This window comes from Pristiophorus japonicus, chromosome Y, assembly GCF_044704955.1.
Source record: "Pristiophorus japonicus isolate sPriJap1 chromosome Y, sPriJap1.hap1, whole genome shotgun sequence".
NCBI lineage: Eukaryota > Metazoa > Chordata > Chondrichthyes > Pristiophoridae > Pristiophorus > Pristiophorus japonicus.
In genome coordinates this window covers 23,344,160-23,415,122 of record NC_092011.1, presented here as the reverse complement: position 1 = coordinate 23,415,122, position 70,963 = coordinate 23,344,160, and the positions used below count along the sequence as shown (strand labels likewise).

General features: G+C 49.9%; 3 protein-coding genes and 1 pseudogene across 4 annotated transcripts in view; 1 reads left to right on the top strand and 3 right to left on the bottom strand.

Annotated features, from left to right (window-relative positions):
* The window catches only part of LOC139241116 (sodium/potassium-transporting ATPase subunit alpha-3), a 152,454-nt gene extending 145,973 nt beyond the window's left edge, over positions 1-6,481 (top strand). For both annotated transcript variants that reach the window (XM_070869809.1, XM_070869810.1), the window contains one exon: positions 3,836-6,481. In XM_070869809.1, the coding sequence (XP_070725910.1) occupies positions 3,836-3,864 (29 nt within the window). In that variant the 3' untranslated portion in view covers positions 3,865-6,481. The remainder of the gene's footprint in view (positions 1-3,835) is intronic.
* A 16,273-nt stretch (positions 6,482-22,754) lies between these two features.
* On the bottom strand, positions 22,755-22,993 carry LOC139241145 (U2 spliceosomal RNA; annotated as a pseudogene).
* A 2,954-nt stretch (positions 22,994-25,947) lies between these two features.
* On the bottom strand, positions 25,948-46,245 carry LOC139241115 (prenylated Rab acceptor protein 1-like). Its single transcript, XM_070869808.1, has 6 exons — positions 46,159-46,245; positions 36,204-36,322; positions 35,544-35,756; positions 34,221-34,318; positions 29,591-29,692; positions 25,948-26,598 (listed from the first exon to the last, which is right to left on the bottom strand). The coding sequence occupies exons 2-6, from the start codon at positions 36,269-36,271 to the stop codon at positions 26,510-26,512; spliced, it is 570 nt and encodes a 189-aa protein (XP_070725909.1). The 5' UTR covers positions 36,272-36,322; positions 46,159-46,245; the 3' UTR covers positions 25,948-26,509.
* On the bottom strand, positions 46,136-66,882 carry LOC139241082 (probable G-protein coupled receptor 139). The gene is made up of 3 exons (XM_070869771.1): positions 66,813-66,882; positions 58,013-58,942; positions 46,136-46,476 (listed from the first exon to the last, which is right to left on the bottom strand). Exons 1-3 carry the CDS (start codon positions 66,880-66,882, stop codon positions 46,136-46,138), a joined length of 1,341 nt encoding a protein of 446 aa, XP_070725872.1.
* Positions 66,883-70,963: the final 4,081 nt, after the last annotated feature.

The following is a 70,963-nucleotide window of genomic DNA, read 5'->3' as shown; positions in this document are numbered from 1 at the left end:
CCCAGTGAGAATCAGTGTGTGTGGGACCCGTACCCCAGTGAGAGTAAGTGTGAGTGGGACTCTACACCAGTGAGAGTCAGTGTGTGTGGGACCTGTACCCCAGTGAGAGTCAGTGTGTGTGGGACTAGACCATAGGGAGAGTCAGTGTGTGTGGGACCCGTACCCCAGTGAGAGTCAGTGTGTGTGGGACCTGTACCCCAGTGAGAGCCGGTGTGTGTGGGACCCGTACCCCAGTGAGAGTCAGTGTGTGCGGGACCCTTACCCCAGTGAGAGTCAATGTGTGTGGGACCCTACCCCAGTGAGAGTCAGTGTGTGTGGGACCCTACCCCAGTGAGAATCAGTGTGTGTGGGAACGTACCTCAGTGAGAGTCGGTGTGTGTGGGACCCATACCCCAGTGAGAGCAAGTGTGTGTGGGACCCTACCCCAGTGAGAGTCAGTGTGTGTGGGACCCTACCCCAGTGAGAGTCAGTGTGTGTGGGACCCGTATCCCAGTGACAGTCAGTGTGTGTGGGACCCATACCCCAGTGAGAGTCAGTGTGTGTGGGACCCTACCCCAGTGAGAGTCAGTGTGTGTGGGACCCTACCCCAGTGAGAGCCGGTGTGTGTGGGACCCTACTCCAGTGAGAGTCAGTGTGTGTGGGACCCTACCCCAGTGAGAGCCGGTGTGTGTGGGACCCTACTCCAGTGAGAGTCAGTGTGTGTGTGAGACACGTACCCCAGTGAGAGTCAACGTGTGTGGGACCTGTACCTCAGTGAGAGCCGGTGTGTGTGGGACCTGAAACCCAGGGACAGTCAGTGTGTGTGGGACCCTACCCCAGTGAGAGTCAGTGTGTGTGGGATCCGTACCCCAGTGAGAGTCAGTGTTTGTGGGACCCCTACCCCAGTGAGAATCAGTGTGTGTGGGACCCGTACCCCAGTGAGAGTAAGTGTGAGTGGGACTCTACACCAGTGAGAGTCAGTGTGTGTGGGACCTGTACCCCAGTGAGAGTCAGTGTGTGTGGGACTAGACCATAGGGAGAGCGAGTATGTGTGACCCGTACCCCAGTGAGAGTCAGTGTGTGTGAGACCCGTACCCCAGTGAGAGTCAGTGTGTGTGGGACCTGTACCCAGGTGAGAGCCGGTGTGTGTGGGACCCGTACCCCAGTGAGAGTCAGTGTGTGTGGGACCCTACCCCAGTGAGAGCCAGTGTGTGTGGGACCCATACCCCAGTGAGAGTCGGTGTGTGTGGGACCCGTACCCCAGTGAGAGTCGGTGTGTGTGGGACCTGTACCCAAGTTAGAGCCGGTGTGTGTGGGACCTGTACCCCAGTGAGAGTCAGTGTGGGTGGGACCCTACCCCAGTGGGAGTCAGTGTGTGTGGGACTCGTACCCCAGTGAGAGTCAGTGTGTGTGGGACCCGTACACCAGTGAAAGTGAGTGTGTGTGGGACCCGACCATAGGGAGAGCGAGTATGTGGGACCCGGACTCCAGTGAGAGTCAGTGTGTGTGGGACCTGTACTCCAGTGAGAGCGAGTGTGTGTGGGACCTGTACCCAAGTGAGAGCCGGTGTGTGTGGGACCTGTACCCCAGTGAGAGTCAGTGTGTGTGGGACTCGTACCCCAGTGAGAGTCATTGTATGTGGGACCCGACCATAGGGAGAGCGAGTATGTGGGACCCGGACCCCAGTGAGAGTCAGTGTGTGTTGGACCTGTACCCCAGTGAGAGTATGTGTGTGTGGGACCCGTACCCCAGTGAGAGTCAGTGTGTGTGGGACCCTACCCCAGTGAGAGTATGTGTGTGTGGGACCCGTACCCCAGTGAGAATCAGTGTGTGTGGGACCCGTACCCCAGTGAGAGTCAGTGTGTGTGGGACCCGTACCCCAGTGAGAGTCAGTGTGTGTGGGACCCGTACCCCAGTGAGAGTCAATGTGTGTGGGACCCGTACCTCAGTGAGAGTCAGTGTGTGTGGGACCCATACCCCAGTGAGTGTCAAACTGTGTGGGACCCGTATCCCAGTGAGTGTCGGTGTGTGTGGGAATGTACCCCAGTGAGAGTCAGTGTGTGTGGGACCCGTACCCCAGTGAGAGTCGGTGTGTGTGGGTCCCGTACCCCAGTGAGAGTCGGTGTCTTTGGGACCCGTACCCCAGTGAGAGTCGGTGTGTGTGGGACCTGTACCCCAGTGAGAGTCAGTGTGTGTGGGACCCGTACCCCAGTGAGAGTCGGTGTGTGTGGGACCCGTACCCCAGTGAGAGTCGGTTTGTGTGGGACCCGTACCCCAGTGAGAGTCGGTGTGTGTGGGATCCGTACCCCAGTGAGAGTCGGTGTGTGTGGGACCCGTACCCCAGTGAGAGTCGGTGTGTGTGGGACCTGTACCCCAGTGAGAGTCAGTGTGTGTGGGACCTGTACCCCAGTGAGAGTCAGTGTGTGTGGGACCCGTACCCCAGTGAGAGTCAGTGTGTGTGGGACCCGTACCCCAGTGAGAGTCAGTGTGTGTGGGACCTGTACCCCAGTGAGAGTCGGTGTGTGTGGGACCTGTACCCCAGTGAGAGTCGGTGTGTGTGGGACCTGTACCCCAGTGAGAGTCGGTGTGTGTGGGACCTGTACCCCAGTGAGAGTCGGTGTGTGTGGGACCCGTACCCCAGTGAGAGTCAGTGTGTGTGGGACCTGTACCCCAGTGAGAGTCGGTGTGTGTGGGACCTGTACCCCAGTGAGAGTCGGTGTGTGTGGGACCCGTACCCCAGTGAGAGTCGGTGTGTGTGGGACCTGTACCCCAGTGAGAGTCGGTATGTGTGGGACCCGTACCCCAGTGAGAGTCAGTGTGTGTGGGACCCGTACCCCAGTGAGAGTCAGTGTGTGTGGGACCCGTACCCCAGTGAGAGTCAGTGTGTGTGGCACCCGTACCCCAGTGAGAGTCAGTGTGTGTGGGACCCGTACCCCAGTGAGAGTCGGTGTGTGTGGGACCCGTACCCCAGTGAGAGTCGTTGTGTGTGGGACACGTACCCCAGTGAGAGTCAGTGTGTGTGGGACACGTACCCCAGTGAGAGTCAGTGTGTGTGGGACCCGTACCCCAGTGAGAGTCGGTGTGTGTGGGACCCGTACCCCAGTGAGAGTCGGTGTGTGTGGGACCCGTACCCCAGTGAGAGTCGGTGTGTGTGGGACCCGTACCCCAGTGAGAGTCAGTGTGTGTGGGACCCGTACCCCAGTGAGAGTCAGTGTGTGTGGGACCCGTACCCCAGTGAGAGTCAGTGTGTGTGGGACCCGTACCCCAGTGAGAGTCGGTGTGTGTGGGACCCGTACCCCAGTGAGAGTCGTTGTGTGTGGGACACGTACCCCAGTGAGAGTCAGTGTGTGTGGGACCCGTACCCCAGTGAGAGTCGTTGTGTGTGGGACACGTACCCCAGTGAGAGTCGGTGTGTGTGGGACACGTACCCCAGTGAGAGTCAGTGTGTGTGGGACCCGTACCCCAGTGAGAGTCAGTGTGTGTGGGACCCGTACCCCAGTGAGAGTCGTTGTGTGTGGGACACGTACCCCAGTGAGAGACAGTGTGTGTGGGACCCGTACCCCAGTGAGAGTCAGTGTGTGTGGGACCCGTACCCCAGTGAGAGTCGTTGTGTGTGGGACACGTACCCCAGTGAGAGTCGGTGTGTGTGGGACACGTACCCCAGTGAGAGTCAGTGTGTGTGGGACACGTACCCCAGTGAGAGACAGTGTGTGTGGGACCCGTACCCCAGTGAGAGTCAGTGTGTGTGGGACACGTACCCCAGTGAGAGTCATTGTGTGTGGGACACGTACCCCAGTGAGAGAGCTTTCTCAATATGCCAGTCTAAGCCACCTTTTCTATTCTTGCACCTTTGCAGGTTGGGTTGAACGGGAAACCTACTACTGAATCTCTTATCACCTTGACATCGCTGCCACACTCAGTACACGCCCTTTCTCCTCCAACCTACGACCCCAGCTTGTTGACGGACCGGGAAAGCCTGACGAGAGACGCCTTCAGCTGGGAGAAGTGCCCCCGAGCCGCCTCCCAACTTCCCCTCCGAACTTTGAGTTAACCCCTGCTCTCCCGCCGAAGCCCCTCCGATGCCATGTCGCGACTCCGTTCGGGAAGAGCTGTGCGTCTCGGGGACCCTGGGGCCCCGGCTCTCGCGGCGGCGCCCTCTCCCTCCCTCCGCGGGGGCTCAGTTTCCGCTGTGCGCCGCGGGAGTTGGGGAGGGAGGGGGCGTGGCTGAGCATGGAATTTTTACTTTTCAGTCTCGAAGCGCCTGTGCTTCCCTCTGCCGCCGGGACAATGTGTGTGGGGCCGTGCGTCGTCAGTGTGTCGTCTCCCCCTCTCTCGCCAATTCCACCTCCGCCCCTTCATTTTCTAATCCACATCCACGGTCGATTGGAACCGAGCAGCACGTGAACGAAAGGGAACGAGGGAGAGAGGAAGAGAGAGAGAGAGAGAAATAAAAATAGAGAGCCCACGTCGTACACTTGAATCCCCGGCCTCAGTAACACAGACCCCTGCCCTAATAATACACAGACACTCCCCCCTCACCCACGGTAACAAACAGATTCTTGTATGTCTCACTGTGCTGGGCGAATCCTTGATCCAGAGCTTTACCCAGTAAAATTCCGTCAAGGACCTCGGGCAAAGCGCTAAATACTGCTGCTGGAATCTGAACTGAAAACGGAAAATGAATGAAATACTCAGGAGGTCAGGCAGCATCCGGGGAGAGAAAAATGGAGTTGACGTCTCAGGTCGACGACCCGACTTGGTCAAGGGTCACCGACCTATAACGTTAACTCTGTTTCTCTCTCCACAAAGCCCTCGGGCTCCCTGCCTGACTGGCCTCAGCACCCGCGATGAATCACGGATCGATTAAATGGGTTTAAATCCCTCGGTTGCCTCTTCACGATTGGCCTGGAACCCCCACCACCCCGAGCTCGACCCACCTGACCCCTGACCCCTCACCTCCCCCGTTGCGGACTAGTCACCTTCACAGGAATTAAAGTACAAGTTGGAGCTCACCGTCTCTCCGGTGTCCGAGGTCACAGGCCCCGAACCTAAGCGCATACGTGACGCGTTGGTTCGTGCTTTGTAGGTTGACTATAGAAACCCGGCATTAAACAATTCGACCTCCTGCCGGCGAGCTGGGCCCCATTCCGTCCCTGCTCCTCTTCCCCACTTCCAGGACCGTCCGCCCAATCCCGGCTCACAGTCACAGCTCGGGCAACTCCCAGAGTCCTCCAGTCCTCCACCAGCGTCACCCGGGCAACTCCCAGCGTCCCCCGGGGCAACTCCCAGTGTTCGCCGGGGCAACTCCCAGCGTCCACCGGGGCAACTGCCAGCATCTCCCGGGGCAACTCCCAGTGTTCGTCGGGGCAATTCCCAGCGTCCACCGGGGCAACTCCCATTGTTTGCCGGGGCAATTCACAGCGTCCCCCGGGGCAATTCCCAGCATTCCCCGGGGCAACTGCCAGCGTCCACCGGGGCAACTCCCAGCATCTCCCGGGGCAACTCCCAGTGTTCGCCGGGGCAATTCCCAGCATCCTTCGTGGCAACTCCCGGGGTCTCCCGGGGCAATTCCCAGCGTCCCCCGGGGCAATTCCCAGCATCCCCCGGGGCAACTCCCAGGGAACTCCTGGGGTCCCCTGGGGTGGCAGCAGCAGCTTACGTTTAAATACCAGGCCAGGCCCACGTCTGATTTTCCCCCACCTCCCACTCCCGGGCCCGTGTCCAACCGCCAAGCCTGTGTTGGATCAGAGGCCTTCGCCTCCCCTTGCCCAGCCCAGCGAACGCAGACCACAGGCCGAGGTCCCAGAAAAGTCCAGCGCTGTAGTTAGAGATTTCAGAATGTGTGCGTGTGTGTAGTGATGAGAGAGAGAGAGAGAGAGAGAGCACGAGTGAGACACACGGGATTCTGCAGGACGCTTCCTCATGTCAAAGTATGCGGGGACTCTCCTTCCCATGTTTACAGCGGTCCCATCACTAATTTACTCTGTGATGGTGTCCCGACACAAGACAGGCCTCCACCTAGGACTTTGCAAGGGGGGTGGTGTGTCGATACCACTTCTCCCACCCTCCGCTGTGTGTGTTTGTGTGTGTGTGTGTTTATGTGTGTGTATGTGCGCGCGTGCATGCGAGTGTGAGAGAGAGAGAGGGAGACGAACGGCGGGTGGGGGGGTTGGGAGTGGGAATTCATGGCCTCGTTCCCTGGAATCGGAGGGGCTCCTGCCCCCAGTTACTGGCTGTTCAACTGTTTGTGTAGGTGTGTGATGTTGTGATGTCATCCCCCCCATTCCCCTTGTGCTTGCACTCTGTCCAAACTTCTGTATTAGAAACAGAAGCTCAGTGTACTCTTCAATGACAAAATAAAACCGACAGTTTAATACAACCAAACCCCGCCTCTCACGCTTGCTTTTCATTGAGTCCGTGAGTGTTTGCTCAATGCAGTAAATACTGGCAGTCAATCATTAAAGCTTTGATATTAAATAAACCTCATTACCTACCTCTCAAACGGTTCTCCTCTTGGCTTAATAACCCAGCCTGGTGTGGGACTGAGCCTCCCACACACACAGCAGGAAAGGCCCAGGCTGCATTCTCGGCCTGTGCCTCGCCCGGTGTACAATGGGCCACAGTAGCTTCAGCTCGGGAGCGGAAAACAAACTCCAGCAGGGTCACGGCTCCTGATCGTTGCACTCTGACCTCTGACCTCTGCTGGCATTGAGCGGGGGGGCTGTGCCCCCTCCCCCCTCTCCCAGGTTAGATATCCTGCTCTAAAGCTCTTCTCTGTGATGAAGCAACTAATCTGTGCACAGCAAGGTCCCACAAAAACAATGAGACAAATGGGCTATTATGTGCTTCATGATGTCAGTTGAGGCATAAACATTGGCCCAAGACTCCAGAGAGAACTCCCTGCTCTTCTTGGAAATAGTGCCCCGGGATCTTTTAGGTCCATGTGAGAGGGTAGACATGGCCTCGGTTTAACGTCTCACCCAAAAGACGGCACCTTTGACAGTGCAGCACTCCTTCAGCTCTGCACTAGAGTGTCAGTCTGGATACTGTACATTACGTCTTTGGAGTCAGGATTGAACCCACGACCTTCTAAGTCTGAGGTTAGATAATGCAAAGTAAAGCTCCCTCTACACTGTCCCATCAAACACTCCCAGGGCAAGTACAGCACGGGTTAGATACAGAGTAAAGCTCCCTCTACACTGTCCCATCAAACACTCCCAGGGCAGGTACAGGAGGTTAGATACAGAGTAAAGCTCCCTCTACACTGTCCCATCAAACACTACCAGGGCAGGTACAGAACGGGGTTACATACAGAATAAAGCTCCCTCTACACTGTCCCATCAAACACTCCCAGGGCAGGTACAGGGGGGTTAGATACAGAGTAAAGCTCCTTCTACACTGTCCCATCAAACACTCCCAAGGCAGGTACAGCACGGGTTAGATACAGAGTAAAGCTCCCTCTACACTGTCCCATCAAACACTCCCAGGGCAGGTACAGGGAGGTTAGATACAGAGTAAAGCTTCCTCTACACTGTCCCATCAAACACTCCCAGGGCAGGTACAGCATGGGTTAGATACAGAGTAAAGCTGCCTCTACACTGTCCCATCAAACACTCCCAGGGCAGGTACAGGGGGTTAGATACAGAGTAAAGCTCCCTCTACATTGTCCCATCAAACACTCCCAGGGCAGGTGCAGGGGGTTAGATACAGAGTAAAGCTCCCTCTACACTGTCCCATCAAACACTCCCAGGGCAGGTACAGGGGGTTAGATACAGAGTAAAGCTCCCTCTACATTGTCCCATCAAACACTCCCAAGGCAGGTACAGCACAGGGTTAGATACAGAGTAAAGCTTCCTCTACACTGTCCCATCAAACACTCCCAGGGCAGGTACAGCACAGGTTAGATACAGAGTAAAGCTTCCTCTACACTGTCCCATCAAACACTCCCAGGGCAGGTACAGCATGGGTTAGATACAGAGTAAAGCTGCCTCTACACTGTCCCATCAAACACTCCCAGGGCAGGTACAGGGGGTTAGATACAGAGTAAAGCTCCCTCTACATTGTCCCATCACACACTCCCAAGGCAGGTACAGGGGGTTAGATACAGAGTAAAGCTCCCTCTACACTGTCCCATCAAACACTCCCAGGGCAGGTACAGGGGGTTAGATACAGAGTAAAGCTTCCTCTACACTGTCCCATCAAACACTCCCAGGTCAGGTACAGCACAGGGTTAGATACAGAGTAAAGCTCCCTCTACACTGTCCCATCAAACACTCTCAGGGCAGGTACAGCACGGGTTAGATACAGAGTAAAGCTCCCTGGCAAAGTATCCTATGATGGAGAGGCACCCGAGCTGCCACTGTAGATTGTACCAGGTGACGGGCCAACGCTGCTTGGCAGAAGTCGGATGGGGAAGAATCGGTGGAACTGGGAAGACATCAAAGTATTATCGTCAGTGGACAATGCTTCCTGTGCTCAAGTGCTGAGCAAGTTCTCAGCTTTATTTAAACCAGGCATCGGCAACGTCACAGGCAACAAAGTACAGATCCACTTGGTCTCCAAGGCACGGTCCATTCATCACAAAGGTCGAGCGGTCCCCTACATGAGGAGGGAGCAAGTGGAGATCGAATTGGACAGACTTCAACGCGAGGGAATCATATCGCCAGTCGAGTTCAACGAGTGGGCCAGCCCGATTATTCCAGTACTAAAGAGCAATGGCACGGTCAGAATCTGCGGCAACTACAAAGTAACGATCAAACGAGTCTCGTCCCAGGACCAGTATCCAGAATCTAAAGCCGATGCCCTTTTCACGACATTAGCAGGGGGGAAGGCGTTCAGCAAGCTGGATCTAACCTTCGCTTACATGACCCAGGAGCTGGTTGAGTCGTCGAAAAAGTTAACATGCATTAACACGCACAAAGGACTGTTTGTGTGTCACAGGTGCCCATTCGGGATACGCTCGGCTGCAGCCATACTCCAAAGAAACATGGAGAGCCTGTTGAAATCGGGTCCACGCACCGTCGTGTTTCACTGGCCACGGCACCTCCGAACACCTGCACAACCTGGAAGAAGTTTTAAGTCGACGAAACACAGTTGGACTCTGGTTGAAATGATCCAAATGTGTCTTCCTGGCGCCAGAGGTAGAATTCCTGGGGAAGAAGATTGCGGCAGACGGCATCAGACCCACGGACTCGAAGACAGAGGCCATCAAGAATGCACCCACAACCACGAAATGTAACGGAGCTGCGCTCGTTCCTGGGACTCCTCAACTATTTCGGTAACTATCTTTCAGGGTTGAGCGCCTTCCTGGAACTATTGCACAAGCTGTTACTCAAGAGAGATGACTGGGCTTGGGGTAAAAATCAAGGGGCCACCTTTGAGAAGGCCAGAAACCTGCTGTGTTCGAATAAGTTTCTGGTATTATATGACCCATGTAAACGTCTAGTTTTAGCATGTGATGCATCGTTGTACAGCGTTGGGTGTGTTTTGCAGCAAGTCAATGCAGTGGGCAAACTCCAACCGGTTGCATATACGTCCAGAAGCCTATCAAAGGCCGAAAGAGGCTACAGCATGGTTGAAAAGGAGGCTTTAGCCTGTGTTTACGGTGTAAAAAAGATGGCCCAATATTTGTTTGGACTCAGGTTCGAGTTAGAGATGGACCACTAGCCCCTAATCTCACTGCTTTTGGAAAGCAAAGACAAAAACACCAATGCTTCGTCTCAAATCCAAAGATGGGTACTAGCACTGTCTGCCTACGACTATGTGATCTGCCACAGGCCAGGCACTGAAAACTGCGCCGATGACCTCAGCCGACTACCGTTGCCCACCACCAGGGTGGAAACGGCGCAGCCCGCAGACCTGCTACTGGCCATGGATACCTTTGATAGCGAAGGGTCACCCATAATGGCCCGCCAAATTAAGACCTGCACCAGCCAGGATTCTCTACTATCCCTTGTAAAAAGTTGCGTGCTCAATGGGAGCTGGTCAGCGATCCCTAGAGACATGCAAGTCGAGATCAAGCCGTTTCACCGTCGTAAAGACAAAATATCGATCCATTCAGATTGCCTCTTATGGGGTAACCGCGTTATCTTGCCAATGAAAGGCAGGGAAGCCTTCATACGTGACCTACACAGCACCCACCCATGGCATAGTCATGATGAAGGCTATCGCCAGGTCCCACGTCTGGTGGCCAGGCATTGACTTGGACCTAGAGTCATGTGTGCACCAGTGTAACACGTGCTCACAACTGAGCAATGCTCCCAGAGAGGCTCCACTTCGTCTCTGGTCCTGCCCCTCAAAACCATGGTCCAGGATCCATGTGGATTATGCGGGCTCCTTTCTGGGAAAGATGTTCCTGGTTGTTGTGGACGCCTACTCCAAATGGATTGAATATCGTTATAATGGCATCCAGCACGTCCGCAGCCACCATTGAAAGCCTCAGGGCCATGTTTGCCACCCATGGCTTACCCGACATTCTTGTCGGCGACAATGGTCCGTGTTTCACCAGCTCGGAATTCAAAGAATTCATGACCAATAATGGCATCCAGCAAGTCAGATCTGCCCCGTTCAAGCCCGCATTCAACGGCCAAGTGGAGTGGGCAGTTCAAACCATAAAGCAGAGCTTGAAACGTGCCACAGAGGGCTCCTTACAAACCCGCCTGTCCCGGGTACTGCTCAGCTACAGGACATGACCCCACTCACTTGCTGAGGTTCCCCCTCCAGAATTAATAATGAAACGAGCACTCAAAACCAGGCTCTCCTGAGTACACCCTGACCTTAGTGATCAGGTGGAAACCAGGCATTACCAGCAAAACACGTACCATGATCGCGCGGCTGTATCACGCACCATCACTGTAAATGACCTTGTGTTTGTGCTGAATTACGGTCAAGGCCCCAAATGGGTCGCCGGCACTGTATTAGCCAAGGAGGGGAATAGAGTGTTTGTTGTCAAACAGCTTAACGGTCAAATGTGCACAAAAGATTTGGACCAAAGCAAATTCCGATTCACACATAATTAGGAACCACCGGAAGAGAACCGCATCTTCAGCGACCCACCAACAAACGCCCAATAGACAACAGACCTCGCTGCCAACCATGAGGATGATCCCACCATCCCCAACGTACAGCCCAACTAGTCGCACGGCAAGACAGCAGTGGCCCAACCAACTCACCCAGGCCAGAAGCGACACTCACCAGGGAGTACAGGGCTCCGGTTCACCTTAACCGGTAATCAACTCGCATCAAAGACTTTGGGGGGGAATGATGTCATGTACGCAAACTCTTTGTATTCACGATGTAACTATGCAAGAGGTACCACCGGAGGGCGCTGCTGCCCAGGGGTTTCCTGCCCTGGTGTGCAGGGGCATATAAAAGGCAGCCAGCCATGCTGCCCCTCACTTTGTAGTCATATTAAATGGACTGAAGTCACACAGCTGTTACTCACAGTACAAGGCCTCGTGGAGTTATTCGATGGTAATTGCAGACATAATAAAGTAAAGCTCCTTCTACACTGTCCCATCAAACACTCCCAGGGCAGGTACAGCACACGGTTAGATACAGAGTAAAGCTCCTTCTACACTGTCCCATCAAACACTCCCAGGGCAGGTACAGGGGGTTAGATACAGAGTAAAGCTCCTTCTACACTGTCCCATCAAACACTCCCAGGGCAGGTACAGCACGGGTTAGATACAGAGTAAAGCTCCCTCTACACTGTCCCATCAAACACTCCCAGGGCAGGTGAATAAGGTGATAGCAGGAAAAAGTAGAAAAAAGCCTGAGTTAAAGGCACTATATCTGAATGCACAAAGCATTCACAACAAAATAGATGAACCAATAGCGGAGATAGCTATGAATAGGTTTGATTTAATGGCCATTACAGAGACGTGGTTGCAAAGTGACCAAGTTGGGAACTAAATATTCCGGGATACTTAACTTTTAGAAGAGATAAGGAAACTGGAAAAGGAGGAGGGAATATTTAGCCCTGATAACAAAGGACGGGATAAAGACAGTGGAGAGAAAGGATCTTAGCTCCGAAAATCAAAAAGTATACTCAGTTTGGGTGGAGCTAAGAAACAGCAAGGGGCAGAAAACATTGGTGGGAGTTGTTTATAGGTCCCCAAACATTAGCGGTAATGTAGGGTACAGTATAAATCAGGAAATTAGAGGTGCATGTAACAAGGGTAATACAATAATCATGGGGGACTTTAATCTACATATAGTCTGGGCAAACCAAATTTGCAGTATGGTGTGGAGGATGAATTCGTGGAATGTATACAAGATGGTTTTCTAGATCAGTATGTTGAGGAACCAATGAGAGAACAGCTATTTTAGATCTAATATTGTGCCATGATTAGGGTTAATTAATAATCTTGTAGTAAAGGAGCCTTCAGGGAAGAGTGACCATAATATGGTAGAACTAAGTTTGAAAATGATTTAGTTAAATCTGAAAGTCGGGTCTCAAATCTAAAGAAAGCAAACTATGTAGTTATGAGGGGTGAGTTGGCTAAGGTAGATTGGGAAACTACTTTAAAAAGGTATGACGGTAGACAAGCAATGGCTAGCATTTAAATAATTTATACATAATTTACAGCAAACACACATTCCTTTAAGGTACAAAAACTCCACAGGAAAAGTGGTCCAACTGTGGCTAACAAGAGAAGTTAAAGATAGTATTCGATCAAAGGCAGAGACCTATAATGTTGCCAAAAAGAGCAGTAAGCCTGAGGATTGAGAGGATTTTAGAATTCAGCAAAGGAGGACCAAGAAATTGATAAAGAAAGGGAAAATAGAACGAGAGTAAACTAGCGAGAGACATAAAAACAGACGGTAAAAGCTTCTACAGGTATGTAAAAAGGAAAGGATTAGCGAAAGTAAATGTGAGTCCCTTACAGGCTGAGACAGGAGCAATTATAATGGGGAATAAGGAAATGGCAGTGAAATTAAACAAATACTTTGAGTCTGTCTTCACGGAAGAAGACCCAAAAAATCCTCTCGGAAATAGGGCTCGAATTTGGTGAAACACAAGTTCCACCCATTTTTCAGCAGCCCCGAGGTGGCACCTACCTTTTTTCCGCCCACTGCCACCGGGTCCCGTCAGGAGCCACTTTCGGCTCTGTTGTGTGGGCGGCAATGGCAGTGGCAGTCGCCGGGTGGAAGCGGGAGTGAGCCGTCGGCATTGTCAGTGTGCGGTAGTTGGAGGCCTCTCCACTCGGGGATCTTCGGAGGGCCTCCAATGTGCATGCGCGAGACTTCGCCATTTTTTTGTTGTCGTTTTTGTCTCCCGACGTGTCGTCATTTCGGGCCCGTTTGAGGCTGATTGCTGTACTGCGCATGTGCATAAAGACACACCACTTTATTCCACCCGTGAGTGTGAGATGGGAGAGGAGAGAGTTGGAGGCTGGAGAGGAGAGAGCTAGAGGTTGGAGGTTGGAGAGGAGAGAGTTGGAGAGGGGAGAGTTGACATTTGAGAGGGTGCAGTCTGAGCTGCAGAGGGGACAGGCTGAGCTGCAGAGGGGACAGGCTGAGCTGCAGAGGGAGCAGTCTAGAAACATAGAAACATAGAAAATAGATGCAGGAGCAGGCCATTTGGCCCATCGAGCCTGCACCACCATTCAATATGATCATGGCTGATCATGCAACTTTAGTACCCCATTCCTGTTTTCTCTCCATACCCCTTGATCCCTTTAGCCGTGAAGGCCACATCTAACTCCCTTTTGAAGATATCTAATGAACTGGCCTCAACAACTTTCTGTGGTAAAGAATTCCACAGGTTCACCACTCTCTGGGTGAAGAAGTTTCTCCTCATCTCGGTCCTAAATGGCTTTCCCCTTATCCTTAGACTGTGAACCCTGGTCCTGGACTTCCCCAACATTGGGAACATTCTTCTTGCATCTAACCTGTCCAGTCCCGTCAGAATTTTGTATGTTTCTATGAGGTCCCCTCTCATTCTTCCAAATTCCATTGAATATAAGCCTAGTCGATCCAGTCTCTCTTCATACGTCAGTCCCGCCATCCCAGGAATCAGTCTGGTGAACCTTCGCTGCACTCCCTCAATAGCAAGAATGTCCTTCCTCAAGTTAGGAAACCAAAACTGTACACAATATCCAAGGTGTGGCCTCACGAAGGCCCTGTACAACTGCAGTAAGACCTCCCTGCTCCTATACTCGAATCCTCTTGCTATGAAGGCCAACATACCATTTGCCTTCTTCACCGCCTGTTGTACCTGCATGCCAACCTTCAATGACTGATGAACCATGACACCCAGGTCTCGTTGCGCCTCCCCTTTTCCTAATCTGTCACCATTCAGATAATAGTCTGCCTTTGTGTTTTTGCCCCCAAAGTGGATAACCTCACATTTATCCACATTATACTGCATCTGCCATGCATTTGCCCACTCACCTAACCTGTCCAAGTCACCCTGCAGCCTCTTAGCATCCTCCTCACAGCTCACACTGCCACCCAGCTTATTGTCTTCTGCAAACTTGGAGAAATGACATTCAATTCCTTCATCTAAATCATTAATGTATATTGTAAATAGCTGGGGTCCCAGCACTTAACCTTGCAGTATCCCACTAATCACTGCCTGCCATTCTGAAAAGAACCCGTTTATTCCCACTCTTTGCTTCCTGTCTGCCAACCAGTTCTTTATCCACATCAATACATTACCCCAATACCATGTGCTTTAATTTGCACACTAATCTCTTGTGTGGGACCTTGTCAAAAGTCTTTTGAAAGTCCAAATACACCACATCCACTGGTTCTCCCTTGTCCACTCGACTAGTTACATCCTCAAAAAATTCTAGAAGATTTGTCAAGCATGATTTCACTTTTATAAATCCATGCTGACTTGGACCGATCCTGTCACTGCTTTCCAAATGCGCTGCTATTACATCTTTAATAATTGATTCCACTACCGATATCAGGCTAACTGGTCTATAATTCCCTGTTTTCTCTCCCTCCTTTTTTAAAAAGTGGGGTTACATCAGCTACCCTCCAACCCATAAGAACTGATCTAGAGTCTATAGAATGTTGGAAAATGACCATCAATGCATCCAGTATTTCTAGGTCCACTTCCTTAAGTACTCTGGGATGCAGACTATCAAGCCCTGGGGATTTATCAGCCTTCAATCCCATCAATTTCCCTAACACAATTTCCTGACTAATAAGGATTTCCTTCAGTTCCTCCTTCTCGCTAGACCCTCGGTCCCCCAGTATTTCCGGAAGGTTATTTGTGTCTTCCTTAGTGAAGACAGAACCAAAGTATTTGTTCAATTGGTCTGCCATTGCTTTGTTCCCCATTATAAATTCACCTGATTCTGACTGCAAGGGACCTACACTTGTCTTCACTAATCTTTTTCTCTTCACATATCTATAGAAGCTTTTGCAGTCAGTTTTTATGTTCCCTGCAAGCTTACTCTCTTACTCTATTTTCCCCCTCATAATTAAACCCTTTGTCCTCCTCTGCTGAAATCTAAATTTCTCCCAATCCTCAGGTTTGCTGCTTTTTCTGGCCAATTTATATGCCTCTTCCTTGGTATTAACACTATCCCTAATTTCCTTTGTTAGCCACGGTTGAGCCATCTTACCCATTTTATTTTTATGCCAGACAGGGATGTACAATTGTTGAAGTTCATCCATGTGATCTTTAAATGTCTGCCATTGCCTATCCACTGTCAACCCTTCAAGTGTCATTCGCCAGTCTATCCTAGCCAATTCATGTCTCATACCATCAAAGTTACCTTTCTTTAATTTCAGGACCCAAGTCTCTGAGTCACTCTCCATCTTAATGAAGAATTCTACCATATTATGGTCACTCTTCCCCAAGGGGCCTCGCACAAGATTGCTAATTAATCCTCTCTTGTTACACAACACCCAGTCGAGGATGGCCAGCTCTCTCGTTGGTTCCTCGATCTATTGGTGTAGAAAACCATCTCTTATACACTCCAGGAAATCTTCCTCCATTGTACTGCCACCAGTTAGCCCAATCTATATGTAGATTAAAGTCACCCATGATAACTGCTGTACCCTTAATGTACGCATCCCTAATTTCCTGTTTGATGCCATGCCCAACCTCACTATGACTGTTTGGTGGTCTGTACACAACTCCCACTAGCGTTTTCTGCCCTTTGGTGTTCTGCAGCTCTACCCATACAGATTCCACATCATCCAAACTAATGTCCTTCCTTACTATTGCGTTAATTTCCTCTTTAACCAGCAACGTTACCCCACCTCCTTTTCCTTTCTGTCTATCCTTCCTGAATATTGAATACCCCTGGATGTTGAGTTCCCAGCCTTGGTCACCCTGGAGCCATGTCTCCGTAATCCCAATTTCATCATATCGGTTAACAGATTTCTGCGCAGTTAATTCATCCACCTTATTACGAATGTTCCTCGCATTGAGACTCAGAGCCTTCAGGCTTGTTTTTTTAACACTCTTTGTCCTTTTAGAATTATGTTATAATGTGGCCCTTTTTGATTTTTGCCTTTGATTTCTCTGCCCTCCAATTTTCCTTATCTCCTTTCTACCTTTTGCTTCTGCCCCCATTTTACTTCCCTCTGTCTCCCTGCATCGATTCCCATCCCCCTGCCATATTAGTTTAAACCCTCCCCAACAGCAGTAGCAAACACTCCCCCTAGGACATTGGTTCCAGTCCTGCCCAGGTGCAGACCGTCCGGTTTGTACCGGTCCCACCTCCCCCAGAACCGGTTCCAATGTCCCACGAATTTGAATCCCTCCCTCTTGCACCACTCCTCAAGCCACGTATTCATCTTAACTATCCTGCTATTGCTACTCTGACTAGCACGTGGCACTGGTAGCAATCCTGAGATTACTACCTTTGAGGTCCTGCTTTTTAATTTAACTCCTAGCTCCCTAAATTAAGCTTGTAGGATCTCATCCCGTACTCTGAGTTTGAGAGGGCAGAGTCTGAGTAATTGAGACCCACAAACTCTTGAGCAGCAATTCCTTTCATCATTGAGGATGAGTTTGGGCTTCTCAATGAAGGTCTTTCAGCAAGGTCAGAGAAAAAAATCTGTCAGCTTAAGACACATTTCAGTCGCTTTTGTGACATCCAAATTAAATATCACCATCACCAATAAAGAAAAGCAACATGCACCTAATTTTTTCCAGCGGTCCCACTCATAATGGTCCAGCATCTGCACCATAGCCTCCAGCACTCGGAGCCCTTCTCCCTGCCGCCTGACCCACGGCCAGGTCAAACCTGCTTTATTCGAGTGGTCCTTCTGGCGGGCGGCAGGTCGACCGGAGACCAGCACCCTTCACCAAATTGGGCAATTTTCAGCATCCAGCATGGGCGGGCGGCATGATGTCACGTTCGCGGATCCCTCCGCTACTAAAGTGCCGCCGGGCGGAACCTGGATGGCGAATGGGCGGTTCCATAGAAACATCGAAAATAGGTGCAGGAGTAGGCCATTCGGCCCTTCGAGCCTGCACCACCATTCAATGAGTTCATGGCTGAACATGCAACTTCAGTACCCCATTCCTGCTTTCTCGCCATACCCCTTGATCCCCTCAGTAGTAAGAACTACATCTAACTCCTTTTTGAATATATTTAGTGAATTGGCCTCAACAACTTTCTGTGGTAGAAAATTCCACGGGTTCACCACTCTCTGGGTGAAGAAGTTTCTCCTCATCTCGGTCCTAAATGGCTTACCCTTATCCTTAGACTGTGACCCCTGGTTCTGGACTTCCCCAACATTGGGAACATTCTTCCTGCATCTAACCTGTCTAAACCCATCAGAATTTTAAACGTTTCTATGAGATCCCCTCTCATTCTTCTGAACTCCAGTGAATACAAGCCCAGTTGATCCAGTCTTTCTTGATATGTTAGTCCCGCCATCCCGGGAATCAGTCTGGTGAACCTTCGCTGCACTCCCTCAATAGCACTCCTCAAGTTAGGAGACCAAAACTGTATACAATACTCCAGGTGTGGCCTCACCAAGGCCCTGTACAACTGTAGTAACACCTCCCTGCCCTTGTACTCAAATCCCCTCACTATGAAGGCCAACATGCCATTTGCTTTCTTAACCGCCTGCTGTACCTGCATACCAACCTTCAATGACTGATGCACCATGACACCCAGGTCTTGCTGCACCTCCCCTTTTCCTAATCTGTCACCATTCAGATAATAGTCTGTCTCTCTGTTTTTACCACCAAAGTGGATAACCTCACATTTATCCATATTATACTTCATCTGCCATGCATTTGCCCACTCACCTAACCTATCCAAGTCACTCTGCAGCCTCATAGCATCCTCCTCGCAGCTCACACTGCCACCCAACTTAGTGTCATCTGCAAATTTGGAGATACTACACTTAATCCCCTCGTCTAAATCATTAATGTACAATGTAAACAGCTGGGGCCCCAGCACAGAACCTTGCGGTACCCCACTGGTCACTGCCTGCCATTCTGAAAAGTACCCATTTACTCCTACTCTTTGCTTCCTGTCTGCCAACCCGTTCTCAATCCACTTCAGCACACTACCCCCAATCCTATGTGCTTTAACTTTGCACATTAATCTCTTGTGTGGGACCTTGTCGAAAACCTTCTGAAAGTCCAAATACACCACATCAACTGGTTCTCCCTTGTCCACTCTACTGGAAACATCCTCAAAAAATTCCAGAAGATTTGTCAAGCATGATTTCCCTTTCACAAATCCATGCTGACTTGGACCAATCATGTCACCTCTTTCCAAATGCACTGCTATGACATCCTTAATAATTGATTCCATCATTTTGCCCACTACCGATGTCAGGCTGTAATTCCCTGTTCCGGCGGAATCGACCGGAAAACCTACATTTTTGGCGGCTGCGGGCGCAATGTCCAACAATTTTGGGCCCCAAGAGTCTAGCGAGAATGAGGAACTGACAGAAATTAGTATCAGTAAAAAAAGTATAATATTACTGGAGGAATTAATGGGACTGAAAGCCGATAAATCCCGTTGAACCTGACGGCCGACATCCGAGGGTTTTGAAAGAGGTGGCTATAGAGATAGTGGATGCATTGGTTGTCATCTCCCAAAATTCCATAGATTCTAGAACGGTTCCCGTGGATTGGAAGGTAGTTAATGTAACTATTTAAGAAAGGAGGGAGAGAGAAAATGGAGAACTACAGACCAGTTAGCCTGACATCAGTAGTAGGGAAAATGCTAGAATCTATTATTAAGGACGTGGTAACAGTGCACTCAGAAAATAATAATAGGATTGGGCAGAGTCAACACGGATTTATGAAAGGGAAATCATGTTTGACAAATCTATTGAGAGTTTTTTGCGGTTGTAACTAGCAGAATTGATAAGAGGGGGACAAGATGTGGTGTACTTGGATTTTCAAAAGGCATTCGATAAGGTGCCACACAAGAGGTTATTGAACAAAATTAGGGTTCATGGGATTGGGGGTAATAGACTAGCATGGATTGAGGATTGGTTAACAGACAGAAAACAGAGAGTAGGAATAAACAGGTCATTTTCAGGTTGACAGGCTGTAACTCGTGGGCTGCCGCAGGGATCAGTGCTGGGGCCCCAGCTATTCACAATCTGTATCGATGACTTGGATGAGGGGACCAAATGTAATATATCTAAGTTTGCTGATGATACAAAGAGAGGTGGGAATGTAAGTTGTGAGGAGGATGCAAAGAGACTTCAAGGGGATATAGACAGGCTCAGTGAATAGGCAAGAACACGGCAAATGGAACATAATGTGGAATGTGAAGTTATCCACTATAGTAGGAAAAATAGGAAAACAAAGCATTTTTAAACGGTGGAAGATTGGGAAATGTTGGTGTTCAGAGGGACCTGGGTGTCCTTGTACACCAATAACTGAAAGTTAAGATACAGGTACAGCAAGCAATTAAGAAAGCAAATGGTATGTTGGCCTTTATTGCAAGAGGATTTGAGTATCAGAGTAAATATGTTTTATTGCGATTATATCGGGCCCTGGTGAGACCACACCTGGAGTATTGTGTACAGTTTTGGTCTCCTTACCTAAGGAAGGATATACTTGCCATAGACAGAGTACAACGAAGGTTCACCAGACTGATTCCTGGGATGGGGTGATTGTCCTATGAGGAGAGGTTGAGTATACTAGTCCGATATTCTCTAGAGTTTAGAAGAATGAGGTGATCTCATTGAAACAAACAAAATTCTTTCAGGGCTTGACAGGGTAGATGCAGGGAAGATGTTTCCCCCGGGCTGGGGAGTCTAGAACCAGGGGTCACAGTCTCAGAATCAGGGGTCGGCCATTTAGGACTGAGATGAGGAGAAATTTCTTCACTCAGAAGGTGGTGAATCTGTGGAATTCTCTGCCCCAGGGGGCTGTGGAGGCTCAGTCTTTGAGTATATTCAAGACAGAGATCGATAGATTTTTGGATAGTTAAGGGAATCAAGGGATAGGAGATAGTGCGGGAAAGTGGAGTTGAGGTAGAAGATCAGCCAGGATCGTATTGAATGGCGGAGCAGGCTCGAGGGGCCGAATGGCCGACTCCTGCTCCTATTTCTTCTGTTCGTTGGGCTCAGTCCCGCACTGGCCGAGATTCTAAGTCTGAGCCGCGCGCGTAGCTACAACTGGAATGTGGGGCAAGGACATCTCCCTGGCAACGGGATGATGCGAGGGATTGTTTCCATGGCGACAGGAGCGACGAGGAATTAAATGGCCTGTTAAGTTTGGCGTGCAGCTGTGACCCGATTCTCCTTTGGCTCGCCCCAGGCGATCAGTGGCCCCCACAGGGAGCCCCGAGGGGGGAGGCCCTGCTGTGTAGCCTCCCCCACCACCTCACCTAGCCCATCTCCTCACTGCTCTCCATGGTCTGTGTTAAACTCCAACCCTGCACACCCTACCATTCATAGCCCCACGTCCCAGCATCGCTCCCTGGTTTTATTTTTCCACAGAAACTGGCCATTCGGCCCAACAGGTTCATGCCAATGTCTATGCTCCACCGAGCCTCCTCCCCCCCACCCCCCCACTTCATCTAACCCTGCTGTTACTTTCTCCCTCATGTGCTTATCTAACTTCCCCTGAAATGCATCTATGGTATCCAAAAATAACAACTTACATTTACGTAGGTCTTTTAACGTTGTAAAATATCCCAAGGTGCTTCACAGGAGAGTGATCAAACAAAGAAGTCTTGCTACAGTTATACAGGGTATTGGGTGAGGCCACACCTGGAGTACTGCGTACAGTTCTGGTCTCCATATTTAAGGAGGGATATACTTGCATTGGACGCTGTTCAGAGAAGGTTCACTCGGTTGATCCCGGAGATGAGGGGGTTGACTTACGAGGAAAGGTTGAGTAGGTTGGTCCTCTACTCATTGAATTCAGAGGAATGAGAGGTGATCTTATCGAAACGTATAAGTTAATGAGGGGACTCGATGAGGTGGAAGCAGAGAGGATGTTTCCACTCATAGGGGAAACTCAAAATAGGGGACATAGTCTCAGAACAAGGGGCCGCCCATTTAAAACTGAGATGAGGAGGAATTTCCTCTCTTTGAGGGTCGTAAATCTGTGGAATTCTCTGCCCCAGAGAGCTGTGGAGGCTGGGTCATTGAATATATTTAAGGTGGAGATTTTTGAGCGATAAGGGAATAAAGGGTTATGGGGAGCGGGCGGGGAAGTGGAGCTGAGTCCATGATCAGATCAGTCATGAGCTTATTGAATGGCGGAGCAGGCTCGAGGGGCTGTACGGAGGGAGCGCCGCACTGTCGGAGGGGCAGCACTGAGGGAATGCTGCACTGTTGGAGGGGCAGTACTGAGGGAGCGCCGCACTGTTGGAGGGGCAGCACTGAGGGAATGCTGCACTGTTGGAGGAGCAGTACTGAGAGAGCGCCACACTATCGGAGGGGCGGTACAGAGGGAGCGCCGCACTGTCGGAGGGGCAGTACTGAGGGAGCGCCACCCTGTCGGAGGGGCAGTACTGAGGGAGCGCCGCACTATCGGAGGGGTAATGCTGAGGGAGCACCGCACTGTCGGAGGGGCAGTACTGAGGGAGCACCACACTGTCAGAGGTGTGGTACTGAATAAGCGCCGTACTGAGGAAGCGCAGCACAGTCGGAGGGGTAGTACTGAGGGAATGCTGCACTGTCGGAGGGTCAGTGCTGAGGGAGCGTCACAGTGTCTGAAGGGTAGTACTGAGGGAGCGCCGCACTGACGGAGAGGCAGTACTGAGGGAATGCTGCACTGTTGGAGGGGTGGTGCTGAGGGAATGCTGCACTGTCGGAGGGGCAGCACTGAGGGAGTGCCTCACTGTCGGAGGGGCAGCACTGAGGGAGTGCCTCACTGTCGGAGGGGCCGTCTTTTGGACGAGACGTTAAACTGAGGCCCCGTCTGCCCCCTCAGGCGGACGTAAAGGATCCCATGGCACTATTTCGAACAACAGCAGGGGAGTTATCCCCGGTGTCCTGGACAATATCGATCCCTCAATCAACAGACCAAAAACAGATTGCTGTTTGTGGGAGCTTGCTGTGCACAAATTGGCGGCCGCGTTTCCCACATTACAACACTGACTACACTTGAAAAAGTACTTCATTGGCTGTAAAGAGCTTTGAGACATCCAGTGGTCATGAAAGGCGCTATATAAATGCAAGTCTTGCTGTCTCAGGGGGCAGGAGGCCTGGCAAGCAGCTGCAGGAGAACAGTGTTTAACATCATTTTTTTTTTAAATTCGTAGCCAATCGTTCCAATTCTTTGTCAAATCACAAACGCCAGAGGTCACCTTGGGCCCATTCAAGGATCACTCTGCGCCAATGCTCTTAGCCAAAAGGCCTAGAGCCACTGCACCGTTCCTGGAAGTACTGCAATACCAGGTTCGTGCCATGGAGGTGGATGGGTCAGGTCCCCCACACACCTCCGTGGAGGTGGATGGGTCAAGCCACCCCACCCACCTCCTATTTCCAAAAAAGCAAGCATATACCTTCCTGATCCAGGGAGAACCACCTTGGGGTTATGGTGGTTACTCCCCTGTCAGGTCAGTTACGCATGATCTTAGCCAAAAGGCCGAGAAGCGAACTGTGTTTAACATCATTCCCTCAGCTCCCCCTGCAGGTCAGTTCAAGAAGGACAATGGAACATGGGAAAAGGTCAGTCCTTGGAGTCTGTTGCACCTTTCAGTGAGATCGTGCGACCGATATCCCTTCGTTCCTTTGGTTAACCAAAATCTATCAACCGCAGATTTAAAATTAACGTATGATCTAGCGCCAATTGCCATTGGCTGAAGAGAGTTCCAAACTGCAAGCACCGTGTGTGTATAGTGTTTCCGAATTTCACTCCTGAAAGGTCTGGCTCTACCTTTAAGACTATGCCCCCTTGTGGTAGACTCCTCGACCAGCAGAAATAGTTTCTCTGTCGACCCGATCTGTTCCCCTTCATATCCTGAAAACTTCGATCAGATCGCCCCTTAACCTTCTAAACTCTCGGGAACACAACCCTCGTTTGTGTCATCCCTCCCCGTAATTTAACCCTTGGGAGCCCTGGGCCTGGAAATTGGCCTCCTTAGCGTCTCAGGGGTGGCGATAACGGGGCGCCAAACAGGTTCTGACTGGGCGCGGCGATAACATCGACCCCTGCCATATTTCGCGGCGGCGGTCGGACGTAGCGCCCCGATTTCATGACGTCATCGCCGTGCGCAGCGCCCCGGACCTGAACTTGGGTTCCGCCCCCCTGCAGCGTCACCGGGCGACAACGCTAACGGCGGTGGGAGGTGTTGATCGGGGGCCGGAGGAGGTGGGGGGGGGGGGGGATGCTTAAAGGCGAGGCGGCCAAGTTTGAAAAGAATTGCAATTGTGCAATTGCTGCGTCAGGTTTTACTGCCGCTCCTCTTTGCCCGCGATCGATTGGCCAGGCGTGTCTGCGTCACTGCATCGGGCTGATTGGGCCGGATCGCGGCTGCAGTCAGGGCGAAGGTAAATTTTTATTTTGCAGAGCCTGCAGCGATGGTCCTTGCCTTTACGGGAAGGAAGAAGTCTTTCAATGCGGCAGCACTGCACGGCCTGGCTTACCGCCCCGCCTGCTGCCTCTTGCGCTCCAGAGAGCGGAGCGCCTGATTGAGCTCGACACTTCCTTCCTGGAGCCCGACCCCCCCCCCGAACGTTTTCCACTTTTGAAAGTTAGCGTCCCACAAGTGGGGCACTCCCAAATTTATCCCCTTTGTCATCATCATCGGCAGTCCCTCCAAAAAAAAAAATCGATGATTTGTTCCACTCTGAAAGTGAGTTCTCAGGTGAGTGTACAGTGCCTGTCACAGGGGGGACAGACAGTGGTTGAGGGAAAGGGTGCGTGGGGAGTCTGGTTTGCCGCACGCTCCTTCCGCTGCCTGCGCTTGCTTTCTGCATGCTCTCGGCGACGAGACTCGAGATGCTCAGCGTCCTCCCGGATGCTCTTCCTCCACTTAGGGCGGTCTTGGGCCAGGGACTCCCAGGTGCCGGTGGGAATGTTGCACTTTATCAAGGAGGCTTTGAAGGTGTCCTTGAAACGGTTCCTCTGCCCACCTGGGGCTCGCTTCCTGCGTAGGAATTCCGAGTAGAGCGCTGGCTTCGAGAGTCTCGTGTCGGGCATGCGGACAATGTGGCCCGCCCAACGGAGCTGGTCGAGTGCGGTCGGTGCTTCGATGCTGGGGGGTGTTGGCCTGATCGAGAACACTGACGTTGGTGCGTCTGTCCTCCCAGGGGATTTGCTTGGTATCTTTCTGGTAAACCTGTGCTGCACTCCCTCCAAGGCCAAGGTGTGGTGGCCAGAACTGCTCAGTGCTCCAGGTGTGATCCAACCAAGTCTTTGTTTGGCTGCAGCATAACTTCTATCACTGGGCCATTGCTAGGCGTGAGGGACTAAAATCACCCAGAGTTAGCATTCAGGATAACTGTAGGGAGGCGGCACTAGCCCTGAATTACCACAACATCTTCAGCAGGCAAGGTAACCACTGCCTGGGTAAGACCGCACTCGCTCCACCTCCCTCCTGCCCGATCCTTTATTTTGCTTCTGCCCCCTGCTCCACACTTCCCTCCTTCTCCCCCATTGGCCTACTGCAGTCCATCCCAGTACAGAGTCCCCTCAGTCTCAGGGTATCCCCATAACCCAGGGGGTCAGGGTACCCCCAGTCTCTTGGGGGGGGGGGGGTCAGTGTTGCTGGTTACTGACCCCTCCTGCCTGGAGAGCACCCCCACAACCTTTCCTGCTAACTCAGGTAGGGGCAGTTAGCCAAGGGTACCAGACACTTCTCCAGGAAACGATAAGGACTGACACTTATCAACCTGGGGGGGGCGGGAGGGAGCAGGCTGCGCTGACTTAAAGCTGACTTCTGACCCCCGCTGCAGCCTGGTACGTATCAAAGGCTCGTCATCGAGATCCAGTGAGTGACATATGAGATATCAACAGGATCTCGCTTCAGAGAGGTTTCATTCATCTCCAGATACAGTTAAACATCTGTGGAACAGGATGCATGGAATCTATGAACAGTCCACCCATCGGGTGAGAGAGCGAGAGGGAGAGCGGGCGAGAGAGAGCTAGAGAGAACGGGCGAGAGAGAACGGGCGAGAGAGAGCGAGAGAACGGGCGAGAGAGAGCGAGAGAACGGGCGAGAGAGAGCGAGAGAACGGGCGAGAGCGAGAGAACGGGCGAGAGAGAGCGAGAGAACGGGCGAGAGAGAGCGAGAGAACGGGCGAGAGAGAGCGAGAGAACGGGCGAGAGAGAGCGAGAGAACGGGCGAGAGAGCGAGAGAACGGGCGGGCGAGAGAGAGAGAGAACGGGCGGGCGAGAGAGAGAGAGAACGGGCGGGCGAGAGAGAGAGAGAATGGGCGGGCGAGAGAGAGAGAGTGTGGAAGATATGGAGGGCGGTGGTGAAAGAAAGGGTAAGGAAAGAAGCCGAGTGATATGCGTGGGTCACCAACAAGGCCACATCCGGCGAGTTGATTTGCCTGGAGTGAGTGAAGCTGAGAGTACTGAGTTTGGACGAAACATTACTCAGCCTGTGTTGATAAATCTGGGAGCGTTTTATATACACAAGATGGAGACAATTACACCAGAGTGAAAAAAAAACAGGCCATGGCCCCACGTACTGGCCGGGGCACGTAGTCGCACCGTTACACCCAACTGTTTACATACAACATTCCCATTCAAAATTTTTACATAGGCAACTACAATGTTAAATAGCAAGATCAAAACAGATAAAACTCCCAAGAGAAACTTGGAAATGGAAGTGTGCAGGCAATATTATTGATCATATACAGATTATGGAGTCATGTTATATCTGATTACAGTGAGCCTTTAGCCGATTCTAAGCTAGACATAATCGGAGATAGTGAGAGGGGAATAATGGATTATGGTGAGGTTTAATATGAATTATTGCAGTAGTGTTCAGACTGAGACACAGAGCGAGGCCACTCGGTAACTGTAAACAGATTATGTTTAGTGTGGTGAGCTGCACTGGTGAGGTCTCGACCGTACACTCTCTCCCACTTTATAAAGTGCTGTGGCTACGTCCTGTCTCAGTCGCCGACCCAATTCCCAATTCTTTGCTCTCTCTGCCGCCTGTTAAACAGACTCCATCTGTAGCTCATCCCCATCCCCAGACTCCAGCTCGTGGAACCCAGCGTGGCCTCCAATTATCACCAGGGTGGCACCTGGGGAGAGAGAGAAAGTTAGATCAAGACAAAAACAGGGGTGCGGGGGGGGGAAGAGAGGGGAAGAGAGAGAGAGAGAGAGAGAGACACAGAGACTGAAACCAAGAGAGACCGAGATACAGACAGAAAGAAAAAGAGAGAGAGAGAGAGAGACAGACAGGCAGATAAAGAGGAGAGAGAGAGAGAGACAGACCGAGGAGAGAGAGAGACAGACAGAGAGCAAGAGAGGCAAATCGAAAGCGACACACAGACAAAGAGAGAGAGAGAGAGAGAGAGAGATGTCCAGGAACCAACTAGAGGGCTGGCCATCCTAGACTGGGTGATGTATAATGAGAAAGGACTAATTAGCAATCTTGTTGTGAGAGGCCCCTTGGGAAAGAGTGACCATAATATGGTAGAATTCTTCAGTAAGATGGAGAGTGACACAGTTAATTCAAAGACTAGGGTCCTGAACTTAAGGAAAGGTAATTTCGATGGTATGAAGTGTGAATTGGCTAGAATAGACTGGCAAATGATACTTAAAGGGTTGACGGTGGATAGGCAATGGCAAACATTTAAAGATCACATGGATGAACTTCAACAATTGTACATCCCTGTCTGGAATAAAAATAAAACAGGGACGGTGGCTCAACCGTGGCTAACAAGGGAAATTAAATCCAAGGAAGAGGCATATAAATTGGCCAGAAAAGGCAACAAACCTGAGGACTGGGAGAAATTTAGAATTCAGCAGAGGAGGACTAAGGGTTTAATTAGGAGGGGGAAATAGAGTATGAGAGGAAGCTTGCTGGGAACATAAAAACTGACTGCAAAAGCTTCAATAGATATGTGAAGAGAAAAATATTAGCGAAGACAAACGTAGGTCCCTTGCAGTCAGATTCAGATGAATTTATAATGGAGAACAAAGAAATGGCAGACAAGCTGAACAAATATTTTGGTTCTGTCTTCAGGAAGGAAGACACAAATAACCTTCCGGAAGTACGGAGGGTCTCGTGAGAAGGAGGAACTGAAGGATATGCTTATTAGGTGGGAAATTGTGTTAGGGAAATTGATGGGATTGAAGGCTGATAAATCCACGGGGCCTGATAGTCTGCATCCCAGGGTACTTAAGGAAGTGGCCCCAGAAATAGTGGATGCATTGGTGATCATTTTCCAACAGTCTATCGACTCTGGATCAGTTCCCATGGACTGGAGGGTAGCTAATGTAACACCACTTTTTAAAAAAGGAGGGAGAGAGAAAACGGGTAATTATAGACCGGTTAGCCTGACATCAGTAGTGGGGAAAATGTTGGAATCTATTATTAAGGATGAAATAGCAGCACATTTGGAAAGCGGTGACAGGATCGGTCCAAGTCAGCATGGATTTATGAAAGGGAAATCATGCTTGACAAATCTTCTGGAATTTTTTGAGTATGTAACTAGTAGAGTGGATAAGGGAGAACCAGTGGATGTGGTGTATTTAGACTTCCAAAAGGCTTTTGACAAAGTCCCACACAAGAGATTGGTGTGCAAAGTTAAAGCACATGAGATTGGGGGTAGTGTGCTGACGTGGATAGAGAACTGGTTGGCAGAAAGGAAGCAGAGAGTCGGGATAACGGATCCTTTTCAGAATGGCAGGCAGTGACTAGTGGAGTGCCACAGGGCCCAGTGCTGGGAACCCAGCTCTTTACAATATACATATAAAGGATTTAGATGAAGGAATTGAGTGCAATATCTCCATGTTTGCAGATGATACTAACCAGGGTGGCAGTGTGAGCTGTGAAGAAGACGATAAGAGGCTGCAGTGTGACTTGGACAAGTTAGGTGAGTGGGCAAATACATGGCAGATGCAGTATAATGTGGATAAATGTGAGATTATCCACTTTGGGGGCAAAAACACGAAGGCAGAATATTATCTGAATGGCAGATTAGGAAAAGGGGAGGTGCAACGAGACCTGGGTGTCATGGTTCATCAGTCACTGAAAGTTGGCATGCAGGTACAGCAGGTGGTGAAGAAGGCAAATGGTATGTTGGCCTTCATAGCTAGGGGATTTGAGTATAGGAGCAGGGAGGTCTTACTGCAGTTGTACAGGGCCTTGGTGAGGCCTCACCTGGAATATTGTGTTCAGTTTTGGTCACCTAATCTGAGGAAAGACGTTCTTGCTATTGAGGGAGTGCAGCGAAGGTTCACCAGACTGATTCCCGGGATGGCTGGACTGACATATGAGGAGAGACTGGATCAACGGGGCCTTGATACACTGGAGTTTGGAAGGATGAGAGGGGATCTCATAGAAACATATCAGGTTCTGACGGGACTGGACAGATTAGATGCGGGAAGAATGTTCCCAATGTGGGGGAAGTCCAGAACCAGGGGATACAGTCTGAGGATAAGGGGTAGGCCATTTAGGACTGAGATGAGGAGAAACTTCTTCACTCAGAGAGTTGTTGACCTGTGGAATTCCCAATCGTAGCGTTGTTGATGCCTGTTAATGGGATATATTCAAGAGGGAGTTAGATATGGCCTTACGGCTAAAGGGATCAAGGGGTATGGAGAGAAAACAGGATAGCGGTACTGAGGGAATGATCAGCTATGATCTTATTAAATGATGGTACAGGCTCGAAGGGCCGAATGGCCTACTCCAGCACCTATTTTCTATGTTTCAAAGACCGAGAGAGAGATGGCAGAGAGAGATCGAGGAGGGAGGGGGAGGGGGAGGAGTGAGGGGGCAGAGTGAGGGGTAGGGAGACGGGGGGGGGGGGGGGAAGGGGGGCCAGAGCGAGATGGGGGGGGTGGGGGAGAAGCTAGAGCGAAATGGGGGGGGGGGGTGGGCAGAGCAAGACGGGGGGGGGGGGGGGGGCAGAGCGAGTCTGGGGGGGGGGGGGCAGGCGAAAGCGAAACCAGGGAGAGAGATGGAGATGGTTGAGCGAGACAGGAGTGAGAGAGATGGAGTGCTGAGACTCCAGCAGTGTGCAGGGTCCAGCGATAACCTCGACCCCTCACCCTCCCGTTACTCACCCAGCACCCAGAAGACGGCGGATCCAGCCCCGGCCAGCCAGAAGAAGGGGAAGGAGATGGCCCCGGAGACTCCGTACTGGTGTGCAGGGCTCAGCTCACGACCTGCAGATAAAGAAAGCGCACGGCTCAGGCAGCAGCCCAGATATCCCGCACCCAGTGGGAAGTGGGATACGGGGCACGCACCCCAGGGGGCGCAGGCTAACCTCCTTGTGCCACCCTACTCTCCAGGTCTGTGAACAATGACCCCTCACTGAAAGCAAGAACTTGCATTTCTGTGGCGCCTTTCACCTCGGCACGTCCCAAAACGCTTTTCAGCCAACGAGTTACTTGTTGGGTGTGGTCACTGTTGTAATGTGGGAAACGCAGCAGCCAATTGACACACAGCACGCTCCCACAAACACAAACAATAATGGTCAGATAATCTGTTTTAATGATGTTAGTTGAGGGATAAATTTCAGCCCAGGACACCAGGAATTATTTCTCCCCTGCTCATCTTGGAAATAGTGGCCCCAGGATCTTTTACATTCCCCTGAGAACAGATGACAGTTTAACGTCTCATCCGAAAGACAGTTACATGCTATCTGCAAAAGGAGCCAATTAAAGATTTAAGGCCTGTGGATTAGCAACGCCTCGTCTTATATAGGCAAGTTGGATGTTGGTGATTGGCCAAAGGTCGCAGGATTTGTTGTGGGGCCAAATTGAATTGTGCTTCCATTGAAATAAGGCTTGTGCATGGCAGTGGTGCAGCCTCCTGTTACATAAAAAAATATACTCGACGACTGAGTCTCCACAGCCCTTTGGGGTAGAGAATTCCAAAGATTCAGAACCCTCCGAGTGAAGTCATTTTTCCTCATCTCAGTCTTAAATGGCTGAGCCCTTATTCTGAGACTGTGTCCCCTAGTTCTAGACCCTCCACAGACAGGGGAACACTCTCCCTCACTTGCTCTCAATTCCCCCTCAGAATCTTGTATGTTTCAGTGAGATCACCTCTCAGTTTTCTAAACTCGAGGGTATAGGCCCACACTACTCAATCTCTCCTCATAATACAATCCTCTGATCCTATTAAAAGTACTGGTATCAGGATCCCTCTGAAGTGAGTTGGTCTCACAGTCTCTCAACCCAAGATCACAAGCTCTGCACAATTACAGCTGGCTTCCTGGGGGCTGCGATGTAAAGGTTAATGATCTGCGGTGTGAGGGGTGCACAGTAACGATCAATTACGGGGGAGGGCAAGATGCAGATAGATTGATTCCTGGGATGAAAGGTTACCCCATGAGGTGTCACAGCCTTGGCTCAGTGGGCAGCACCCTCACCTCTGAGTCAGAAGGTTGTGGGTTCAAGTCAAACTCCAGAGACCCGAGCACTCAGAGGCTGACACTCCCAGTGCAGGACGGAGGGAGCGCCACACAGTCGGAGGGGCAGGACGGAGGGAGTGCCACTGTCGGAGGGACAGTACTGAGGGAGCGCCGCATTGTCGGGGGGACAGTACTGAGGGAGCGCCGCACTGTCTGAGGAGCAGTACTGAGGGAGCGCCGCACTGTCGAAGGGGCAGTACTGAGGGAGCGCCGCACTGTCGGAGGGGCAGTACTGAGGGAGCGCCGCACTGTCAGAGGGGCAGTACTGAGGGAGCGCCGCACTGTCGGAGGGGCAGGACGGAGGGAGCGCCGCACTGTCGGAGGGGCAGGACGGAGGGAGTGCCACTGTCGGAGGGGCAGGACGGAGGGAGCGCTGCACTGTCGGAGGGAGTGCCGCACTGTGGGAGGGGCAGGACGGAGGGAGCGCTGCACTGTCGGAGGGAGCGCCGCACTGTGGGAGGGGCAGGACGGAGGGAGCGCCGCACTGTGGGAGGGGCAGGACGGAGGGAGCGCCACTGTCGGAGGTGTGTTAATTTGTAACAACAAAAGCTCTGATGTAATAAGGGGACCCAAAGACCGGATTGCTGATTTACCAGACACACCCAGCAGTTTCTCTGGAAGATGTAATTAGAATCGTTCTGCCTATGTAATTAGTGACTTTGCAAAGTGTCATTTCAGCCATTCTGACTGCCAACTCCAGACAGATCAGAGCTCACTTGGAACAGACAGGATTCACTCTCACGGGTTACGACCTTCGCCCAACACCTGTCCCCCACCCACCAAATAAGTTCCTGCCCACATCCCCCCTCGCCCAAGGGCCTGGCCTCCTTCCCTTCCCTTCCCCCCCACCCCCCTTCCCCTGTCTTACCAACTGGATCACATTCTCGCTCTCAACCCCCACCCCCTCCCTCTCGACCTGGATCACGTTCTTCCCCCATCCCCACTGTGCTCTCCGTGCTCTTTACCACCCCCCCATCACACCGAGTTGTTGACCACCTCTCCCCGAGTTCCTCTCTCTCCCCCCTCCGATCCCCTGTCCCCTCGCTCTCTGCCTCCTCCCAGTCGCTCTCTTTCTCTCTGCCCCCCCTCTTCATCTCTCGCTCTCCCCCCTCCGATTTCCTCTCTCTTTCTCAGAAGGCCACGAAAACGTTTGTGTAGATGATCGCAGCGATATTAAAGGCAAAAGGTCCTGGGGAGAACCCGAAAGCCTATGTAGCAGCTTGAGCTCCAGGCTCGAGCGGCTGTGCGCTCCAACGTGGTTCAGCCCCACTTCTGGTGTCTTCCTATATCGTGCTGCGCATGCGCGACACGATCGAGCGCCCATGCACAAAAAGGGGGCGGGATCCATGGCGCACACGCACAGGAGGACACAAGAACCTGCGTGCAAATAATCAATCACTCATTCAACAGAACAAAAACAGAACATCTCGGCGATAGCACAGTGCTGCTTGTGGGAGCTGGCTGTGCGGAAGTTGGCTGCCGCGTTTCCTACATTACAAAGGTGACCGTACTTCATTGGTTGTAAAGTGCTTTGGGACATCCAGTGGTTGTGAAAGGTGCTATATAAATGCAAGTCTGACCTTTTTTCTTTGCTTTAAGCTGCGACAAACCTTAGAGACACTGGATTCAACGCTCTCGCTGTCACGTCATTCCTGGTTCCCTTGAAAACATAAAATGATGAGCAAACTTGCTAACATTGAGGGAGGAATGCTAATACCGTGACCTAGCCCTCCAACAGGCCTGGAACATTAGGTGCACTGAATGAAGTGAGCAGACTGAGCAGAGAGCTCAAGCCACCTTGTTAATGAGGCTTCCCACCACAGATAATACAAAAGAGACTTGGATTTGTGTGCGCTGTATGGTGCACGGAGTATTACTGTAAATCTTTGCGTATAATACATTTCCTCTTGCAGCTCATCATCCCCACACTTTATTTAGAAAACTCATTCACTGACGAGGTCAGTATTTATCGCCCATCTCCAATTGCGCTTGAGATGATGTTGGTGAGCCACCTTATACAAGGGAGCGGCTTGCTGGCCCATTTAAGAGGGCAATTAAGAGTCAACCACAGTGCTGTGTGTCTGGAGCCACATATAGGCCAGACCGGGTAAGGACGGCAGATTTCCTTCCCTAAAGGGCACGGGTGAACCAGATGGGTTTTTAAACGACAATCCGGTAGTTTCATGGTCACGGATATTAGCTTTTTAATTCCAGATTTATTCAATTAACTGAATTACCATTCCCCAGCTGCCGTGGTGGGATGTGAACTCACGTCTCTGGGTCACCAGTCCAGTTCTCTGGATTACTAGTCTTTCAGATAAATCGTTAAACCGAGGCCCCGTCTGCCCTCTCAGATGTATGTAACAGATCCCATGGCACTATTTCGAAGAAGAGCGGGGGGCTGGGAGGAAGTTATCCCCAGTGTCCTGGGCTAATATTTATCCCTCAATCAACATAACAAAAAACAGATGATCTGGTAATTATCACATTGCTATTTGTGGGAGCTTGCTGTGCGCAAGTTGGCTGCCGTGTTGTTTCCCACATTACAACAGCGACTACACTCCAAAAGTACTTCATTGGCTGTAAAGCGCTTTGAGACGTCCGGTGGTCGTGAAAAGCGCTATATAAATGCAAGTCTCGCTTTCTTTCAGTAACATTACAACTATGCAACCGTATCCCATAAGCTTTGCATCTTCAATAAATGTCGTACCTGTATATAAGATACTCCCGAGACTTTTGGCTCTTACATTAAATTCGATTCATTCCGAATGCCTGTCACGAGAAAAGAACTCCCCCCCCACCCCCCCCAAAAATAGAACCCAGCCAGTGACGATTCGCAGAGTTCCGACCTTCCGACGTACTGTTCGCGCAGTACGTGAAAAATGGCGAATTCACGCCACCAGGCATTCGGCTCGAGGTCCCCCCCACCCTCCACAAAATCCCGAGATTTCGAAGTTTCACCGCGAGAGATGCTTTATTTCACTCCGAAATCGCGTCTGTCCTGATGGATTCGCTGGAGTGGGTAAAACCACGATTGCAGCCCCCCGCTGCCGCACGGGCTGAGTTTGGCTCACTCAACACAGGCCGAGGATGGAGCCTGGGCCTTTCCTGCTGCGTGTGACCTGGGAGGGAGGGGAGGAGGGAGGGGAGGGGAGAGGGGAGGAGGGAGGGGAGGGGAGAGGGGAGAGGGGAGAGGGGAGGGGAGGGGGGGGGCTCGCTACTGACACAGGCGCATTGACCAGTCTTTGAAGCGGCAACAGTCGAACATCTCTCACCGAACAGGACAAGACGGGACTGAGAGGCCCTCAGGTGGACGATGTAACAGGCGCCAAAAAACACCACCAAGGCGATGAGCAGCATCGGAGAGGTGATCCTGAGAGAGAAGCAGAACGGTTTCAAATCACCCGGCAAACGGTTTCAAATCACCCGGAAAACAGATTAAAGAATCTCACGTTACCGGGGAACGTCCCTTCAAGCCCCTCGCCCGGGGAACGTCCCCTCAAGCCCCTCGCCCGGGAGCGTTCCCTCAAGCCCCTCGCCCGGGGAACGTCCCCTCAAGCCCCTCGCCCGGGAGCGTTCCCTCAAGCCCCTCGCCCGGGAGCGTCCCCTCAAGCCCCTCGCCCGGGAGCGTCCCCCCAAGCCCCTCGCCGGGGAACGTTCCCTCAAGCCCCTCGCCCGGGAACGTTCCCTCAAGCCCCTCGCCCGGGAACGTTCCCTCAAGCCCCTCGCCCGGGAGCGTTCCCTCAAGCCCCTCGCCCGGGGAACGTCCCCTCAAGCCCCTCGCCCGGGAGCGTTCCCTCAAGCCCCTCGCCCGGGAGCGTCCCCTCAAGCCCCTCGCCCGGGAGCGTCCCCCCAAGCCCCTCGCCGGGGAACGTTCCCTCAAGCCCCTCGCCCGGGAACGTTCCCTCAAGCCCCTCGCCCGGGAGCGTCCCCTCAAGCCCCTCGCCCGGGAACGTTCCCTCAAGCCCCTCGCCCGGGAGCGTTCCCTCAAGCCCCTCGCCCGGGAGCGTCTCCTCAAGCCCCTCGCCCGGGAACGTTCCCTCAAGCCCCTCGCCCGGGAACGTTCCCTCAAGCCCCTCGCCCGGGAACGTTCCCTCAAGCCCCTCGCCCGGGAGCGTCCCCTCAAGCCCCTCGCCCGGGAGCGTTCCCTCAAGCCCCTCGCCCGGGAGCGTTCCTCAAGCCCCTCGCCCGGGAGCGTCCCCTCAAGCCCCTCGCCCGGGAGCGTTCCCTCAAGCCCCTCGCCCGGGAGCGTCCCCTCAAGCCCCTCGCCCGGGAACGTCCCCCCAAGCCCCTCGCCCGGGAACGTCCCCCCAAGCTCCTCGCCCGGGAGCGTCTCCTCAAGCCCCTCGCCCGGGAACGTCCCCCCAAGCCCCTCGCCCGGGAACGTCCCCTCAAGCCCCTCGCCCGGGGGGCTTGCTGCCCCTCCTTTTCTACTCGGGAGTTGCAGAGTCTGCCAGGTAGCAGTCACAGGGCAGCCTCGTATCTGTGGAACGCCCAACCGCCTCTCCTCCCCACACCAGGTCCTGCAGCCCTCATTCTGGGCACCCGCTCCCCTTCTCCCCTCCCACCCGCCCCCCCCCCCTCGGTTGGTCACTCACACACAGTACACGATGAGGCCCAGGAACACAAAGACGTAATTGCTCTGGAAGTACTCCACGTTCTTCACCAGCCGCTTGCACAGCTCGCCGAAGTTCTTGGGCCGGGAGAAGCGTTTCTGGTCGGCGAAGGAGGCCCAGAGGCGGATGGTAAGCCGTCGACGCTCAATCCACTCCTTTGCCGGGCCCTGGGAGATGATCTTCGGGATGTAAATCCTGCGGGGGGGGGGGGGGTGTGAACATATCAACGGTGTGAGGGTCGCATGAAATCCCCCCAGTACAGACAATGCCCATAGACAGACACCTCCTCACCCCCCCGCCCCACCACCCCACTCCGCCCCGCCCCAACCCCCCCACCCCATAACCACCCCGCCCCACCGACCCCCCCAGCCCGCCCCCCCCACCCCACCACACTCCTGCGCCCCACCAGCCCCCCCCCCCCCACCAGACGGTCGACAGGGGAGGGGGAAGAGCGTCGAGGGGGGAATGTCGACGGGCGTTGGGGGAGAAAGAGGGTCGACGGGGTGGAGGGGAGGGGGTTGGAAGGGGGAAGAGGGGCAATAAAGAGAGTCGACAGCAGTTGGGTTTGATGATGTCGGTGGGTTGTGCCGGGGTCGATGGCACATGGTAGGTCGCGATCCGTTGTGGCGGGGGCTCCGTTACCTGCCAGTCACCCCCGTGGCTTCCTCCTCCTTTGTCAGAGAGAACACGTCCTCAGTTTTCGTAGTCATGGTTCCCAAAACTCAGGCGCCAACTCGATCAGATCAACGAGAGCCTGGGACCTGAAACACAGCAGATAACAATCACAGATGACACTAAACTGGGTGGTGGTGTGAGCTGTGAGGAGGAGGCTAAGAGGCTGCAGGGTGACTTGGACAGGTTATGTTAGTGGGCAAATACATGGCAGATGCAGTATAATGTGGATAAATGTGAGGTTATCCACTTTGGGGGCAATAACACGAAGGCAGATTATCTGAATGGCGGCAGATTAGGAAAAGGGGAGGTGCAACGAGACCTGGGTGTCATGGTTCATCAGTCATTGAAAGTTGGTATGCAGGTACAGCAGGCGGTGAAGGCGGCAAATGGCATGTTGGCCTTCATGGCTAGGGGATTTGAGTATAGCAGCAGGGAGGTCTTACTGCAATTGTACAGGGCCTTGGTGAGGCCTCACCTGCAATATTATGTTCAGTTTTGGTCTAATCTGAGGAAGGACGTTCTTGCTATTGAGGGAGTGCAGCAAAGGTTCACCAGACTGATTCCCGGGATGGCAGGAGTGACATATGAGGAGAGACTGGATCAACTGGACCTTTATACACTGGAGTTTAGAAGGATGAGAGGGGATCTCATAGAAACGTATAAGGTTCAAACCGGACGGGACAGGTTAGATGCGGGAAGAATGTTCCCGATGTTGGAGAAGTCCAGAACCAAGGGACATAATCTTAGGATAAGGAGTAGGCCATTTAGGACTGAGATGAGGAGAAACTTCTTCACTCAAGAGTTGTTAATCTGTGGAATTCCCTGCCGCAGAGAGTTGTTGATGCCAGTTCATTGGATATATTCAAGAGGGAGTTAGATATGGCCCTTACGGCTAAAGGGATCAAGAGGTATGAAGAAAAAGCAAGAAAGGGGTACTGAGGTGAATGATCAGCCATGATCTTATTGAATGGTGGTGCAGGCTCGAAGGCCCAAATGGCCTACTCCTGCACCTATTTTCTATAGCATACCCGCTCACCCTGTCCACAGGCCCATCTCCAAGTAGATGTCGCTGTACTGATGTTCCACACTCCGTCTACATTGCAGATAGATAGATGGTGGTTCACCTCCTGACTCCCCAAAGCCTTTCCACCATTTACAAGGCACAAGTCAGGACTGTGTGGAACACTCAATGAGCTCGACACCATCCAGGACAAAGCAGCCTGGTTTGATTGGCTCCCCATCATCATCATATCATAGCTCACCACCTTCAACATTCACTCCCTCCACCACCGGCGCACCGTGACATGCAGTGTGTACCATCGACAAGATGCACTACAGCAACTCGCCAAGGCTTCTTCGACAGAACCTCCCAAACCCGCCACCTGACCAGCTGGAAGGACAAGGGCAGCAGGATCATGGGAACACCACCACCTCCACGTTCCCTTCCAGGTCACACACCATCCTGACTTGGAAATATATCGGCCGTTCCTTCATTGTCGCTGGGTCACAATCCTGGAACTCCCTCCCTAACAGCACTGTGGGAGCACCTTCACCACACGGACTGCAGCGGGGAGAGAGAGAGAGAGAGAGAGAGAGAGAGAAGAGAACGAACCCTACTCTCTGTCTCCTAACCAATTCCCACTATCAGTGCTGGGACCACTGCTGTTCACAATTTACGTTAACGATTTAGACTTGGGAATCAAAAACACAATTTCTAAATTTGCGGATGACACTAAATTGGGGGAGGCGGGGGGGGGGGGGGGGGAAATTAGCCAATACTGAGGAGGACTGCAACAAATTTCAGGAGGATATTAATAAACTTGCAGAATAGGCATACAATTGGCAAATCAAGTTCAGCACAGACGAATGTGAGGTATAACATTTTGGTAGGAAGAATAGGGAGGTCACTTATGACTTGGAGGGTGCGAGCATAGGTATAGGTGGGGTAGAGGAACAAAGGGATCTCGGAGTACAAATACACCAATCACAAAGTAGCGACAACGGTTAGCAATGCCATTAAAATAAGCAAACCAAGCCTGATTTCTCGAGGTATAGAATGGAAAAGTAGGGAAGTTATGCTAAACCTGTATCGAACTTTGGTTAGACCGCACTTAGAGTACTGCGTACAGTTCTGGTCACCATATTATAAAAAGGATAGAGGCACTGAAGAGGGTGCAGAGAAGATTTAGAAGTATAATACCAGATATGCGAGGGTATACGTACAAAGAAAAGATGATGAACAGGCTGTGTCTCTTTATTCTTGAAAAAAGGCTGAGGGATAATGTAATAGAAGTCTTGAAAATTAGGAAAGGTTTTGATTGATACAGAGAGAATGTTTCCACTTGTGGGGAAGAGCATAACTAGAGGCCATCAATATAAGGCAGTCACCAAGAAATCCAATGGGGAATTCAGGAGAAACTTCTTTGCCTAGAGAGCGCTGAGAATGTGGAACTCGCTACCACAGGGAGGGGTTGAGGTGAATAGTATCGATGCATTTAAGGGGAGGCTGGACAAGCATATGAGGGAGAAGGGAATAGAGGGTTATGCTGATAGATTTGGATGAGGAAAGGGATGGGAGGAGACTCGAGTGGAGCATAAACGCCGGCATGGACTGATTGGGCCGAATGGCCTGTTTCAATGCGGTATATCCTGTGTAATATCCATTATCCCTACTCTCTGTCTCTCTGAATCATAGAAATTACAGCACAGAAGGAGTCCATTCGGCCCATCGTGTCCATGCCGGCCGACAAAGAGCTATCCAGCCTAATCCCACTTTCCAGCTCTTGGCCGTAGCACTGCAGGTTACGGCAATTCAAGTGCACATCAAAATACTTTTGAAATGCTATGAGGGTATCTGCCTCTCCCACCCTTTCAGGCAGTGAGTTCTAGACCCCCACCATCCTCTGGGTTAAAAAGATTCTCCTCAAATCCCCTCTAAGCATACTAACAATTACTTTAATTCTATGCTCCCCGGGAGGAGGAGCAGCAGTGCGGCAGAGCGAGGCCGAAGGTAAAACAAAGTAGTAAAAAGAAATCGAAGTGTGATGTCACAGCCAAGCGGGTAAGTGATTGGCTGGTGGGTTGGTGAGTAATTAATCTTTTTCTTTTTATTTCCTTATCAGTAGGTAATCTTTGACATTGTTGCCAAATTAAGTTAATTTAAGGGTTAAGTCATGGCAGGAGAGCCCAGACCCATGTCATGCTCCTCCTGTGCAATGTGGGAACTCAGGAACGCTTCCGCATTGCGGCACTGGAGCTGCGCAGGAATTCACTCTGGAGCATTCGCGATGCTGAGGATGTCATGAACAGCACGTTTAGTGAGTTGGTCACACCGCAGGTAAAGGTTACTCAGGCAGATAGGGAATGGGTGATCATTAGGCAGAGCAGTGGAAGGAAGGTAGTACAAGGGGCCCCTGCAGTCATCCCCCTCCAAAACAGATACACCGCTTTGGGCACTGTTGGGGGAGATGGCTCATCAGGGGAAGGCAGTGGCAGCCAAGTTCATGGCACCATGGGTGGCTCTGCTACACAGGAGGGCAGGAAAAAGAGTGGGAGAGCGATAGTGATAGGGGATTCTATTGTAAGGGGAATAGATAGACGTTTCTGCAGCCGCAATCGAGACTCCAGGATGGTATGTTGCCTCCATGGTGCAAGGGTCAAAGATGTCTCGGAGCGGGTGCAGGACATTTTGGAGGGGGAGGGTGAACAGCCAGTTGTCGTGGTGCATATAGGTAAAAAATGGGATGAGGTCCTACTAGCTGAATTTAGGGAGCAAGGAGTTAAATTAAAAAGCAGGACCTCAAAAGGTAGTAATCTCAGGATTGCTACCAGTGCCACGTGTTAGTCAGAGTAGAAATAGCAGGATAGCTCAGATGAATACGTGGCTTCAGCAGTGGTGCAGCAGGGAGGGATTCAAATTCCTGGGACATTGGAACCGGTTCTGGGGGAGGTGGGACCAGTACAAACTGGACGGTCTACACCTGGGCAGGACTGGAACCAATGTCCTAGGGGGAGTGTTTGCTAGTGCTTTTGGGAAGGGGTTAAACTAATATGGCAGGGGGACAGAGGGAAGTAAAATTGGGGTAGAAGCAAAAGATAGAAAGAAGAAAAGTAAAAGTGGAGGGCAGAGAAACACAAGGCAAAAATCAAAAAGGGCCACATTACAGCAAAATTCTAAAAGGGGCAAAGTGTGTTAAAAAGACAAGCTGAAGGCTCTGTGCCTCAATGCAAGTAGTATTCGTAATAAGGTGGGCAAATTAACTCCGCAGGCAGCTATTAATGAATATGCTATCACTGGGATTACGGAGACAAGGCTCCAGGATGACCAAAGCTGGGAACTCAACATCCAGGGGTATTCAACATTCAGGAAGGATAGACAGAAAGGAAAAGGAGATGGGGTAGCGTTGCTGGTTAAAGAGGAAATTAACCCAATAGTAAGGAAGGACATGAGCTTGGATGATGTGGAATTGGAGCTGCAGAATACCAAAGGGCAGAAAACGCTAGTGGGAGTTGTGTACAGACCACCAAATAGCAGTAGTGAGGTTGGGGATAGCATCAAACAAGAAATTAGGGATGTGTGCAATAAAGGTACAGCAGTTATCATGGGCGACTTTAATCTACATATAGATTGGGCTAACCAAATTGGTAGCAATATGGTGGAGGAGGATTTCCTGGAGTGTATTAGGGATGGTTTTCTAGGGCAATATGTCAAGGAACCAACTAGAGAGTTGGTTATCCTCGACTGGGTGACGTGTAATGAGAAAGGACTAATTAGCAATCTTGTTTTGTGAGGCTCCTTGGGAACGAGTGACCATAATATGGTAGAATTCTTCATTAAGATGGAGAGTGACACTATTAATTCAGAGACTAGGGTCATGACCTTAAGGAAAGGTAACTTCGATGGTATGAAACGTGAATTGGCTGGAATAGGCTAGCGAATGATACTTAATGGGTTGACGGTGGATAGGCAATGGCAAACATTTAAAGATCACACGGATGAACTTCAACAATTGTACATCCCTGTCTGGAGTAAAAATAAAACGGGGAAGGTGGCTCAAACGTGGCTAACAAGGGAAATTAGGGATAGTGTTAAATCCAAGGAAGAGGCATATAAATTGGCCAGAAAAAGCAGCAAACCTGAGGACTGGGAGAAATTTAGATTTCAGCAGGAAGACGACAAAGGGTTTAATTAGGAGGGGTAAAAAAAAAAAGAGTATGAGAGGAAACTTGTCGGGAACATAAAAACTGACTGCAAAAGCTTCTATAGATATGTGAAGAGAAAAAGATTAGTGAAGACAAACCTAGGTCCCTTGCAGTCGTATTCAGGTGAATTTATAATGGGGAACAAAGAAATGGCAGACCAATTGAACAAATACTTTGGTTCTGTCTTCACGAAGGAAGACACAAATAACCACCTGGAAATACTAGGGGACCGAGGGTCTAGAGAGAAGGAACAGAAGGAAATCCTTATTAGTCAGGAAATTGTGTTAGGGAAATTGATGGGATTGAAGGCCGATAAATCCCAGGGCCTGATAGTCTGCATCCGAGAGGACTTAAGGAAGTGGCCCCAGAAATAGTGGATGCATTGGTGATCATTTTCCAACAGTATATCGACTCTGGATGTTCCTATGGATTGGAGGGTAGCTAATGTAACCCCACTTTTTAAAAAAGGAGGGAGAGAAAACGTGGAATTATAGACCGGTTAGCCTGACATCAGTAGTGGGGAAAATGTTGGAATCAATTATTAAAGGTGAAATAGCAGCGCATTTGGAAAGCAGTGACAGGATCGGTCCAAGTCAGCATGGATTTATGAAAATGAAATCATGCTTGACAAATCTTCTAGAATTTTTTGAGTATGTAACTAGTAGAGTGGACAAGGGAGAACCAGTGGATGTGGTGTATTTGGACTTTCAAAAGACTTTTGACAAGGTCCCACACAAGAGATTAGTATGCAAAATTAAAGCACATGGTATTGGGGGTAATGTATTGATGGGGTTAGAGAACTGGTTGGCAGACAGGAAGCAGAGAGTCAGGATAAACGGGTCCTTTTCAGAATGGCAGGCAGTGACTAGTGGGGTGCCGCAGGGCTCAGTGCTGGGACCCCAGCTATTTACAATATACATTAATGATTTAGATGAAGGAATTGAGTGTAATATCTCCAAGTTTGCAGATGACATTAAGCTGGGTGGCGGTGTGAGCTCTGAGGAGGATGCTAAGAGGCTGCAGGATGACTTGGACAGGTTAGGTGAGTGGGCAAATGCATGGCAGATGCAGTATAATGTGGATAAATGTGAGGTTATCCAGTTTCGGGGCAGATTATCTGAATGGCGGCAGATTAGGAAAAGGAGGTGTGCAACAAGACCTGGGTGTCATGGTACATCAGTCATTGAAAGTTGGCATGCAGGTACAGCAGACGGTGAAGAAGGCAAATGGTATGTTGGCCTTCATAGCTAGTGGATTTGAGTATAGGAGCAGGGAATTCTTACTGCAGTTGTACAGGGCCTTGGTGAGGCCTCACCTGGAATATTTAGTTCAGTTTTGGTCTCCTAATCTGAGGTAGGACGTTCTTGCTATTGAGCGAGTGCAGCAAATGTTCACCAGACTGTTTCCTGGGATGGCAGGACTGACATATGAGGAGAGATTGGATCGACTGGGCCTGTATTCACTGGAGTTTATATGAATGAGAGGGATCTCATAGAAACATATAAAATTCTGATGGGACTGGACAGGTTAGATGCAGAATGTTCCCGATGTTGGGGAAGTCCAGAACCAGGGATCACAGGCTAAGGATAAAGGGTTAGCCATTTAGGACTGAGATGAGGAGGAGAAACTTCTTCACTCAGAGAGTGGTTAAGCTGTGGAATTCTCTCCCGCAGTGTGTTGTTGATGCCAGTTTGTTAGATATAGTCAAGAGGGAGTTAGATATGGCCCTTACGGCTGAAGGGATCAAGGGGTATGGAGAGAAAGGAGGAAAGGGGTAATGGGGTGAATGATCAGCCATGATCTTATTGAATGGTGGTGCAGGCTCGAAGGGCCGAATGGTCTACTCTTAGAAACAGAGAAAATAGGTCCATGTTCTTCACCCCTCTGCTGAGGGAAATAGGTCCTTCCTAATACTCTATCTAGAAACATAGAAACTTACAGCGCAGAAGGGGGCCATTTCAGCCCATCGTGTCTGCACCGGCCGACAAAGAGCTGCAGGGCCCTCGGTCAGTAGCCCTGAAGGTTACATATAAACCTATGAGCAATGACGGAAAGGAAAGAGCACCCAGCCCAACCAGTCCGCCCTCACACAACTGCAACACTCCTTGCACTGAAACATTCTACACTCCACCCCAACCGGAGCCATGTGATCTCCTGGGAGAGGCAAAAAACAGATAAAAACCCAGGCCAATTGGGGGGAAAAAATCTGGGAAAATTCCTCTCCAACCTATCCAGGCGATCAAACCTAGTCCACGCGATCACCCTGGCCGTATTCGATTCCATGCAGTACTTACCATTATATCTGCGCTGTCCAACAAAAGATCATCCAGTCTAATCCCAATTACCAGCTCTAGATCCGTACCCTGCAGGTTACTGCACTTTAAGTGCCGATCCAACCATCTCTTAAAAGTGGTAAGGGTTTCTGCATCCACCACTCTTCCAGGCAGCGAGTTCCAGATCCTTACAATGCTCTGCGTAAAGAAGCCCCCCCTCAAATCCCCTCTAAACGTTCCACCAACCACCTTAAAACTATGCCCCCTTATAGTAGATCCCTCCACCAATGGAAATAGACCCTTACTATCCACTATGTCCAGGCCCCTCATAATTTGATGCACCTTAATAAGGTCTCCCCTCAGCCTCGTCTGTTCCAAAGAAAACAACCCCAGCCTATCCAATCTGTTCTCATAACTAAAATTTTCCAGTCTAGGCAACATCCTCGTAAATCTCCTCTGTACCTTCGAGTGCAATTACACCTTTCCTGTAATATGGTGACCAGAACTGTACGCAGTATTGTAGCCTAACTAGTATTTTATACAGTTCAAGCATAACCTCCCTGATCTTGTATTCTATGCCTTGGCTAATAAAGGCAAGTATTCCATATGCCTTCTTAACCACTTTATCTACCTGTACTGCTACCTTCAGGGATCTGTGGACATGCACTCCAAGGTCCTTCTGTTCCTCTACACATCTCAGTGTCCTACCATTTATTGTGTATTCACTTGCCTTGTTAGCCCTCCCCAAGTCACCATCATCATGGCCAAAGACTGTCCTAGATGCCGATGGGGATGTTGCACTTTATCAAAGATACTTTGAGGGTGCCCTTGAAACATTTCCTCTGCCCACCTGGGGCTCACTTGCTGTGTAGGGGTTCCGAGTAGAGCGCTTGCTTTGGGAGTCTTGTGTCAGGCATGCGGACAATGTGGCCCGCCCAACGGAGCTGGTCGAGTGTGGTCAGTGCTTCAATGCTGGCCTGAGCAAGAACACGAACGTTGGTGCATCTGTCCTCCCAGTGGATTTGCAGGATCTTGCGGAGGCAACGCTGGAGGTATTTCTCCAGCAACTTGAGGTGTCTCCTGTATATAGTCCACGTCTCTGAGCCATATAGGAGGGCGGGTATCACTACTGGTCTGTAGACCATATGCTTGGTAGCAGCTTTGAGGTCCAGGTCTTCAAACACATTCTTCCTCAGGCGACCGTAGGCTGCGCTGGTGCACTGGAGGCGGTGTTGGACCTCGTCAACGAATGTCTGCTCTGGCAGATAGTAGGCTCCCAAGGTATGGAAAATGGTCCACATTGTCCAGGGCCGCTCTGTGGATTTAGATGACCGCCGATGTTCGGGTCTCCATCCCTCCTGCGATGTTCGGGCCTTCCTTCCCTTGGTGTTGTTCTTGCCTTCCTCCGTTCGTTGGCTCCACTTAACTGCGGAGCTCGCGGCGAGCACGCGGTGCGCAAAATGGCTGCGGCCACTCTGACCTCTCCTCCTTCCACGCAGTGGACCTGTGGCCATCCCAATGCCTGCCCTCAGTCACGATCTAATACGATTCAACAGCAGGACGAGGCCAACACCCGACCGTCTGTGTAAGCATCAAACGCAGCATTGACCAAGACCTCGGAGCCCCTTTAAATAACATCCCGGATTGATTGCTGCGCCTTGTGCAGTCCAACATTTTCAGGTTCATCAACACCATCCGCCACGCGAGGCGGAAAAAGTGAATTTGCTGAGAATGCTGTCAAGCAGGCATTGCACGCGAATTGACGTCGCGATTTCCATGGCGTTAGCCAGCAGGAGGTGACATTTTAACGCCCTCAAAAAATGAACACCAAATTTCGTGGCAGGCGTCAACAACACGGAGCACCAGTTCCAGACGCCCAACGCCCAGTTAACACCCAACACCGGCATTAGCAGCAGGCGTTAGCAACCAAATTTCAACCTCCAAGTCTTTGTTTCTATTTACACTGCGCAATTTAGCATTCAGGCTTAGGATCCCTGTTAGGGGTTAGCATCAGGGTTAGCGGTTAGCGTCGGGGCGATGGCCGGGGGTAAAGGTGAGGGTCAGGGGCCGGGGTTAAAGGTGACGGTCGGGGTTAAAGGTGAGGGTCAGGGCCCGGGGTTAAGGGTGAGCGTCGGGGTTAAAGGTGAGGGTCGGGGGGCCGGGGTTAAAGGTGAGGGTCGGGGGCCGGGGTTAAGGGTGAGCTCCAGGGTCAGAGGTGAGGGTCGGGGGCCGGGGTTGAGGGTGAGGGTCGGGGGCCGGGGTTAAGGGTGAGGGTCGGGGGCCGGGGTTAAGGGTGAGGGCCGGGGTTAAGGGTGAGGGTCGGGGGCCGGGGTTAAGGGTGAGGGTCGGGGGCCGGGGTTAAGGGTGAGGGGTGAAGGTTGGGGGCCGGGGTTGAGGGTTAAAGGTGAGGGTCCGGAGCCACTGTTAACTGACGGTTATTTTTCTACCTGTTTTGTTGCTGGTTCCGGCGTCCAGTTGGCAGCGGAAGTGATGTCGAATATTCCTCTTGTTCATCATTTTCCGTTTAAGAATTCTTAGCCAATCAGCCGCCGGTTGCCATGCGGGGCCGTGCATCTGCGGCCAATCAGCGGGCGACTCCCCTCCGCGGGAGGTGCACCAATCAGCTGCCTGTTGCTGGGCAGAAGTGAAAAGCTCGGGGAAGTCACTTGTCATCTGCGGCCAATCGGCGGCTCGTAGCCAGGCGAAGGCGACGGCCTTCCTCCAATCAGCTGTCCTTAAATCCGCCGGCGCGCTTAGCCAATCACCTGAGGTTTAACGGAAGGCGGTGGAGCACTTGGCCAATCCCCTGAGGTTTAAGAGAAGACAGGGGCCGAATTGACCAATCCCCTGAAACTTAACAAAAGGCAGGGGCAGAATTGACCAAAATGCTGAAGTTTAACAGCTGACGGTGGAGCAGTTGACCATCATCATCTCCTGTGGTTTCACCGAAGGCAGAATTGGCCAATCCCCTGAGGTTTAACAGAAGACAGGGGCGCAGTTGGCCAATCCCCTGAGGTTTAACAGAAGACAGGGGCGCAGTTGGCCAATCCCCTGAGGTTTAACAAAAGACAGGGGCGCAGCTGGCCAATCCCCTGAGGTTTAACAAAAGACAGGGGCGCAGTTGGCCAATCCCCTGAGGTTTCATCATCATGGGCATTCCCTCGAAGTCGATAAAGGTTTGCTTCCACTCTGAAAGTGAGTTCTGTCTACTGTACATGGTCCATGTCTCTGAGCCATGAAGGAGGGCGGGTATCACTACAGCCCTGTCGACCATGAGCTTGGTGCTGGGTTTGAGGTCCTGGTCTTCGAGCACTCTCTTCCTCAGGCGACCGAAGGCTGCACTTGCACACTGGAGGCGGTGTTGGACCTCGTCCTTGTTGACCGTATGCTCCCCAGGTATGGAAAGTGGTCCACATTGTCCAAGACTTCATCGTGGATTTTGATAACCGGGGGGCAGTGCTGTGTGGCGGGGGAAGGTTGGTGGAGGACCTTTGTCTTACGGATGTTTAGTGTGAGGCCCATGCTCTCGTACACGGTCGTCTGCTACTGTAATTCGCCGACGGGCAATGGGACGACCTTGGATCTGGCCTGGAGGTGGCGAAGGTTGAACAGATTCCCATTTGTCCTGTAATTTACCTCCACTCCAGCGGGGAGCTTGCCGAGAGTGAGATGGAGCATTGCAGCGAGGAAGATCGAGAAGAGCGTTGGTGCGATGACGCAGCCTTGTTTGACCCCGGTCCGATTGCGGAATGGGCCTGTGGTGGATCTGTTGGTCAGGATCATGGCTTCCATTGTCATCGTGGAGCAGGCGGAGGATGGTGACAAACATTTGAGGGCAGCCGAATCTGAGGAGGACACTCCATAATCCCTCACGGTTGACAGTATCGAAGGCTTTTGTGAAGTCAAAGCAGGCCATGTACAAGGGTTGGTGCTGTTCCCTGCATTTCTCTTGTGTCTGCCACATGGTGAAGATCATGTCCAATCCCCTGAGGTTTAACAGAAGGCAGAGGCACACAGTTGGCCAATCCCTGTGGTTACGAGGCGGAGTGAGGAATTCTTGGCCAATCAGCTTTGGTGGATGTGAGCCGGTTACCACCTTACCAATGGGATGCCCGCCCAGGGTCTGTGCCCTCGTTCCTCGTGGGGAGCCCTGGGACTTGCTGGGGTCTGGCTCTGATGGACATGTGGGCTCAGCCCCAGGGAGGGAAGAGCTATCTGTGTGTCTCAGAGCTTCCTCGTTTCCTTCCTCCATCAGGTCTGGCACTCGTTGATTGCTACACACCTTTGCCATGTCCCTCCATCAGCCGTCCCTCATTGAATACTCATCTCCATCTGAGTCTGAATGTCATGGGCTCGAGCCCCACTCCAGAGTCTTGAGCCCATAATCCAGTCCCAGTATTGAGGGAGCTCCAACCTGTCGGCGGGGCAGTACTGAGGGAGCGTCGCACTGTCGGCGGGGCAGTACTGAGGGAGCGTCGCACTGTTGGAGGGTCAGTACTGAGGGAGCGTCGCACTGTGGGAGGGTCAGTACTGAGGGAGTGCCACACTGTCGGAGGGTCAGTACTGAGGGAGTGTCGCACTGTGGGAGGGTCAGTACTGAGGGAGCGCCACACTGTCGGCGGGGCAGTACTGAGGGAGTGTCGCACTGTGGGAGGGTCACTACTGAGGGAGCGTCGCACTGTGGGAGGGTCAGTACTGAGGGAGCGCCACACTGTCGGCGGGGCAGTACTGAGGGAGCGTCGCACTGTGGGAGGGTCACTACTGAGGGAGCGTCGCACTGTCGGAGGGGCAGTACTGAGGGAGCCCCGCACTGTCGGAGGGGCAGTACTGAGGGAGCCCCGCACTGTCGGAGGGGCAGTACTGAGGGAGCCCCGCACTGTCGGAGGGGCAGTACTGAGGGAGCCCCGCACTGTCGGAGGGGCAGTACTGAGGGAGCGCCGCACTGTCTGAGGGGCAGCACTGAGGGAGCGCCGCATTGTCGGAGGGGCAGTACTGAGGAAGCGCAACACTAAGGGAGCCCCGCACTGTCGGAGGGGCAGTATTGAGGGAGCACCGCACTGTCGAAGGGGCAGTACTGAGGGAGCCCCGCACTGTCGGAGGGGCAGTACTGAGGGAGCCCCGCAATGTCGGAGGGGCAGTACACAAGGAGTGCTGCACTGATGGAGGGGCAGTACTGAGGGAGCGTCGCACTGTCGGGCAGTACTGAGGAAGCGCTGCACTGTCGGAGGGGCAGTACTGAGGGAGCCCCGCACTGTCGGAGGGGCAGTACTGAGGGAGCCCCGCACTGTCGGAGAGGCAGTACTGGGGGAGCCCCGCACTGTCGTAGGGGCAGTACTGAGGGAGCCCCGCACTGTCGGAGGGGCAGTACTGAGGGAGCGCTGCACTGATGGAGGGGCAGTACTGAGGGAGCGCTACACTGATGGAGGGGCAGTACTGGGGGAGCTCTGCACTGTCGGAGGTGCCGTCTTTCGGATGAGATGTTAAACCGAGTCTGCTCTCAACTAGACATAAAAGATCCCATGGCACTATTTCGAGGAAGAGGAGGGGAGTTTATCCCGTTGTCCTGGGACCAATATTTATCCCGCAATCGACATCACAAAAACAGATGATCTGGTCATTATCACTTTGCTGTTTGTGGGAGCTTGCTGTGCGGAAGTTGGCTGCCACGTTTCCCACATTACAACAGTGACTACATTCCAAAAAGTACTTAATTGCTTGTAAAGCGCTTTGTGATGTCTGGTGGTCGTGAATGGCCCTATATAAATGCAAGTCTTTTATTAAGAGGGAATGCAGCCTCTCCCTATCTGTGTAACCACCTGCAGCTGTTCCACCCCCCGAGATTTCTGCTCCTCTGCTAGGGCATTAGCAGAACTTTAAAACTGAGGCGTTGCCAGACTGAAAGCCAATATTGTCAGCGAGCACAGGGAGTGGTGTGTGAAAGGGACTTGGTTTGAGTTAGGATTTGGGCAGCAAGGTTTTGGATGAACTCAAGTTTATCCAGGGATGGAATGGGCCTCCTGTCCCTGTGTAACAGGCTCCAGGGGTGGAATGGGCCTCCTCCTGTTCCTGTGCAACAGGCCCGAGGGGCTGAATGGGCCTCCTCCAATTCCTGTGTAACAGACCCGAGGGGCTGAATGGGCCTCCTCCAGTTCCTGTGTAACAGGCTCCAGGGGCTGAATGGGTCGCCTCCTGTCCCTGTGCAACAGGCCCGAGGGGCTGAATGGCTTCCTCCTGTTCCTGTGTAACAGGCTCCAGGGCTGAATGGGCCTCCTCCTGTCCCTGTGTAACAGGCCCGAGGGGCTGAATGGCCTCCTCCTCCTGTTCCTCTGTAACAGGCTTGAGGGACTGAATGGCCTCCTCCTGTCCCTGTGGAACAGGTTTGAGGGACAGAATAGCCACGTCATGTTCCTCTGTAACAGCAGGGGGAATTGGACAGGTTAGGTGAATGGGCAAATTCATGGCAGATGCAGTTTAATGTGGATAAATGTGAGGTTATCCACTTTGGTGGCAAAAACAGGAAGGCAGATTATTATCTGAATGGTGACAGATTAGGAAAAGGGGAGGTGCAACGAGACCTGTGTGTCATGGTACATCAGTCATTGAAGGTAGGCATGCACGTACAGCAGGCAGTAAAGAAAGCAAATGGCATGTTGGCCTTCATAGCGAGGGGATTTGCGAATAGGAGCAGGAAGGTCTTACGGCAGTTGTACAGGGCCTTGGTGAGACCACACCTTGAGTATTGTGTGCAGTTTTGATCTCCTAATCTGAGGAAGGATATTCTTGCTATTGAGGGAGTGCAGCGAACGTTCAGCAGACTGATTCCAGGGATGGCAGGACTGACATATGAAGAAAGACTGGATCGACTAGGCTTATATTCACTGGAATTTAGAAGAATGAGAGGGGATCTCATAGAAACATGTAAAATTCTGATGGGATTGGACAGATTAGATGCAGGAAGAATGTTACTGATGTTGGGGAAGTCCAGAACCAGGGGTCACAGTCTAAGGATAAGGGGTAAGCCATATAGGACCGAGATGAGGAGGAACCTCTTTACTCAGAGAGTGGTGAACCTGTGGAATTCTGTACCACAGAAAGTTCTTGAGGCCAGTTCATTAGATATATTCAAAAGTGAGTTAGATGTGGCCTTTCTGGCTAAACGGATCAAGGGGTAAGGAGAGAAAGCAGAAATGGGGTACTGAAGTGCATGATCAGCCAGGATCATATTGGATGGTGGTGCAGCCTCAAAGGGCTGAATGGCCTACTCCTGCATCTACTTTCTATGTTTTCATGTAACAGACATGAGGAGCTGAACTGCCTTCTCCTGTTCCTGTGTAATAGGTTCGAGGGACTGAATGAGATCCACTCCTGTTCCATTCCTGCGAGATGCGCTGTGCCCCTGTGACCCTGTCATCACTGTAAGGGTTGGTGCTCTCACACTGCACTGAGGGACAGATACCGTCTCTCTGCCCATCCCTGGCACCCCCCCTGCCACTGCCCCAGGGAGCAGCTGTCACAATCAGAATGCATGAAACCGAAGGATCCCAGGGATGGCTGAAGGAGCTCCTGCAACTTAATTCAACCCAGAGAAATAATCCGTCTCACCGGGCCTGGAGGTGCTGATCAGCAGAAGAAGAAAGTCACTCCTAGCCTTCAAATATATGTCAAGTAACAACTCGAATCCTCAACATTCTCACTTTAACCCCTCAACCTTAAGTCTTCTTAACTCCCTCACCTTAATTCACTGAATCATAGCATGGCTACAGTACAGAATGAGGCTATTCGGCACATTGAGACCATACCGGCTCTCTGCAAGAGCACCTCAGCTAGTCCCACACCCCCGCCCTTTCCCCACAGCCCTGCATTTTTTTTTCCTTCAGGTACTTATCCAGTTCAGGTTGAGGAGCTGGGAGTTGCCAAACCGTGGCTCTACAGACAAGTAGTTGAGCTAAAACAGACTTTTCAGACGGGCTGTTTAAGAATTTCCATGATTCGGACTAGAATTAAAAGTCAAAAGTTATTTTCTACATACACGGGATCAACTTTGGAGACCAATTTCCTGCAGTAACTAATAGCTTCTCCTTGTACCCGAAGTAACCTTGACAAATGGCACTTAAAAACGGAATGAATATATTAGAGTGCACTACAGTGCCACCACTGCCTGGAAGGTGTCATTGCAACGTGATATTCAGGAAGGATATATTTGCCTGCGAGGCAGCGCAATGATGGTTGACCAGATGGATTCCTGGGATGAGAGGGTTGTCCAATGAGGAGCGATTGAGTAGAATGAGCCTATACTCTCTGGCGTTTAGAAGAATGAGAGATGATCTCATTGAAACGTATAAAATTCTTGGAGGACTTGACAGGGTAGATGCTGAGAGGCTGTTTCTCCTGGCTGGATCAGTGCTTGGGCCTAAGCTGAATACAATCTATATCAATGACTTAGATGAGGGGACTGAGTGTAATATATCCAAGTATACTGACCAGACAAATCTCGGTGAACGTTAGATGTGAGGAGGATGCAAAGAAGCCGCAAAGAGATATAGATCGATTGAGCGATTTGGCTGAAAGGTGGCAGATGAGTGTAATGTGAGGAAATGTGAGGTTATTCACTTTGGTAGCAAGAATGGAAAAATAAAATATTTTCTCTAACATGAGAAGCTGTGAAATGGTGATATTCAGAGGGTTTTGGGTGTCCTTGAATACGACTCACGGAAAGTTAACTTGCAGGTACAGCAAGCAGTTAGCAAAGCAAATAGTTGGCTATCCTTTATTGCGAGGGTCTTGGAGTACAAGCGTAAGGAAGTCTTGCAGCAATTATACAGGGCTTTGGTGAGACCATACCTGGAGTACTGTGCACAGTTTTAGTCTCCTTACAGAAGGAAGGATATACTTGCCATAGAGGGGGTGCAACAAAGGTTCACTAGATGTATCCCTGGGACGAGACAGTTGTCTTATGAGGACACATTGAGTAGAGTGGGCCTATACTCTCTGGAGTTTAGAAGAATGAGTGGTGATCTCATTGAAACATATAAGATTCAGAGGAGGATTGACAGGGTAGATGTTGAGAGGTTGATTCCCCCTGGCTGGAGAGTCTCGAACCAGGGGGTACAGACTCAGGATAATGGGTCGGCCATTTAAAACTAAGATGAGGAGGAATTTCTTCACTCAGAGGGTAGTGAATCTTTAGAATTCTCCACCCCAGAGGGCCATGGATGCTGAGTCATTGAGTATATTCAAGGCTCAGATTGATATATTTTTGGGAACTAGGGGCAACACGGGATATGGGGATTGGGCGGGAAATTTGGGTTAGTGCAGAAGATCAGCTCGAGGGCCCATATGGCCTACTCCTGCTCCTATTTCTTATGTTATTAAGGCATGTTTTCAATCGGTAGTTCCCATTATAAGTGTGGACATAATGGACAAAGCTGATGCAAACAGTGTGGCAACAATGTGACAACAAGAAGTAAGATGTTTCAGACAAGAAATGCACTCAGATATAATATTTTTAATATATGAATAGTCAACCTCTTTTGGTATTGCTCAAGGGGTATTGAGACCGAGTATAACCTTCAGGTGAAGAGTTAGAGTTAGAGTCTCGGACACATAGGTATAATTTCGGCCCTCATCTTAAAGTCATACAATCTGTCCTTATTGTTTTGAATACATTTCCATTATAAATTCCCCTGACTGCTTCTATAATGTGAACCTGTCACTTTGCAATTGAATTCTCCTGTTGCTGGTGGTCCTGCAGCGCCTCCACTGGTCAGTGGGCATCATTGCAGCATGATACGTTTACACAGGCAGTTTGCATTATAACTGTGTAAGGAAATGGTTAATCAGACTGTCCTGACTTTTACTGTATCGATATCGCTTTGCATTGGAGTAATGTTAAACTTCAGCCTTTGACTGTTAAAGCATGGAAGTTTAAGTCATTGTAAAGTGCCACTGGGCTGTTCAGCCAGGCCAATCTTTAAGTAATGTTAATTTAGTCAGTTCAGTAAACTTGATCAAAAACATGCACGCTGATTCATATATGTCAGAGAATCTTAATCCGTTGATAACAAGTGCAGGGATAACAGGTGGTTCTCCAGAAAACCGTCTGGGTAAATCTCATCCATTTTAATTGAGGCTTCTATAGAAGCAGGAGATTGATTCGTACAAAATGGTACAGAATCAAAGGTAGACATAATTACAATTACAAGTTTCACTGTGGATACGGTAGCACAGTGAATATGTTACTGAACTAGTAATCCAGAGACATGAGTTCAAATCCCACCACTAAAATTTAAACCCACTTACTTAAATAAATCTGAAATAAAAAGCTAGTACAGGTTGCACCTCCCTTTATCCAGCATCCTCGGGACCTGGCCTGTTCCGGATAAGGGAATTTTCCGGATGAGGGGTGGTCATGTTAAATTGGATGGTACAGGTGCTGAGCAAGGGTATATCGGGGCTGGCTGGCTTGGGGCTGGGAGTGCGGCAGAGTGATCATGACGGAGGGGTGGGCAGTGGATCGCGGGGTCAAGCCAGCAATTGCAGGAGTCAGCAGCGAGGAAGGACTTAAATTTGTTATGTCGGAGTTCTGCGCATGCGCCACCCGGTGGCCAGGAATGGTTCTGGATAAGGGAGGTTCAACCTGCATCAGCAATGGTGAATGAAACGACTGGATTGTTGTTAAAAACCCATCTGGTTTACCACTGCCCCTTAGGGAGGGAAATCTGGCCTATAGGTGACTCCAGACCCACAGCAATGTGGGTTTCTTTTAACCGCCCTCCGCAAGGGCCCAGCATTCAGTTGTACCAAACCGCCCCGAAAATAGACCTTGACCCCACACGGACTGCAGGGGTTCAAGATGCCGTCACATTGTGAAGGGCAATTAGGGATGTGCAATAAATACCGGACTTCCCAGCGATGCCCACATCCCGAGAATTAATTAAAAAGAAACTTGGTGGAATGGCAATTATATGAAACAAGAGTGAACCTATTAGAAAAATAACAAAGTAAGAGAACTGCACCGGTCTATGGAAAAATAACTTGTTAACACTAAAGTTATTGATAATGGACATGTCAATTAAATTGTATTTTAATGTATAATGGCACAATGCAGAATTGTGTGGATAGTCACATGGAGTGAGTGAAAGAAATGTATAAAACTGACAGTTTGTGATGAACCTTTGGTATTGCAAAAGCCTAAGATAGTGACCTCAGATCTCTCACACATTTCAATCCCCAACCAAACCATCATCAAGATTTAAAGTCATTAGTCGAAGCGTTAGAGGGGATTTGAGAATTTTTTTCACGCAGAGGACGGTGGGGGTCTGAAACTCGCTGCCTGAAAGGGTGGTAGAGGCAGAAACCCTCATCATATTTAAAAAGTACTTGGATATGCACTTGAAGTGCCGTAACCTACAGGGCTACGGACCAACAGCTGGAAAGTCGGTTAAGGCTGGATAGCTCTTTGTCGGACGGGACGGACACAATAGGTCGAATGGCCTTTCTGTCCCATAAATTTCTATGATTCTAAGTTTGATAGGAAGTTTTATTTTTAAGTATGTTTAAGTAGCTGCGTAACACCTGATACCTGATATTCATAGTATAAACACTTATGACTCTTAATTATCCCTTTATTAAGCTTGTGTATAGAAGATTAAGGAGTGATGCAGTTGAGGTGGTTAAGATGATTAAAAGGAGTTGATAGGGTAGATGGAGAGAAACTGTTTCCTCTGGTGGGGATAGTCCAGAACAAGGGGGAAGAACCTTAAAATTAGGGACATGCTATTCAGGGGTGATGTCAGGAAGCATTTCTTCACACAAAGGGGATGGAAATCTGGAACTCTCTCCCACAAAAAGCTATTGAGGCTGGGGGGGTCAATTTCAAAGCTGAGATCGATAGGTTTTTGTTGCGTATGGGTATTAAGGGTTATGGAACCAAGGCGGATCGATGGAGTTCCAATATGAATCAGACAAAATCGAAGTGAGTAGCGGAACAGGCTCGAGGGGCTGAATGATCCCCTTCCATTCCTCTGTTCCTATTGATTTGGGGAAGCAAATTAGTGATAAGGACCCCGCCTCTTTAACAACTGTGAGTGCAGGAATATATTATGGCGGGATCGGGAACTGGCAGCGCCAAGATGGGCCGAGATTGAAATGGGATCAGGGTCTTAACTACGATGCTGACCCCTGATGTGCAGATATTAATGAGGCATCCGCCCATTTCCTGTGGATCTCCGGCCATCGAAATTGAGGCTCCCCCCTGCCCCCACCATCTCCACACGGATTGTGTCCCACCATCACTGCGTGTCACACAACTACACCCAGGCTCGGCTTGGCTTTAAAGAGGTTTATTTATGGGAATAAAAAGCATTTTATATTTCAATTCAGTGCAATTGATTCAGGGAAGACATGATTAAAAATGGTAGCACTCAACTTGCAAGGGCGCAGTGACTAAAAACAGTTTAATGGCTTCACCGGGTGACCTTAGGGAGGAGGTGTTATAACAGACCCTATGGTACGATGCAGGGATGGTGTATATCGTAACCCAATGGTCACACAGTTCCACGCTTCACGTCTGAATGCTCCTTCCCTTGTGCACTTACATAGGAAGATAGGAACAGGAGGAGGCCATTCAGCCCCTAGAGCCTTTTCCAGCATTCAATGAGATCATGTCTGATCTGTGACCGAACTTCTTCTTGGCCCCGATCCCTTAATACCGTTGGTTAACACAAATCTGTCAATCTCTGATTTAAAATTAAGAATTGATCGAGCATCAATTGGTATTTGCAGAAGAGAGTTCCAAACTTCTGCCACTCTTTGTGTGTAGAAATGTTTCCTAACTTCATCCTGTTCGGTCTGGCTCTTATTTTTAGACTGTGCCTCCTAGTCCTTGGCTCCCCAGCCAGTGGAAATCATTTCTCTCTCTCTCCCGTATCAATTCCCCTTAATATCTTGAAATCTTCAATCAGATCACTCCTTAATCATCTAAATGACAGGGAATACAATCCTAGTTTGCGAAATCGCTCCTCGTAATTTAACCCTTGGTGTCCAGGTATCATTCTGCATTTTACTCCACCTGGTGGATCCTCTCACCTACCGTCCTTCCTTGATTCATGTTCATGAGCTCACACGGTGAGTGACGCAGGGGGAGGGAAATGGATGTCGGGCAATTAATGGGCGATCGGCCTTACTGCCCGTCTTTGACCCCTTTCTCTGCCACAACCCCACCCGATTTCACAGAGGAATGAGGAGGAGAATCCAGACCAGAAGATGCTATGCAACTATTGAAAGAGCAGGTAGTGCTCCTGGAGTCCCAGCTAACATTCCTCTCACAACCAACACCTATCCAAACTGGTCATTTGTCTCATTGGTGTTTGTGGGAGCTTGCTGTGCACAAATTGGCTGCCGCATTTCCTGCTTTACAACAGTGACTACATTTCAGACGTAATTCATCAGCTGCGAACTGCTTTGGGATGTCCTTATGTTGTGAATCAGTTTATCTGTTACCCACGCTCCCTCCTCCCTTTGTTGAAATCAAAACCTATGGGGTAGATCAGTCATAGATCAGTGGGCAGCACCCTCACCCCTGAGTCAGAAGGTTGTGGGTTCAAGTCCCATTCCAGGAACTTGAGCACACAAATCTAGGCTGATACTCCCAGTGCAGTACTGAGGGGGTGCTGCACTATCGGAGGTGCCGTCTTTTGGGTGAGACGTTAAACCGAGGCCCTGTCTGCTCTCTCAGGTGGACATAAAAGATCCCGTGGCACTATTACGAAGAAGAGCAGGGGAGTTATGCCCGGTGTCCTGGTCAATATTTATCCCTTAATCAACATGACTAAAACAGATTATCTGCTCATCCCTTAGATGGTACACACTGTGCCATGGTGCACCAGTGTGGAGGGACTGGATGGTCAAGTGGCGGATAGTCACATGGACTGCTTTGTCCTGGATGGCGTGGGGCTTCTTGAGTGTTGTTGGAACTGCACTCATCCAGGCAAGTGGAGAGTATTCCATCACACTCCTGCTGTGTGCCTTGTTGATGTGGAAAGGTGGAAGTGTTGGATGAGATAAATCTCAAACAGTGAGAGGAATTCGAAAATCTAAAGGGGGCGCAGAACTGCTCCAGTGATAATTAGGCATGGACAGCCCAGCTTCATCTTCTGTCCTCCCCTATCTCTGTTAACTCAACCTGCCCCTTTCACGCACCGACTCACTTTCCCACAACTCTGTTTTTAAATTAACTTTTAGTTCGTTGTACGAAATGAGCAGAATCCCAGCCGGTTACCGCTGCCTAGACTCCACCCCCACCTCTGCGGGCAGCTTCTGGGTGAAACCGATGAGTTGACAAGTTCTCCTTCGGTTTTAAGTCTTTGGTGAGCTTCAGAAACAGATGAATGGGCTGTGTGATGGCTCGCCTCATCTCCTCCCTGAACTTAGCCTGGGTGAGAGCGTAAATGCAGGTGTTGGTGCAGGAGTTCAGGTACATCAGCATGTCGCCGACCTGCATGACCATAGGGCCTATGTCCAGCAACATCTCCTGGATCACAAAGACCACCACTCTGGTCATCCACAGCACGATGAAGCTGCCCGATATGGCGAAGAGCAGGATGATGGACCTTCTCCGGTTCTCCATCTCGGGGTCAACTTGCTTCCCATCGCCACCTTGACCCCGGAATGCCCTGCGGACCCGACTGGCCACGAGAACGTGCCTGACAGTGAGAGCATTGAGCAGCAAGATGCACACGTAGGGAATGAGAGGGGTTAAGACGGTACAGGCACAAAGGTATACTGCCCAGGGGGTGTTTGTACAAAGTTTGCGAAGCCTGCAGACTGGAAACGGGCCGTGCACATCAACGGGTTCGTAGGTGAAGTAGCGCGGGATATTACGCAGGTAGCTCACCGTGCACACAGTCGTTATCACCCCGGTCGCTGTCCTCACTGTACAGTATCTCGTTTTCCACTTCTGGTAACAAATGGCGACAAATCGATCAAGGGTGAAGGCCACGGTGAGCCAGACTGAGCAGTCCACCACCGCGGCATTCGTGATGCTGTTCAGGCTGCATACGTGGTAATGGGTGAGGATCGAGAAGGGGAAGTAGAGAGATCCCAGGTAGTTCAACATCACACAGAAGATGATGACCAGCAAGTCCACCGCTGCCATGGAGACCAGGTAACGGCCCGTGCATCTGGCGAGGCCACAGCTACCACGAGAGAGAATCACGATGGTCATGAAGTTAGCTGCCAGAGAGGGAAAGAGAGATGACATTTAGTATAGTGCATGTTACATGAGGGAGAGATACCCTAACCTAGCAACTGTTGAGAGTTCTCCCCAGCAACAGCCAGCATTCAAGATTGATTATGGCCATGGGATGTTTATAGTACTGCCTTAATAGTATGTTTAGATCATAACTTTTATGGTCACAACAACTCGGGCACTGCAACTTATGTGAAAGGCTGTTGATGTTCGCATAATGTAGAGAAATGTAAACATGTGTGTGTAAGAATCAGCTGTGCATTGACCAGAGACTGCCATGTAAAGATAATGAGTAGGAGACGGTGTGATGAAACTTGGTTTCAAAACAGTGAAGATGCAAAGAGGGAGTGAGTAAACTTGGCAGGAGAGCACAGTTCTAAGTTAGGTTAGAGACAGAGGTTGGAAAGTAGTAATGAGAGAATGATTGGCTATCAGTATAATAAATGTTTATTAGATAGCCGTATAAACTGTATGGATTCTATTTCCCTGATAGCTCTCATTATCCAATGCTCACCATACACGTAAAGAGCAGCCATTGTCCATCACTCAGTGAAATACAATTGGTCCAACTCGGTCCATCACTCAATCAGCACTCATCTTCAACTCACTTCATGACTCAATGAGATCCCATTGTTCAACTCAGCCCTCACTGAATGTGCTCTCATTGTTCAATTGTCTCCATCATTTAATGAGCTCCTATTGTACAACTCTCTACCAGTCACTCAATGGACTTGCATTTTCCAACTCACTCCCTAACTCAGTGGCCTCCCATTGCCCAACTCTCTACCTTACCCAATGGTCTCCCATTATCCAATCACAACCAGTCACTCCATTAACCTCCCTTTTCCAACTCTCGACATCAGGGAGGGAAAACATCCTCTCTGCATCGACCCTGTCAAGCCCCCTCAGAATCTTATATCTTTCAATAAGATCACCTCTCATTCTTCTAAACTCCAAAGAGTATATGCCCAACCTGCTCAACCTTTCTTCATAAGACAACCCCTTCATCTCAGGAATCAACCTCTTGACCCTTCCCTGACCAGTACATTAATATCCTCCTGCAGTCCACAGCTTTCTTCTTCATTATCAACTACACGGCTGATTTTAGCCTCACCTGCAAACTTCTTAATCCCTTAAATCTATTGTTATCAGCCTTGATTATACCCAATCACTGAGCATACACAGCACTCTGTGGTACATAATTCCAAAGAGTCACAACACTTTTGAGTGAAGAAGTTTCTCCTCATCTCAGTCCTATATGGCCAACCAATTATCCTGAGGCTATGACCTCTAAATTCTCCAGTCAAACGAAATGGCCTCTCATCAATGACCCTGTCAAGTCCTCTAAGAATTATATAAATTTCAATTTGATCACCTCTCAATATTCTAAGCTCCATAGAATATAGGACTGAATCTCTCATCCCAGGAATCAATCCAGTGAACCATCGTTACACCCCCAAGCATATCCTTCCTTAGGTAAGGAGACCAAAACTGTACATTGTATTCCAGGTGTGGTCTCACCAAATCCTTATATAATTGCAGCAAGACATTCTTATTCTTATACTCCAAGCCCTTTGCAATAAAGGTTTGCCTTCCTAATTGCTTGCTGTCCCTCCATGTTAACTTTCTGCAATTTGTGTTCAAGGACATCCGAATCCTTTTGAATACCGACATTTCACAATTCTGCTTTTCCATTCTACCTATAATTTCACATTTCCCCACATTATACTTCACCTGCCATCTTCTTGCTCACTCACTTATTCATTCCTATCCCCTTGTAGCCTCATTGCATCCTCCTCACAGCATATTTCTCACCTAGCTTTGTATCAGCAGCAAACTTGGATATATTATGCTCAGTTCCCTCATCTAAGTCATTAACATAGTTTGTAAATAGCTGAGGCCCCAGCACTGATCCTTGTCGCACTCCACTAGTTGTACCCTGCCACCCTGATAATGGCCTGTTGATTCCTACTCTCTATTATCTGTCCATTAACCAAGCCTCAGTCCATGCTACTCATATTACCCCCAACCCCATGAGCCCTAATCTTAGAAACATAGAAAATAGGTGCAGTAGTAGGCCATTCGGCCCTTCGAGCCTGATGGACCATTCTATAAGTTCATGGCTGAACATGCAACTTCAGTACCCCATTCCTGCTTTCTCGTCATACACCTTGATCCCCCTAGTAGTAAGGACGACATCCAACTCCTTTTTGAATATATTAAGTTAATTGGACTCAACAACTTTCTGTGGTAGAGAATTCCACACGTTCATCGCTCTCTGGGTGAAGAAGTTTCTCCTCATTTCAGCCCTAAATAGCTAACCCCTTATCCTTAGACTGTGACCCCTGGTTCTGGACTTCCCCAACATTGAGAACATTTTTCTTGCATCTAACCTCCCTAAACCCGTCAGAATTTTAAAAGTTTCTATGAGATCTCTTCTCATTCTTCTGAATTCCAGTGAATACAAGCCCAGTTGATCCAGTCTTTCTTGATATGTCAGTCCCGCCATCCCGGGAGCACCAAGGCCCTGTATAACAGTAGTTACACCTCCCTGCCCCTGCACTCAAATCCCCTCACTATGAAGGCCAACATGCCATTTGCTTTCTTAACCGCCTGCTGTACCTGCATGCCAACCTTCAATGAGTGATGTACCATGACACCCAGGTCTCGTTACACCTCCCCTTTTCCTCATCTGTCACCATTCAGATAATAGTCTGTCTCTCTGTTTTTCCCACCAAAGTGGATAACCTCACATTTATCCACATTATACTTCATCTGCCATCATTTGCCCACTCTCCAAGTCACTCTGCAGCCTCATAGCATCCTCCTCGCAGCTCACACTGCCACCCAACTTAGTGTCATCCGCAAATTTGGAGATAGTACATTTAATCCCCTCTAAATCATTAATGTACAATGTAAACAACTTGGGCCCAGCACAGAACCTTGCGGTACCCCACTAGTCACTGCCTGCCATTCTGAAAAGTATCCATTTACTCCGACTCTTTGCTTCCTGTCTGCCAACCAGTTCTCAATCCACGTCAGCACACTACCCCCAATACCATGTGCTTTAACTTTGCACATTAACATCTTGTGTGGGACCTTGTCGAAAGCCTTCTGAAAGTCCAAATACACTACATCAACTGGTTCTTCCTTGTCCACTCTACTGGAAACATTCTGAAAAAATTCGAGAAGATTTGTCAAGCATGATTTCCTTTTCACAAATCCATGCTGACTTGGACTTATCATGTCACCTCTTTACAAATGTGCTGCTATGACATCCTTAATAATTGATTCCATCATTTTACCCACTACCGATGTCAGGCTGACCGGTCTATAATTCCCTGTTTTCTCTCTTCCCTCCTTTTTTAAAAAGTGGGGTTACATTGGCTAGCCTCCACACCATGGGAACTGATCCAGAAAGTTGGAAAATGACTGTCAATGCATCTGCTATTTCCAAGGCCACCTCCTTAAGTACTCTGGGATGCAGACAATCAGGCCCTGGGGATTTATTGGCCTTCAATCCCAACAATTTCACCAACACAATTTCCTGACTAATAAGGATTTCCTTCAGTTCCTCCTTCTTACTAGACACTCTGACTCTTTTTATATCTGGAAGTTTGTTTTAGTCCTCCTTAGTGAATACTGAACCAAAGTACTTGTTCAATTGGTCTGCCATTTCTTTGTTCCCCGTTATGACTTCCTCTGATTCTGACTGCAGGGGACCTATGTTTGTCTTTATTAGCCTTTTTCTCTTTACATATCTATGGAAGCTTTTGCAGTCCGTCTTAATGTTCCCTGCAAGCTTCCTCTTGTGCTCTATTTTCTCTACCCTAATCAAACCTTATGTCCTCCTCTGCTGAGTTCTAAATTTCTCCCAGTCCCCGGGTTCGCTGCTATTTCTGGCCAATTTGTATGCCACTTCCTTGGCTTTAATACCATCCCTGATTTCCCTTGATAGCCACGGTTGAGCCACCTTCCCTTTTTTATTTTTACGCCAGACAGGGATGTACAATTGTTGTAGTTCATCCATGCGGTCTCTAAATGTCTGCCATTGCCCATCCACTGTCAACCCGTTAAGTATCATTCGCCAGTTGACACCTCATACCTTCATAGTTACCCTTCTTTAAGTTCTGGACCATGGTCTCTGAATTACCTGTTTCATTCTCCATCCTAATGTAGAATTCCACCATATTATGGTCACTCTTCCCTAAGGGGCCTCGCACAACTAGATTGCTAATTAATCTTCTCTCGTTACACATCATCCAGTCTAAGATGGCCTCGCCCCTAGTTGGTTCCTCGACATATTGGTCTAGAAAACCATCCCTTATGCACTCCAGGAAATCCTCCTCCACTGTATTGCTTCCAGTTTGGTTAGCCCAATCTATATGCATATTAAAGTCACCCATGATAACTGCTGCACCTTTATTGCATGCACCCCTAATTTCCTGTTTGATGCCCTCCCCAACATCACTATGACTGTTTGGAGGTCTGTAAACAATTCCCACGAACGTTTTTTGTCCTTTGGTGTTCTGCAGCTCTAACCATATACATTCCACATCAGGGATACAGATCCCTGACGGTAGCAGGCCAGGTAGATAAGGTGGTTAAGAAGACATATGGAATGCATGCCTTTATTAGCTGAGGCATAGAATATAAGAGCCGGGGGGATATGCTTGAAATGTACAAAACACTGGTTAGGCTACAGCTGGAGTACTGCATGCAGTTCTGGCCACCGCATTACAGGAAGGACATGATTGCGCTGGAGACCGTACAGAGGAGATTTACGAGGATGTTGCTGGGAGTGGAGAATCTTAGCTATGGGGACAGATTGGATAGGCTGGGTTTGTTAGGAGGATGAGGGGAGACCTCATTGAGGTGTATAAAATTATGAGGGGCCTAGATATAGTGGATAGAAATGGCCTATTTCCCTAAGCAGAGGAGTCAACAACCAGGGGTCATAAATTTAATGTAATTGGTAGAAGATTTAGAGGGGATTGTGGGAAATTTCTTCACACAGAGGGCCTGGAACTCGCTGCCTGAAAGGGTGGGAAAGGGAGAAACCCTCACCACTTTTAAAAAGTACTTGGATGTGCACTTGAAGTGTTATAACCTGCAGGGTTATGGACCTAGAGCTGGAAAGTGGGATTAGGCTGGATAACCTCTTGTTGGCCGGAGCGGACACGATGGGCCAAAATGGCCTCCTTCCGTGCTTTAATTTCTATGATTCTATGATTTTAAAGGATCAAGGGATATGGGAATAGGGTGGGAAAGGCATTCAACCATGATCTTATTGAGTGGTGGAGGAGGCTCGAGGGGCTGTATTGTCTACTCCTGCTCCTATTTCTTATATTCTTCATTGACCAACTCACTCGATTACTCAGTGAGCTGCCATTGTCCAACTATCTATGGCACTCAATCAACTGCCACTGCCCGGCTCCCATCAGCATCACTAAGCTTCCACGTACAAGCTCTCCCAGTCACTGAATGGCACCCCCAGTATCCAATTCCCACCATAAATCAATGTTTCCAGTCTCCAGTCTCTAACGGTCTCTGAATGAGCCACAATTTTCCAAATCCCACCAATCAATGTTGCAATTGCCCAACTCTTTCCCTCATTCCATGAGATCCCTTTGTCTTTCTCACCACCTCACTCGGTGAGCTCTGGTTGGCCAGCTCTCTGCATCTATCAATGGGCTCCCAATTGTCCAATTCTCTGAGTCATCCAATAAGCTCCCATTTTCTAACTCTCCTCATCAATCAGAACTCCAGTTCCAGCTATCGTTCCATCACTCAATCAGCCCCTATGAACGAGTTCCCGTTGTCCATCTCTCCCTTCACTCAATCATTTTCCACTTACCAGCTCTCTGGTCACTCATTGGTCTCCCATTTACTAACGTTCCTCACCAGTCAGAGCTCCATTTGTCCAACGCTTTCTTTCACTCATTGGCGTTTCATTATCGAACTCTCTCCATCACACAAAAAGCTCCCCATCTCTTACTGAGCTCCCTCTGTCCAACACACACAAACAAGCACCCAAAATAGAATGCATTCACAAACACAGTTGCAAACACACACACACACAGACACTGAAACAGGAACACACTCACGCAGTTGCACGCACACACAATCACAGTCAAATACACAAACAATGGCATATATGCACTCATAGACCAGTCAGTTTAACATCGGTGGTAGGAAAAATAATGGAATTCCTACTAAAGGAGAACATGGAAGAACATCTAGAAACCAAAAATATAATAACGAATATTCAGCCTGGATTTCAAAAGGGAAAATCTTGGTTGACCACCTCGTTGAATTTTTTGAAGAGTTAACAGAGAGTAGACCATAGAGATGCAGTCGATGTCATTTATCTACATTTTCAAAAGGCCTTCGATTAGGTACCCCATAAATAGACCAATGAACAAGGTCAGAGAATGCGGAGTCTGGGGACAAGTAGCAGTATAGATAGCTAGCTGGCTTCAAGACGGAAAGCAGAGAGTAAATGTAAAGGGTAGTTATTCGCAATGGCAGAAGTTGCGTATAGGTGTTCCACATCGATCAGTGCTGGGACCACTGTTGTTCACAATTTCTATTCACGATTTAGACCTTGGAATCAAAAATGCAATTTCTAAATTTGCGGATGACACCAAATAGAGGGGACAGTCAATACTTGGGAGAACTGTAACAAATTGCAGGAGGACGTTAATAAACTTGCAGAATATGCATATAATTGGCAAATTAAGTTCAACACACATAAATGTGGGAGGAAGAATAGGGAGGTCCCTTATTACTTGGAAGGTACAAGTCTAGGTGGGGTAGAGGAACAAGGAGATCTCGGATACAAATACACAAATCGCTAAAGTAGTGATACAGGTTAGCAAGGTCATTAAAAAAAGCAAACCAAGCCTGATTTCTCGAGGTTTAGAATGGAAAAGTAGGGAAGTTATGCTAAACCTGTATCGAACTTTGGTTAGACCACACTTGGAGTACCGCGTACAGTTCTGGTCGTCATATTATAAGAAGTACATTGAGTCACTGCAGAGGGTGCGGAGAACATTTACAAGGATGATAAAGAACTGCAGGGGTATACATATTAAGAAAGGATGAACAGGCTGGGTCTCTTTTCTCTTGAAAAAAAGGCTGAGAGGTGACCTGATAGAGGTCTTTAAAGCTATGAACGGTTTTGATAGGTTGGTACAGAGAGAATGTTTCCACTTGTGGGGAAGAGCATAACTGGAGGCCATCAATATAAGACAGTTACCAAGAAATCCAATGGGGAATTCAGAAGAAAATTCTTTACCCAAAGAGTGGTGGAACTCGCTACCACAGGGAGTGGTTGAGGCGAATAGTATCGATGCATTTAAGAGGATGCAAGACAAGCATAAGAGGAGAAGGGAAAAGAGGGTTATGCTGATAGATTTAGATGAGGGAAGACAAGAGGAGGCTCGAGAGGAGCATAAACGTCGGCATGGACTGGTTGGGCCGAAAGGCCTGTTTCTGTGCCGTTTTTCCTATGTATTTTATCCCCACACACACACACAAGACACAGACCGACACACACAGGCACAAGTACACACACAGCCACATCCTTCTACACTTAGATATTAAAGCACACACACACTCACACAGTAGCTTGAACGCAGAAACACAATCATGTACACACACTAAACTGCACACGAGCACACACTCAGAAACACAGTCACACATATGCTTACACGCATTCACACACGAGCATGCTCAAACAAATGCAGTCTCACACACACTCACACACATACACCCACGCAGCCACATTCACAGGTTGCCAGTCATTAAAGAAGAGTTCGCTTATTTGGTGACTATCTGCTACTCACATACCGGCCACACCGATGACTGCCAGGCAATGGTAGAACACGTCCTGCGCTAGTAAGAATGCCAAGCTTCCCATCCTCGCAAAGAGTCAGTGACGTGTGTTGGAGCTGGAGACAGCAGCACACACTGACACACAGAGGCAGTGCTTTGGAAGTAGCCTCTATTATATACTCAGGAGAATCTCCCAGTGAGACATCGAGCTCAGGGGGGGCCTGGTACCAGCTGCAGTCAATGCAGCCGCACAACAGGTAAGGGACCTTAACTATCCTAATCCACGGGGAGAGCTTATGTGGAGATTGCACTTTAATAACCTCAAACACACCCTGCAACAGCAGAGTCACCGAGTAATATTCAGAAGGTTCAGAGGCGGTTTCAACTAAATGGTATTATTTTGAGGCAGGTGCAGGAGAGTAGCAGGTCCTGGGCTGCATATTGACAAATCCTTGAAGGTGGCAGAGCCACTTCATCAGACGATTAAGAAAGTATATGAAGACTTGCTTTTGTAAATAGGGACATTGGATTCTAAAACAAGGAAGGCTTGTTAACCCTCTACAAAAAACTGGTTATCAATTCTGGTCATCGTACTTTAGGAAGGATGTCGAGGCCTTGGAGAGGGTGCAGAGGCGGTTTACAAGGATAATACCAGGGAGAGGAAGCTCAGTTACATTGAGAGATTTGAGAAGCTGGGATTGTTCTGCTTTGGGCAGAGAAGGTTAAGGACTGATCGAATAGTGATATTCAAAGTTACGTAGGGTTTTGATAGAGCAACTAGGGAAAAAGGGCTTCCTCTGGCAAGAGGGCCAGGAACCATCGGACATAGATTAAATTAATTGTCAAAAGAGCTAGAGAGGAAATGAGGAGAAACATTTTAACACAGAGGGTTGGTATGATCTGGAACACACTGCCTGAAAGGGTACTGGAGTCATATTCCATAAAACAAAATAAAAAGAAAGACTTGCATTAACATAGCGCTTTTTACGACCACCGCACGTCCCAAAGCGCTTTGCAGCCAATGAAATACTTTTGAAATGTAGTCACTACTGTAATGTGGGAAACATCGGAGCCAATTTTTTGCACAACAAGCTCCCACAAGTAGCAATGTGAAAATGACCTGATAATCTGTTTTAGTGATGTTGATTGAGGGTTAAATATTGACCAGGACACTGGGGAAAAATCTCCTGCTCTTCTTCGAAATAAGACCACAAGATCTTTTACGTCCACCTTATAGCGCAGACAAGGCCTCAGTTTAACATCTTGTCCTGAAAGACGGCATTTCTATGCTCAAGTTCCTGGAGTGGGACTTGAACCTACCACCCTAGGAACTTTCACAGGAACTTTCAAGCACATAGAAAGCCTCTAAATTGCAGAGAACCACTCTAATACAATCACAACATCGCCAGCAATAAAACCTTTCCTGTGTTTTTGCCGAGAGAAGCTGAGGGTCCCTTTTAAATACCGTCTCCCCAATTGTACTGCCCGTGGTGTGTGGGCGGGATCAGGAACTGGCAGCAGTAACAAGGGCCGAGACTGAAATGGGGATTGGGGTCTTATCGTCAGAGGCGTTCCATCGAACGAGGATGACTTGCTTCCACATGAGTTCATAGATGTTTCAATGAAGGACCCGATATTCCCATCCTGAACTCCAATTGAGGGGGTGAAAGATTCCTGTGCATGGATGTTTTTAACGTGTGGTGACCATTGCACATCAGCCACCACCTGGGTTTGACAGAGCTAGGTCTTGGTCCAGTGGCAAGAGTAAAACAGGACGACTGGAGACCAGCTCTGCTGTATGGACCTAGTACGCACACATATCACAGTGTGGGCCGGCCCGTGCGACCCCTGGGCCCTCAGCACTTCTGGGCCCCATACCCTAATTTACCGCACCATCACCATGATCTCTTGCTGCTTCTCCGCCGCAATCATTCGCCACACCTCCGCCACAATTTCTCGCCGCTCTTCCTCCATAAACATTCACCGCACCTCCGCACCAAACATTCGCCAAACCTCCGGCACGATCACCCACCAAATCTCAGCCATGATCCCTCATTGCTCCTCAATGCTGATTATTCGTCGCAAGTGTCATGCATGTATGCTTGGGTTTGCTAGCGACCAGTTGGTGCCACTGTTGGAGGTTATTCGGCTGTGCACATCTGTGTGTGGCCCAGATATAAAAAGCCAGCCATCTTGCAATGTAATCACTTTGGGTTTTAATAAAGTAGAGGCAGGTGTGTGCCTGTTCGGAGATTACAGTATTCAGTCTATTGAGTTATTGAAGAAACAACATTTGGCGACGAGGTAACAAGAACCTTTGCATGCAAAAATGAGTACAATTGGAATTCTGGAGCGATTTGTGTAGGGAAAAGATTGGGCATACGTTATAGCCCGCTTGAACCAGTACTTCATGGCCAACAAAATGGAGAAAGAGGCAGACGCAGTTCGGCGCTGGGTTGTCCTCCTCACGGTTTGCGGTCGGAAAATCTATGGACTCATAAAGAATCTCCTCTCGCCCTTAAGTCCAACGGACAAGGACTGTGAAACATTGTGTGCTCTGGTACATGACCATCTCAAACCAGAAGAAGCTATCATCATTGTTATATATGTAAACGTGTATATACTCTGGAGTCCCAAGGGATCCCATAAGCCCTTTGGAGCACATGTATTTAAGGATTCCTCACAAATTGGAGAGGCTCTCTGGAGACCTGCAATGAGGGACTAAGGTCACGCTTTACTTTGAGCTCAAAGTATCCAGTCAGACTCTTCCTTCACACATAACAACTGGCAACAAGATACAGATCGCGAACCCAATGATACAGACAATAGTGGGCATCCTGGAGAAATTCTCCGAGGGAGATGATTGGGAAACCTTTGTGGAGAGACTCGACCAATACTTCATAGCCAATGAGCTGGAAGGAGAAGCGAATGATGCCAAACGAAGGGCGATTCTGCTCACCATCTGCGGGGCACCAACATAGGGCTTCGTGAAAAATCTGCTTCCTCCAGCGAAAACCACAGAGAAATCATACGATGATTTGTGCACACTGGTCCAGGAGCATTTGAATCTGAAGGAAAGCGTTTTGTTGGCGATGTAATTGTTCTACACCGAAAAAAGGTCTGAAGGCCAGGAAGTGGCGAGTTATGTCGCGTAGCTAAGACGCCTTGCAGGACATTGCAAATTTGAAGGACATTTGGAGCACATGCTCAGAGACATTTTCGTACTTGACATTGGCCACAAAACAATACTTCGCAAATTCTTGACTGTAGAGACCCCAACCTTGATTAAGGCCACAGCGATAGCCCAGGCGTTCATTGCCACCAGTGATAATACGAAGCAAATCTCTCAGCAAACAAGTGCTGCTACAAGTACTGTGAACGAAGTGATGTTGTTTTCAAATCGCAACCTACAGGGCAGGCCCCCACACCTGCAGCTGCACATCCAAGGGTGATGTATAGAAGGCCATCAACACCTTGTTGGCCCTGTGGGGGTGATCATCGTTTCCATTCATGCCACTTCAAAGGGTACGTTTGCAAGGGCTCAGGAACAATGGGACACCTCCAACGTATGTGCAGGTGAACTGTAAATCCTGTTAATCCTGCAAACCACCATGTTGCAGAGGAGGACAGATCCATGGCGGATCACGACGAACCAGAGCCTCAGACCCAGGAGGCAGAGGTACATGGGGTGCACACATTTACCACAAAGTGTCCCCCGATAATGCTGAATGTTGAACTAAATGGATTCCCGGTGTCAATGGAGCTGGACACAGGCGCGAGCCAGTCCATCATGAGCAAAAAGACTTTCAAGAAATTGTGGTGCAGCAAGGCCTCAAGGCCAGTCTTATCTCCAATTAAGAAGTTATACAACTGAACTGATTCTCGTAACCGGCACGGCCACTGTAAAGGTCTCCTACAATGGAGCGGTGCACTCTGGGTGGTACTGGGCGATGGTTCCACGCTGCTCGGCAGGAGCTGACTGGGAAATATACACTGGAACTGGGACGATGTGTGAGTGCTCTCGCCGGCTGACGAAACTTCGTGTGCCCAGGTCTTAAACAAATTCCCCTTGCTGTTCAAACCAGGCATCGGGAAGTTCCAAGGAGCAAAAGTGCAGATCCACCTAATTCCAGCGGCGCAACCCATCCATCACAAGGCGAGAGCAG

Excerpts from the sequence above, each read along its gene's own strand:
- LOC139241115 (XM_070869808.1), bottom strand. The coding sequence starts at position 36,271 with ATGACTACGAAAACTGAGGACGTGTTCTCTCTGACAAAGGAGGAGGAA. Across the intron at positions 35,757-36,203 it reads GCCACGGGGGTGACTGGCAG|GATTTACATCCCGAAGATCA; the intron begins GTAACGGAGCCC and ends CCCCCCCCGCAG. Across the intron at positions 34,319-35,543 it reads GGCCTCATCGTGTACTGTGT|GATCACCTCTCCGATGCTGC; the intron begins GTGAGTGACCAA and ends CTTCTCTCTCAG.
- LOC139241082 (XM_070869771.1), bottom strand. The coding sequence starts at position 66,882 with ATGGGAAGCTTGGCATTCTTACTAGCGCAGGACGTGTTCTACCATTGC. Across the intron at positions 58,943-66,812 it reads GGCAGTCATCGGTGTGGCCG|CTAACTTCATGACCATCGTG; the intron begins GTATGTGAGTAG and ends CCTCTCTGGCAG. Across the intron at positions 46,477-58,012 it reads CCCAGAAGCTGCCCGCAGAG|GTGATTGGCTAAGCGCGCCG; the intron begins GTGGGGGTGGAG and ends GTTAAACCTCAG.